Source organism: Benincasa hispida, chromosome 1 (genome assembly GCF_009727055.1).
Source record: "Benincasa hispida cultivar B227 chromosome 1, ASM972705v1, whole genome shotgun sequence".
NCBI lineage: Eukaryota > Viridiplantae > Streptophyta > Magnoliopsida > Cucurbitales > Cucurbitaceae > Benincasa > Benincasa hispida.
In genome coordinates this window covers 90,476,595-90,548,683 of record NC_052349.1, presented here as the reverse complement: position 1 = coordinate 90,548,683, position 72,089 = coordinate 90,476,595, and the positions used below count along the sequence as shown (strand labels likewise).

Below are 72,089 nucleotides of genomic sequence, written 5' to 3'. Positions count from 1 at the left end.
AGCTTTAGGAAAAGTGGGAGATTGTTGGGGTTGATGCCCTAAATCTTGTAGGGTCATGTAGTTTGTGAATACCTGTATGAACAAACTATTTGTGATGTAATAATATGAGATATTTTATTCACTAATGTCTATGAAATATGAGATATTTTAGTTGCATTAACCAAAAACCAATAAACTAAGATCCCTGGTTGTCATTGTAACTTAAGCATGTATGTGGAGACATACAAGTGGATCGTGCTTTAAGTCATAACCTAAATGATCTGTAGTATATGGACAGAGAAGGGATACCTTATCCTGATGACGCTACGAGTGTGGCTCGCTTTGTAGATGTTACAAATGTTGTAAAGTGTTACAAATGGTATGATCCTGACCATTCATGTATTAGACATGCAAGCGAGGATGATCTATACAAAGGAGTTTGTATAAGACCGAATCACAAAATGTTTAGTCTTGTTATATAATGTCATTCATGACAGAGAACTTCATCTCACTAGCGGTCGATCATAGGTAACATGACCTTAATCCTGAGTGAGTTGGGAACTCCTGCCTGCGAGGGCGGTTCTTTGATTTGCATGGGTGCGAGTGGCTAGATCGTCGACTCAAACCTACCACTTTGGGGATTTGTCTGATTGGGGAGCTTGGAACTCAGCTACACAAGACGAAATTTACTCCTTCCCCAAAGCAGGGGTAAGTAGATAAATTGCTCCCTTAAGGATTGATTCTGGGGCTTGAACAATGTAGCACCACACCTTCTCTTAGCCCGAGAAGGGTTTACTCATAATAGGATTATGAAATATTATTTACTAGAGAAATCAGTAGTACTTAAGGAGTTAGATGTAATTACAGGAGCAAAATGGTAAATTGGCTAGGCTGTACTTATGAGCGATTTGTGAAGGGTCATCATACCGTTGATTGGTTATATCCAATGGACACGGAAATAAATTTGTAGTACGAAGAGTACAATTGTCAGTCTTTAGTGAAGTACCCGGTAGTTAACGGATGGTGGATATCTGATTAAATAGTTTAGTCAGTTATTGATGTATCATTGGAGCTTCAAGCTACAGGTCCATAAGGTCCCCTTGATAGCTCAATGGATTCATGTTGAGAATAAGTTTTTGGGTTAATTTGAAGTGTTCAAATTAACAAGAGGGAATTTGATTATATATGATATAATTAAATTGATTCAATTATATGTGATATAATTGATTTGATGTATTAGATACATTAATTGGAGGAATTAATGTTAAATGCCATAAAGGAGAAAAAAAACCATGGTTTATATATTGCATGAGATGTGATATTAAAACTATAGGTTATGAATATATTATTTATTTATATAATTAAATCAATTATGGGTTAATTAGTTTCAGTTTTTTCTCCTAATAACCAACTTAGTGGGAAGTTATGATCAATTATGGTAGCTGATGGATAAAATGAAAATCGGTTTCATTTTTTCATGATCGAATGATAAGTGAACGCACATTAACAAAAGGCTATATGATAGCTTGAGAGAGTAAACGATCGTGTATCGAGCTCTTCTATACGATAGTCGCTCATTACTGAACGATCGAGTGCCCAAGACTACACGATAGTCTCCTGTCTTCTCTCACTTACTCGATTGTCTACACGATCGTTCAATTCCTTCTTCCCTCTACCAAATCCATACAGAACTCACAAATCCTGGATTCTCACACTGAGAATACCGAGGTAGCCTTGTGGTGGTTTCTACTTGCTGTTCGAGAGTCGAGGGTTGAGTGTTACTCAATTGTGTTCGAGGATTCTACAAGTTCGACTGTTTACTAAGGTATAGCGTTCATGCTATTAGATCGAAGGATACGAGAAGAAAAATTTCTTCAAGGGTATGCTCACTCGATCTTTAGTATTTTCCTTTGGAAGCATGCTGTGATTTAAAGTTTATGCATAACTATTGCTGTTTGATTGTAATATGTATGCTTTGTCACAATGGGGTTTGGAAAGATCTTGCTTCCACTCACTGGTTCTCTTTGTTAAGAGTTTCTTTAAAAATATGTTTGCTTAATTGCACAGTTCATTACTCTCGTTTTAGTAGTCTAGTAAGATCGTTCATGTCATCAACAATATACTCCAAAAGCAATCAATCAAATGAGATAATTCTAAGAAAAATTCTTCAAATCAATCCATGCATAAGTAAGGCCCTCAATTCATTTTCCCCTACTCTGGCTTGAAAGATCAAGAATTAAACTTCCTTGATTTCAAAGTGGTAATAACATGAAAAAGGGAAAAACAATCTTATTTCTTGTCATCCATATTTTTTTCTTTTTTTGAAATGGAAAGGAAACCTTTTCTAGAAAAACTAATTTCGTTTTTGCTTGCCCACATTGGTTACGTGAAAGACGTCCAACTACGGACCGAGTTCCTTGAAAGGTGCCTAAGGTACTCATTATTTAAGGACACTTTAGCTCAGAGGGAAACTATGGGTGTCATAGCCACTCTTGGTTAATCATATCCTTAATAAAGTGGAATAAATCTTTCTTTATTAACATTTTTTTTAAAGAGAAAAAGTTGGAGCAATAGTTGGTTTGCACTTAGTACTTGTATTGCTAAATTGAAATTTAGGAAAGTCCAGTTCTATCAGTAAGCCCTTTGGGGTGACAACAAAAATATGGGCTCTATAATGCCATTCTAAGTATGTAAGACCTTGGATAGTCAGGTAAAGAACTCAAATTTGCATGCAAGAATGAATATTTTTTTTAAAAAGAACTAAAAAATCATGATTAATTTCTTCCTACAATGTATCAAACATGTAGGTTCTTAATAAGTGTATCATCAACGGTTATAACAATGAGCACAACAACAAGGGAAACAAACATTCAAAAGCAACACAAGTTTGAGCTCAGATGCTCAAGGACTACTAGATATGCATCAATCATAAGTACCAAAATACCAACACCCCACCCCCAACTTTAAAAAATACACATTATCCCCAGTGTGAGAAATCAAGAGCATAAGGGAACAGAAAACTTCCTTGGAGGGCGGATAGGGGAAAAAGACTCCTCTCCAACAAGCATTCCCAACTAAAAGCCTAACAAAACAAGAAGATGAGAAATATTAAGATCAAAAAGAGAAAAAAATTACAATAAATGAAATTTCACTAAGAAAGAAAAAAGATTTAAAGTTTGGCTACATCTAGGAAGCACAAATTTTTAAGGTAGTTGCTTGACCATGTTTGACTTTATTTAAGTGTAAATCGGTGAGTCCAACCGGTAGGCAGGATCAAAACAATCGAGAGAATCTCCATCGTGAAAAACCTTCAACCAATTACCATTAACTTTGAATGATTTGCCCGTCTCCAAACTTTGAATTCTCACTGCATCAATAGGATAAACATCAGTAAGACCAAAAAGACCTAACCATTTAGAACGAAGTGTACCTGCCATCAGCTTTAATTTAGAATTATAAAGGAGCACTTTTTGGCCAACTGTAGTTACATCTAACTCCTTAAGTATCACTGATCACTCTAATGAACAATAAATCATAGTCCCATTATGACTAAACCCCTCTCAGGTCAGGAGAGAGTGTGACGCTACATTGTTCAAGACTTGGAATCAACCCTTAAGCGAGGAATTTATCTACTTACCTCTGCTTCGGGGAAGGAGTGAATTCAATCTTGTGTAGATGTGTTCTCAGCTCCCAAATCAGACGAATCCCCAAAATGGTAGGCTTGTTGAGTCGGTGATTTGGTCATTCTCACCCATACAAATCAAAGAACTGCCCTCATAGTCAGAAGTTCACAACTCACTCAAGATTCAGGTCATGTTACCTATGGTCGTCCTGGTGAAATGTAAGTCTCTATTATGAATGGTATTATATAATGAGACTAAACATTTTGTGGTCTGATCTTATACAAACTCCTTTGTATAGAATATCCCCGCTCGCATGTTTAACACACGAATGATTAGGATCAGATCATTTGTAGCACTTTACAACAATTGTAACACCTATAAAGCGGATCATACTAATAGTGTCACCAGGATAAGGTACCCAGCCTTATCCATATACTACAGACCATTTGGGTTATCACTTAAACATGATTCACCCATATGTCTCCACTTACATGTTTAAGTTACAATGATAACCTCAGATCTTAGTTTGTTGGTTTGTGGTTAATGCAACTAAAATATCGCATAGTTTATAGACAAAGTGAAAAAAATATCATATATTTTATTAATCACATGATGAGTTTGTTCATTCAATGTTTACAAACTATAGAACCCTACGAGATTTAGGACATCAACCCTAACAATCTCCCACTTGACTTAAAGCTAGTGAGGTGTACAATATAAAAAATACAAGTACACAAATAATAAACTAGAGTATAACACAACTAGTACAATATCTTTCACTTGCTCTAGTCTAGACGTGGTCTGTCCCTTAGACCCATACTCTACAGGTGACCCTCAACACTGTAGCCATGAGGGCCTTTGTAAATGGATCAGCAACGTTGTGCTTAGAAGCTATCTGTGTGACAATAATGTCCCCTCAATGCACAATCTCTCGGATGAAATGATAATTCTTCTTTATATGCTTTCCGCGCTTATGACTCCTAGGCTCTTGGGAATTAGCCACAGTACCACTATTATCATAATAAAGTGTGATGGGCTTTAACATGTTTGGAACAACTTCCAAATCAGTCAAGAATTTCTTGAGTCAAATGACTTCCTTAGTAGCTTTACAAGCAGCTACATACTCAACTTCCATGGTGGAGTCAGTGATGCACCCTTGCTTGGTGCTTCGCCATACTACTTTGGCCCCCCCCCCCCCCCCCCCCCCCCCCCCCCCGTTAAAAGTGAACATTGATCCTTGATGTGACTTTCGTAAAATCCTTATCAGTCTAAAAATCAGAGTTCGTGTATTCCGTAAGGATCAAATCTTTAGAACCATACACAAGCATGTAGTCCCTCGTTCTCCGTAGATACTAGAATATGTTCTTAACAGCTGTCCAGTGATCTAATCCTGGATTAGATTAATATCTACTAACTATTCCCACTACATAGAAAATGTCAAGTCTAGTACATAACATCACATTATCAAGCTGCCTATAATAGATGCATAGGAGATCCGTCTCATCTCGTCAATCTCTTGAGGTGTCTTATGACACTGTTCCTTAGACAATGTCACTTCGTGCTTGAAAGGAAATAAGCCCTTCTTGAAGTTCCACATCGAATACTTGACAAGCGTCTTGTCAATATACGATGTCTGAGACAATGCCAACGTTTTCTTCTTTCGATCTCGAAAGATCTGAATACCCAGAACAAACTGAGCCCCCAAATCTTTCATTTAGAATTGGGTCACTGGCCAGTTCTTAACTGTAGTCAGTAAACCTACATTATTCCCAATGAGTAGGATATCATCACATACAACACTAGAAAAACTACTAAACTGCTGATGATTTTCTTGTATACACAAGGCTCATCAACATTTTGATCAAAGCCATAAGATTTTATCACAATATCAAACCTTATGTTCCAAGATCAAAATGCTTGTTTCAGTCCATAAATGCACCAATTAAGCTTGTAAACCTTTTGCTCTTGACCTTTATGAATCCCTAGGCTGCATCATATAAATGGTCTCCTCAAGATTGCCATTCAGATGCAGTCTTAACATCCATTTGCCAAATCTCATAGTCATAATATGAGGTAATGGATAGAAGGACCCGAATAGACTTAGTCTAGAATAGGATTTCAGTTGAACCCATATAGCGAATAGGTGGGTTTGCAACCCTCCCACTACGTCGAGGTTCCCTCAACACTTGAGGTGGATTTGAGCAATTAGATGAACCTACTTCAACAACTCTTGTTGAAGTACTAGGTTCTTCAATAACTCTTGTTGAAGATTCAATAGTTTCTTTAGAAATCTCATTCAACACAATTTTACTTCATGGTCTATGCTCCCTTATGTGGTCTTCCTCAAGAAAAGTAGTAGTTGTCAATACAAATACTTTGTTTTCTTTAGGATCAAAGAAATAACCACCTCTCGTTCCCTTGGGGTAGCCCACAAATACGCACAACCTTGAACGTGGTTCCAATTTCTTAGGATTAGCCTCAAGCATATGTGTTGGGCAACCCCAGATTCTGAAATGACATAAACTAGCTTTACGACCATTTCATAACTCTAAAGGTGTTCTGGTAACACTCTTGGAGGAAACGCAGTTCAAGATGTAGGTCGTAGTCTCCACTGCATAACCATAAAACGAGTCAGGTAAGGAAGCATAACTCATCATAGACCGAACCATGTCCAATAGGGTTCAATTTCTCCTTTCGATATACCATTTTGCTGAGGTGTACCAGGTGCTGAGAGTTGGGATACAATTCCATGATCTATCATATAGTTCTGGAATGTCAAATCAATAAACTTTCCACCTCGATGAGATCAAAATGTTTTAATCATTTTATTTAATGCATTTTCAACTTCAGCCTTGGATTCTTTGAACTTTTTAAAAGATTCAGATTTATGTTGCATTAAATAAACGTACCCATATCTTGAATAATCTTCAGTAAAAGTGATGAAATATTAATAACTTCCCCTAGCTTTTACATTCAATGGATCACAAAGTTCTGAATGTACTAACTCTATAGATTCTTTGGCCCTATGACCTTTTCCAATAAAAGGTTTTTTAGTCATTTTGCCTTCAAGGCATGACTTACACACAGGTAAAGAATTTTTTTTCTAACTCGCTTAAAAGTCCATTCTTCACCAACCTCTCAATCCTATTGAGATTGATGTGTCCTAGTCTTAGGTGCCAAAGTTGGGCATTTTTCTTAGGAGAAATTCCAAGTCTTTTATTTTGAGTTACAATAGTTTTAAACATCCCTATGTTATGGAGGGCATTTGTTGCTAACGACCTTAGCACATATAGATTATTTTCCAGTTTTGCAGAACATATATCAACACCATTCTTTGTAATAAACACTTTATTAAAAGAAAAGTTTAGATGATAACATTGTTATATTAAGCACTTTACAGAAACGAAGTTCCTTTTTAAATCTGGAACTACAAATATATCATTAAAAATGAGAAATTTGTTCTGTAAAGTCAACCGAAGACCTCCCACTGCCACAGCTGAGACGACGTGCCCAGTTCTAACTCGCATCGTCATCTCACCAGCATCAAGTTGCCGTTAGGAACTAATTTCCTGAAATGAAGAAAAAATATGGTTAGTAGCCCCAGAGTCAATAATCTAGGCAGAATCATCATTCTCCACTAAACAATTTTCCAAGACAAGTAAATCACATTTACCTTGTTTGGCCTTCTTCTTTTCTGCCAAATATCTGGGGCAGTTCCTCTTCCAATGCCCATCTTGGTTGCAATGGAATCTTTTTCCCTTGTCAACCCTGATAGGTTGTATATCCCTTGGTGCAACAACTTCTGGGTTAGAAGTAGCCTTCCCTTTTCCACTCTTCTTCTTCATCCACTTTTTGGTGTCGAAGGAAGAAGGTATAGACTTAGTTCCAGAGGTCAAACCTTTGTGAAACTTTTTGGAAGATGAAGCAACATTTGTTTCACCCTTCTTTTTCTTGTTTTTCAACAAGGATTGAAAGGTCTATAGCTTATTGAGCAGGTAGTCAGGTTGTAGTCAATCCTGTTCAATACAACATTACTACAAAAGTGCAGGAAACTTTCAGGTAAAGATTCCAAAATAATGCTAACCTGGCTGGCCTCATCGATGCTTAACCTATTCATCTCTACCACGTTGAAGTGGATCATCATGTTGAGAACGTGTTCTTGAACAGATGCCCCCTCTTGCATACGGGCACTAAAGATGTACTTAAGCGCGTCGTGCCTGAGCTATGCAGATGGTTGTCTGAGCATTCCCCTCAGGAACTCTATGATCTCATGGGCTATGAGCATGGGCTCATGCTTCTTGGCCAAGACTTCATTAAGGCTTGCCAAGATATACACTCGGGCCTTCTCGTTTGCCCTTGTCTAGTGTTCATATGCTTCTCGAACATTTTTAGGAGTATTGGGAGTGAAGGAACTCTTATACAAGAGTACCTATGAGCAGAAGCGGATCTTTCCAATTCATTGTGATAGAATTTTCACATATACATTCATACATACAGATATGCATTAACAACACTAAATTACTGGCATGCTTAAAGGATAAATGACAAGAGAACGAGTAAACATACCAGTTCAAGACTTTCTTCTCAGCAAGACTCTCTCTCTTCACGAACGAACTCCTCTCGCTCTATCTAGAACAACAAGCTATCATCCAACAACACCCCGATCGTCTACACGAACGACTTCCCACGAACAGCAGGAAATGGGAACGACACCACCACTTGGAGCCCTCAGTATCCTCGGAGTGAGAATCCAAAGTGTGGGCTTTGTTCGGATTTGGTAGAGGTGAGAAGGAAAGGCTATCGTGTACAAAGATCAAGCAAGTGGGAGAAGGGCACAACTATCGTATAGTCGGGGTGCTTGATCGTTTAGGCAAGGTACATGATCGTATAGGAAAAGCTAGGCGGTCGTCTATATGATCGTTTAGTAAGGCTCGGATGCTAAACGACTGTTTAGACGAAGGCAAGCGATCGTTTAGAGAAGCACGGACATAGGTGTGTAGTCGTTTAGCAAATGTGAGCTTATCGTATATGCTCTCAATTACTAAGCGGTGGAATGCTAATCACACTGTTAGCAATTATGCGTATATCTTGCAAAATGAAAACCATTTTCATTTTATTCTTCAGTTATGAAAATTGAATTGAACTTCCCACTAACGCATGAATACGGAGAAAACACTGGGCGATTATCTCATAACTGTCCAATTAATAAAATAATAAATATAATCATATTATATTCATAACCTATAGTTTGATATCATATATCAACTATAGTATTTTCTCCTCTACTTGATATAAATCATATTTATATCCAATTTCCTCCAAATTAATGTATCTCATACATTTAGTCAATCATATCATATATAATTAACTAGTTCGATTATATCATATATAATCGAACTCTCTCTTATCAATTTGAACATTTCAAACTGACCCAAAAACTGATTCTCAACTTGTATTCAAGCTACCAAGAGGACCTTATGGACCTATGGTTCGAAGCTCCAATGGTACGTGAATAGCTGACCAAACTCTTTAGCCATGAGATCCACCATCCGTTAACTGCCAGACATTCTACTAAAGACCGACAGTTGAACTCTTCTTACCATAGATACATTTCTATGTGCATCGGATATAACCAATTATGAGTATGATAACCCTTCATAGATGCTCGTAAGTACAGTTGGGCCAATTTACTATTTTGCCTTTATAGTTACTTCTCATTCCTTAAATACCACTGATCCCTCTAATGAACAATACAACATAGTCCTACTATGTGCGAACACCTCTCAGGACATGAGAAGGTGTGTGGCACCACATCGTTCAAGTCCCGGGATCAGCCCTTAAGGGAGCAATCTATCTACTTACCCTTGCTTTCGGGGAAGGAGTAAATTTCAGCTTGTGTAGCTGAGTTTCCAGCTCTCAAATCAGACGAATCCTCAAAGTGGTAGGTTTGAGTTGGCGACCTGGCCACTCGTACCCATGCAAATTAAGGACCACCGTCAATGGCAGGAGTTCCCAACTCACTCAAGATTGAGGTCATATTACTTATGGTCATCCTAGTGAAGTGAAGTCTCTGTCATGAACGACGTTATATAACGAGACGTTAACACTTTGTGGTCAGGTCTTATACAAACTCTTTGTATAAGATGCCCCCGCTCGCATGTCCCCACATGAATGATCAGGACTAGACCATCTATAGCAAGTCACAACACTTGTAACCAATCCACAAAGAAGGCCGCATCCGTAGCGTTACCAGGATAAGGTTTCCCTCCTATATCCATATACTACAGACCATTTTGGTTATCACTTAAGACATGATTCACTTGTTTGTCACCACATACATGCTTAAGTTACATAATGACAACCAGGGATTTTAGTTTATTGATTTGTGGTAAAGCAAATAAAACATCCAATGTGCAAAGTTAAGATGTGAAGTAAATATCATATATTATACATCACAAGCGTTCGTACAAAATATGTTTACAAACTACAGGACACAAGACTTTAGGGCATCATTCCCAACATATAGTCTATGCGATCGTGTAGCACGCAAACAAGTGTCGAGTATCCAATACCGCATGATCGTTCAGTAAGCGAGCGCCTATGTGATCTTGTAGAAAATGCTACACGATCATGTAGCAAACTCTACACGATTGCGTAGCATTAGCTATGCGATCGTTTAGTAAATGCTACACGATTGTGTAGAAAATTCTACACGATCGCATAATAAAAGCTACCCGATTGTTTAGCTCTAGCTACACGATTTGGAACCTCGGTTTCATCTTCTCCATCGAAACCACGCTTTGCAACCTTTCTTTGAAGCCCCCGGAACACCATGAGCGACTCAAAACTTAACAAATACAGACTCAATTTCAATAATAATGCCCAAAAACACAACCATCCACAAAAATTTATCACATAAACGAAATGCAGATTATAAAACCCACCAATACTATAAAAGATTCAATACAAGAATGGAATTTGGAATCAGAAATCTACAACCTGTCTCTGATACCAATTGAAGGAATTTTTGTGAAGAGAACCTTGAGCTGAAGCGGATCGACCAAATTCCATTAATTATCGATTACAAAGATTACAGTAAACATATAAATAGATATACATTCAAAATTAAATTACAACTTTCTTTATATAGAAAAGAGTTCAAGAAATATCACCTTTGAAGAACCTTTATACACGTTTCCCTCGAACAGTCACGAATAGCTTGAAGACATTCTTCAAGAATTTCTCGAACCAAAACCCGAATACAACCACTATAGAATCTCGGTATTCTCAGAGTGAGAACCCAAGAGTGGTGGGCTCTGATTATTTTGGTCAGGAGGGAAGAGTCTTAAGGTAGAGGAAGAAGATTGAGAGCTTTCTCACAAGACAAACTCACAGAACTTTTCTATAACAACACTCTCAAAATTTTAACAGAAATCTTACAGTTGTAGAGAAAGAAAAACTATTTTCCTTTTTATTCCTCTTGCCATAAAAAACATAACCACCCATTAGGTGGTGAGAAAAAATGGGGAAGGGAGTTGTAACTTCCTTTCTTATTATTCAAATAATAATAATATAATATAAATAAATATGATAACTAATTTTTCATATTATATTTATATTAAATTATATGTTACATCAATTATAACATATAATCTATAGTTTTAATATTGTATCACATACAGTATAAATTATAGATTCTTTTCTCTATTATATGGCATTTAATATAAATCATATTTATATTAAATTTAACAACTATAAATCACATTCATAGAAAATATATTTGAATCTCATTCAAATATTTATTTCCTCCCATTAAGCTATAATGTATCAAATACATTATGACAATTATATCACAAATAATTGAAACTATATAATTAAATCCCTTTATTAATTTGAAAAATTCAAATTAATCTAAAAACTGATTCTCAACTAAATTCTTGAGCTACCAAGGGGACCTCATGGACCTGTAGCTTGAAGCTCCAACGTTACATGAATAATTAATTAAACTCTTTAATTACATTATTCACCATCCGTTAACTGTCGGGCACTCCACTAAAGACCAATAGCTGCACTCTTCACACTACAGATATATTTCAATGTCTATTGGATATAACCAATCAACAGTACGATGACCCTTCACAAATTGCTCGTAAGTACAGCTAGGCCAAATTACCGTTTTGTCCCTGTAGTTACATCTAACTTCTTAAGTACCACCGATTCCTCTAATGAACAATGGATCATAGTCCCACTATGACTATCCCTCTCGGGCCAGGAGAGGGTGTGGTGCCACATTGTTTAAGACCTGGAATCAGCCTTAAGGGAGCAATTTATCTACTTACCCCTGCTTCGGGGAATGAGTGAATTCCATCTTGTGTAGTTGTGTTCCCAACTCCCCAATCAGACGAATCCCCAAAATTGTAGGCTTGTTGAGTCGGCGATCTGGCCACTCTCACACATACAAACCAAAGGACCACCCTCATAGGTAGGAGTTCATAACTCACTCAGCATTCAGGTCATGTTACCTATGGTCATCCTGGTGAAATGTAAGTCTTTATTATGAATGATGTTATATAATGAGACTAAACATTTCGTGGTCCAGTCTTATACAAACTCCTTTATATAGAATATCCCCGCTCGCATGTCTAATACATGGATGATCAGGATTAGATCATTTGTAGTACTATTGTAAACACCTACAAAGTGAGCCATACTCGTAGTGTCACTAGGATAAGGTACTCAGCCTTATCCATATACTAAAACCATTTAGGTTCTCACTTAAACATGATCCACCCGTATGTCTCCACATACATGTTTAAGTTACAATGATAACCTCTGATGTTAGTTTATTGGTTTGTGGTTAATGCAACTAAAATATCACATATTTTATAGACAGAGTGAAAAGAATATCATATATTTTATTAATCATATAATGAGTTTATTCATTCAATGTCAACAGACTATAGAACCCTACGAGATTTAGGGCATCAACCCCAACACTTTCATTACTACCTCCTTTAAGGCGGGGTTTAAGCATCTTTTAATATCTGCTATAAACTATAGGACCCTTCAATACAATCTTGTGCATACAAACCACAAGACTAATTCCCTTAATATTTGCTAGGGTCCAGCCAATCGCCAACTTGTGCTCCTTGAGCACCTCTATCAACTTGCTTTCCTAATCAGTTGTTAAATCCTTTGAAATAATGACAGACAGGGTATTCAACTCTCCTAAATAATCATACTTAAGGTGCTCATGTAGCTCCTTAAGTTCCAACATGAGGGGCCTACAGGACAGAAGGTAACAATTTCTTAGTCAAATCATTCGATAATGACTGACCAGTTCAGACACTGTCACAGAAAACAGATCATCAAAGGAAACGGTGATGCCAGAGTCACCCTCATCTTTGTCATATTATACATCCCAAACTACTTCCTGTTCCAAAGAATTAAACACATCGATCTAACACAATGTAGCAAGACTCTGACTGGGGACTCTCATAACATAAAAAATGTTAAATTTAACTATCTTCTCATCAAATTCAACTGACAATGTGCCCTTATCGACATCTATCTTAATCTTTGCATTCATAAAAGGCCTACCTAGTAAGATGGATGCAAATGAATGTGCAGTATTCTCTTCCATTTTCAGAATGTAAAAATCGATAGGAAAAATCAATTCATTGACCTGAATAATAACATCTTCTACTACTCCCATGGAATGTATAAATGACCTATCAGCTAATTGAATGACTACGAAATTTTCATGTGAATCATTTAATCTAAGATCCTGGTAGACTAAATAAGGCATTATGTTTATGGATGCTCCTAAATTTAATATAGCTTTTTCAATTTTCTTATTACCAATCACACAAGGGAGTGAAAACATACTAGGGTCTTTCTGTTTCTTAAGCATTTTTTTAAGATAGCAGAAATAGATTGGCTTATCACAACTTTTTACTTTTCTTTTGTCTGTCTTTTCATGGTGCATAATTCCTTAACAAAGTTTGCATATTTGGGAATTTTCTTGACCAATGGAAGATTGATTTCCACTCTTCTGAATGTATCAAGAAGCTTTTGGTCAACCTCATTATCCTTCGGCCTCGCCAACCTAGAAGGAAAATGAGCTTTAATAACAGAAGAATTTAAATGGGGGGGGGGGGGGGGGGGGGGGGGGGTTACTCCTTTGTTCTCTTAGGAGATGGTTCACTTGTACAACCAGTTTTTCTCTAGATGGAATTTTAGTAGGATCAGCATGAGGTGGGAATTCTTTTCCGCTCCTCAATGTAATGGCACTAACATTCTCCTTATGATTCACCTTAGATTGCGATGGGAGCTTTTCATATTGTCTTTCCAACTTGCTTACAGAGGTGGTGAGTTAGGTAATTTGATTCCCATTTGGTCCAAGGCAGTCTTTGTGTCCTACTGAAAACACAAACTATCATCAGCTAAATTTTTCACAATTTCCTTAATAGACATACCTAAAATCGTATAGGCTCCTTTATTATTATAAGCCTACTTATTTTTTCCACCCCACTTAAAATTAGGATGATCACCATCCTGGATTGTAAGTCTGGCTATATGGGTCTCTCTGTCTATTCTGCCCATTGCTATGAAAACCTCCCAATGGATTAATCTTCTGTTGGAAATTTAGGCATACATCAATAGTGTGCCTAGTCATCGAACAAATCTGGCATTCCACCATCGATTGATTCCTCTCCAATGCCATCTGTTTCACAGAAGCAACCAAGTTAGAAACTTGACTTTATAACTCATTTACCTCAGATGCAGATTTAATGTGACTAATCCTCTGGTCCCAAATTGCTGAGCATTAGTAGCCATGGTAGTAATGAGCTGTTTTGTTTTACTTCAGTGGGAATTTTGTTCACCAATGCTCCTCTTACAGCAGCATCCATATTACTCTTATCCTGCTGAAGCAATCCCTCATAGAAATATTGTAAGCATTTGATCTAAAATTTGATGGTTGGGGAAGCTTCCACAAAGTCTCTTGAATCTCTCTCAATACTCATAGAGTGACTCATCTTGGTACTGAACGATAGAAATATATCTTCTTCCTAATGCTTGTGGCACAGAAAGCTGGGAAAAACTTCTCAAGAAACTGCTTCTTCATCTCAACAAATGTTGTTATACTTGCAGGTGGCAAGTAATATAACCAGTCCTTTGCTTCATCTTTCAATGAAAAGGGGAACACCCTTAAATTTATCTACTCTTCGGTGACACCATGTGGTCGCATCCCATATCATACGATTTGGAAATCCTTAAGATGTTTGTGTAGGTCTTCACCTGCAAGGCCATGAAAAACAAGAAGTAAGTGAATTAATCATGTTTTCAACTTAAATGTACCTGTTGTTTCGAGATAAATTATGCACAAAGGTTGTTAAGTTGTATCAGGAGTTGCTAGCTCTCTCAGAGTGCTTCACGTGGCTCAGCCATCTCAGGTTCTACTACAACCTCCTCAAAATTCTCTTCCACTCATTGTGTGTCTGCAACACTGATTTGATCAATTCACGTAGCTTGTGCTATTGTCTTTGAATTCAACTCTCCTTTCATTTTATATCTGCGAAATACAAAAAAACTAGAGCTCTCAGAGGAACGGGTCATACAATAAAGAGAAAACAAAAGTGAAAGAAAAAAAAAAAGCTCTCTAAGGGAATATCGAAAATGGCTCTCTAGCAACGATGGCAATTTAACGGTCTGAAAAGCTTTTGAGACTTTCAGTCCAATCAAATAATTATTCTATTTCCTACTTTAATTTCGTAGTATTAAGGGTAGTAACGGGTCAAACCACAGAAAGTCGATTAATTTTCCTACTAAATTACTTGTTGTGAGTAACCAAAAGGGGAGGGGGGTTTAATGAGTCAATTTCGATTGTGAAAGAATTAAAATAAAAATAGTAACGATCGAACACAAATTTTGATGCTTGAGTAAATGGAAACTATCAATGAGACAAAACCTAGCTCGGGGTAGATTGAATTTATTCTTAATTTGCTACTCAATCATCGATTAATCAGAAAAATGTCCTATAATTTAGATCAGTTTTATCTCAGCCAATCTCTTCTAGAAAAGTTAGAAGGAAGTCTGATTAATCAAATTAATCTTTAGGCTTAGGGGAAAAGCCTCCTAAACATGCAAACTAATTAGCATTAAGATCTAGGGCAATTTCTAAGCCGAACAAAATAATTTGAAACAACCTAATTAGGTATTCGATGCGAATTTCTCCTAAGTTTGATAAACGAATGCTATTCGATTGGAAAAGCCAAATTAATACGCAAGTCTAACTTAACTTCTTTTACGTGCTGGTCTAAGAACCTAACAATTATGAATTAGGTGTAAACCTATAACTGTGAATTAAACGTGCTTGATAAATTTGCCAGATTATTTCAAACACATTCAACCAAATTAATAAGATCAAGGAGAAAATTCAGTAAACAATTAAAATTATAGACCACAATTGTTCATAACCTCATAAGAAAACAAATTAAGATATAAATCCTAAATCCTGAGCTAGACTATAGTGTATTAGCCTTGATGCATCATCAAATCAACCAAATAACAATCTAAGTCTCAATTGAGTGGGGAAGAAGAGATATGGAGAAAATATCAGAGAGCGATGAGAATTTTGCTCCTAAATCATGTCCAGTCATCTCTTTGGAATAGTGAGGTTAATTAAAGAAATTTTAGTCATAGCGTTGCAACGCTGTCCATAGCTCAGGCATGCACGGATACTCGTTGGATTCATAATGTCACAATGCTAGATGCAGTGTTGCAATGCTCTCAGAAAGGAGGCTCTAGGGTCTACAACGTAGCGCACCAGCATAACGCCAGAGTCCAACGCTCCAAGCGATGTTACAGCCTTACAGCGTAGCGTTATGCTTGCATAGAGGGCAGCGATGCTCTCTAGGGGAATTTTGGTAAATTTTGCACTCTTATCCACAGTTGATGCTACGGAGCTCCAATTTAGTTCGTTTAATCCTGATTTGGCTCCAGACGACCATTCTACCTCAGAGTTGCTCAAAACCTACAAAATAGCATAAAAGCACATAAAATTTCAGGAACGAGCTCCAATAAAGCTAAGAAAGATAATACTTTTATGGTGCTATCAGTAGTATATAAATTTGTAAACAATTTTTCTATATAAATAAAATGTTATTTTTCTTTAGTAAATAATTGACATTTATTTAATCGCATAACTCAAATCCAATAAACTAAGATCCGGTGTCATTTTCAAGTAACTTGAATAGTATGTGGTTGACATATAAGTGAATCATGTTTAAGTAATAACCTAAAAGGTCTATAGTATATGGATAAGATTTGGTGTCTTATCTTGGTAACATTATGGATATGGCACACTTTGTAATTGTTACAAACGATTTGATTCAAATCGTTCATGTGGAGATATGTGAGTGGGGGTATCCTATGCAATGATATTGTATAAGACCGGACCACAAAATATATAGTCTCTCGTGATAACATCGTTAACTGAAGAGATTGATACTTCAAATGATTTCCATGGAACTCAATATGAATCATGAGCAAGTTATGATCTTTTGCTTGTGAGGGTCATCCTTTGACTTGTATGGGTGAGAGTGACCCTAGCTGCTGACTCGATAAGCCTACCATCTTGCGGCCCATATTAAGGGGGTGCTGGAAACATAACATCACAAGAGATTCACTCATTCCCTCATTTAGGGTAAGTAGATAGGTTTTTCCTTTAAGTTCTGGCTCTAAGACTTGAACAATGAGGCCTTTCACTGGACCGGGAGGAATTTTGTTTATGGTTGGACCATAAATAGATTGTTCATTAGAAGATTAGTGGTATTTAAGGAGCAAGAAGTAATTACAAGGGTAAAATGGTAATTTTACCTAGTTATAGTTATGAATAACCTGTGAAGGATTGACTTATAAGAAATGATTAAAAATCAATGGACACATAAATATTCTATAGTTCATAAGTGTACAACTATAGGTATATAGTGGAATGTCCCATAGTTAATGAATATTGATTAATTAAATTAATTAATTAATCTTGTACCATTAGAGCTTATAACTATAGGTCCATAAGGTCTCTCTACTAGCTCATACCGGGATTAAACAAGGATTTAGGTGTTGTAAATTTAAAGTGTTCAAATTATTGTATAAGGGAATTTATTGTATATGATATAATTTGATATAATGTATATAGAATACATTATAATATATAGTTTATTTAATTAGATTCAAATTTAAAACTCTGTGAGAGAATAATATTTGAGACTCAAATATTAAATAATATGAATTGGTTCATATTTAACTTATATAGTAAATTTTATGTGAATGAGATTCATATAGAACTATATGTTATGAGAGAGAAGTATATTTGAATATGATTCAAATATTAAATTAACTAAATATTTGATATTTAACTAAAAATTAAATAAATGTTAATTTGATTAATTAATTTAAATTATTTAAATTAAATTGTATTTAATTTAAATTTTAAATAAATTAATTAATCAATCAAATCCCCTGCATTGTAGGGGAGGGGTTTATGGGGTGAAGAGATTTAATTTCCCTCAAGTTTTATTCTGAATCTTAGAAGATTAAGAAAACAAGAATACCTCTCTCTCACTCACACGTAACAAAGAACAAAGAAGAGTTCTCCAGCTTGCCTTCCCTTTTATCTAAGAACACTCTCCTACAAGTTTCCTTATTCCAAAGAGAATAGCATAGAAGGTTGGTGGTCATGTCTTGCCCCTGATCTGATCATGTAGTAGATCTAGAAGATCGGAAAAGGTCTTTGAGAATTAATTCTACAAAGGTGTTAATTCATCTTCCTTAATTAATTACTGTATAAAGCATGTTTAGCATAATTCTTTATGTTTTTTCTGTAATTATTTTGTAACAAAATTGGGGCAAAGCGATAAATCGCTTCCGCATTGGGATTCAATTCCTTCAGAAATGTGATAAGAGCATTGCTACATAACCCAAATGGTATTCCCCTGAAAGAAAAGGTGCCATAGAGCCATGTGAATTGTCTTGCATTGATCTTCTGGTACAATAGTAATCTGGTTATAACCTGAGCATCCATTTAGGAAACAGTAATACTTCTTTCCTGCCAACCTGTCCAGTATATAAATGAAAACAGGAAGTGGTCCTTCTTCGTGGCTTTATTGAGCTTTCAATAATCCACTCAAACGTGCCACCCAGTAACTGTTCTTGTCAAGATTAGTTTGTTCTTCTCATTAGTTACTACGATTATGCTCCCTTTCTTAGTAACAAGAAAAACTCTCCCTTCTGTATGTCAATAAGAGTTTTTCCTATTGCTAAAAATGGTCATCCTAATATTATCAGCACTTCTTTATCCACTTCGCAAACCAAAATTATAAAATCTGCAGGGAACACAAACTTCACTGCTTTCACCAACATGTCTTTAATCTTCCCTATTGGCTTTGTAATTGATCTATTGGCTAGCTAAAGAATCATATTAGCTGTTTTTACTTATCCAATTCCTACTGAGCAAAAACTAAGTAAGGCATTAAGTTACTATTCGCTCCTAAATCACACAGTGTTCTACCTAAACTTTTCCCTCCAATAGAACACGAGATGGTAAAGCTTCCCTAGTCTTTCAGCTTTGGCAGGATTTTGCTACTTACCAAGGCACTGTAGCACTTGGTTAGTGCAATTGTTTCGTATTCTGAAAATTTTTGCTTCTTGGCCAAGATGTCTTTTAGAAATTTCACGTAATTAGGCATTGTCTCCAATGCTTCAATTAGTGGAATGTTGATATGTAGCTTTTTTAAAATGTCCAAAAAGTTCTTAAATGTGTATCTTGATTTGCCTTTTGCAATCGTTGGGGGAAGGGTATTGGTGGTTTATATATTGACACTGTGCTCTTTTCCTTTGCAACTACCGACGTCTCGCCTTCATCCATCTCTTTGTCTTTTTCATCTATTTTTCTTCTTTTCTGCAGCTATTGGGGTCATCTCTTCCTTAGACTTACACTTGATCCTTTCTCATGACTTTTTTCTTGCTCCCTGACATCTTTGGTTCTTCATATTCTAGACCGATTTTGAGTGTGGCAGCCTTACAATGCTCTTTCTTATTTGATTTTGGAGCTTTTGTGCTACTAGGCAATGTCCCTAGAGAGATCTTCTTGGCCAACTGCTCAACTTTCATCTCTAAGTTATGACGAGCTACATCATTTCTCATTATATACTCTTTCAGTGAATCCACCATTGTAGGACTCTTTTCAGGGAAAGGTACTAGTGGTTGCACTCACAGTTGTTGTTGCGATACTGGAGGAAATCCTGGTGGAGTTGTCCTTGCATGTTGCTGAGATATACTTACACTACTACTAGGCTTTGCCCATGTGAAGTTCGGGTGTGCTCTCCATCCTGGGTTGTAAGTATTGAAATAAGGGTCCCAGTGCTCTTGTGTCTTCTGATAACCTACATAACATACCGATTGGGGGTTATACATATAATCACTAGATAAATAGCTAGTAGTACAGAATTCACAATTTTGAATTTGAGGTTTCGCTTGGACAGTTTCCACTTTTTGTGGTCCAAACATAAAATTTTGAATCATATTTTTTATGGTTGTCAACTGTTGGCTCATAGACGCAAGTGTATTAACTTCTTGTATTTCAGCTATTGTTTTTGTGGTTAAAGTACGTTATGCATCTCCCCAATTCTGGTTACTATTTGTAATCATATCCATAATTTTTTTAGCTTCGTTTATGGACTTTTTAAGAAAAGATCCTCCTATATATGCATTCACCATTGTTTTTTAAGCTTTGTTTAACCCATTATAAAATTGCTCCATCATGATGCATGTTGGAAATCTTTGATGTGGGAATTTCCTCACCAACTTTTGGAATTTAATCCATGCTTTATCGATAGAGTCAGATAGTGATTGCCTGAAGATTATAATGTTGCCTCTGTATTTGACATTTTTGTCAAACGGGAAGTATTTTCCTATAAATTATCCGTAAGGTCATCCCATGTGGTAATGGAGTTGGGAGGTAACGAGTCAAGCTATGCCTCAACATCTCTTTGCGAAGAATAGGGAAATAGTTTAAGTATTAATGAATCTTCATAAACATTATTAACTTTAAAAGAGAAACAAATTCTCATAAAAAGTTTGAAATGTTTATGGGGGTTTCATTGGGTAGCCAACGAATTGACCAAATGAGTTCAACATTTGAAACATGAGAGGTTTCATTTCAAATGTGGGCATATCAATTGAAAGATTTAAAATGCTAGTGTCCAAGGTTTGAAATGCATAAGTTGCATAGTCTTTAATGGCTTTGTCTCTATCTTATGCTATGAAGATAGGATTTTGGGGGTTAGCTTATTGTTGTGGAGGTGGTTGCCATTTTGCTACTCCTCGTCCACGAGAGGGATAGGAGGATTGTCTCCAAGAGGTTGGTTCATTTGAATTTATCACACGAATGCAACTTCAACAAGACTCTCTTGTGCGCTCAACTCCTACTATTCCTGATGCTTTTTCCTTTGTTATTATCTTCAACAGCGAAAGGTCCTTTCTATTTCAGGGTCGGGTTGAAAAAGGTAGGGCCTCATTCTCATGCATTGTCTCCTCCTTGCAAAAAGATAGCAATAAAAGGAGTTAGATATTTCCTAAAACAGAGTCAATGTAATCGCTTTGATCGCAGTCAACAATAAACTGGAAATTTCACAAGTTCTTGACAATGGCGCTAAAAACTTGATCAATCGAATGTACGAGCAACAAAATTTTATGGATAAGGGAGGTCTCAATGTAAGCATACACTATCGATGAAGTAAGAAACTCAAAGTATTCCAATTGTCGAGTTCCACAGAATTAGATTTCATTTTTAAGTTAATTGTGACTATGGACCAATGAAACCGAGGTAACCAGTGAAAACTTTGTATTGTGTTAGTGAGGAAAAAGCTTAAAAATAGTGAATAATGATAATAAAATAGGGGCAAACAATGTTCATCCTTTTGGGTGCTCTGCCTTAAATGATATAGCCGCATCATACCAAAATAGTGAACTACACATGAACAAAAATCTACTCATATTTGGTCTTGTGTCAAGTTCCTTTAGGAGGTTTAAGTAACTCAAGAGGTCTTGGGACAAGTCCTCAATTCCATAGTCTTTTCCTAGGTTGATTTTTATTTTTCAAGGAATCGTTCCTCACCACATGCTTTCACAGGATGAGATGACCTAGAGCTACTACGCTTTAAAGGAACTGTCGTTCTTTAGGCTATTTATTTGGGAAAATTGAGAAAAATGTCCACAGGGTTGATTAAATGATAGAAACGGTGAAGAATGGTGATGATCTCGGTGGTGAAAAGTTGTATTTTGAGATGGAGAGCTTCTTCTCCTTTTAAAGGCCTCAAATCGGTTAAGGAGGGTAGAGATTCATGTTATAAGGGTTTCCTAGGAAAAATCGGGACTGTCCAGCTGACTAAAACATGAAAATTCGCAACCATTTTTGACTGATGCGACCACAATGCGATCACAATGAATCTGTTGATGTGGCCGCATCAGACAAAAATCTGCAATATGGCCAAAATCACTTGCCAAAACCCACAAAATCACCTCTAAATCAGTAAATAACATCTTCAAGCTCAACCCAACTCTTATAAGCTCATTTTAACTTAGTAAAACTGAATTTAGGGGAAGACACGTGCAAAAGCCAATTTTTCTAAGTAAAAGTGTGTAAATAAAGGCCTCAAAACATGCATTTCATGGCATGTATCAAAACTCAAATTCATATACTCTCTACCTCGATCTGATCGAAGTGTTTTATCTTCTTACCTAATAAGTTGTCAACTTCAATCTTATTGTTGCTTGTGATAATGTCGATTGCCTTATGTCATGCTCATGTAAATTAATGAGTTGGATTATCTAAGTTGAACGCAAGTTTTCCTCTAATTAAACCCAAGTGTAAGTTTAATTAAAGTTTCCTAGTGAGTACCAAGGTCAAATGCAGGGACTTAGACTAATAAATATGCTTGAAATAATGAATGATATTTATACCAGGAATATAAATGAATGGTTGAGTGAATGTTTGTATAAATAACATGATGAAATAATTACAGGTAATGGTGAAAATGGATGAAGGTGAACAATGAGAGTGGTGGTGGAGATATGATGCATTGAGTGTGGGTGTGTGTTGAGGATGTTTGAGTGATAGAAATGATGGTGTTGACGACAGACATGCAATCACAAATGAAGCAGTGTGCGTGGAAATGGGTTGAAATTTGGTTGATGAATTAGGTTTGAGAAGGTTCACTAACATTCTCCTAAATGATGCATAAATATTTGTCCATGCCTTTAACTCATAAAATGAAGAGTTCACCTCTTAGTGTTTCGTGCTATATTTACCTCTAGGGCGCATGTTTAAGTTAATTTTTACAAAAGAGATTTAATTTTATCTCTAAAGCTATTTCTTTCTTTGTTTAATGAGTTCCATAGCCACTCGCTCTCTCGAGTGATTAGCTATTTCTACTTAAATCGATTTATCAGATTGGTTTAAGTAATAAATTAAGCACACATTAAACAAGATGAACTCAACTCATGCAAAACTTGTGAGAATATTAGTTTATTCTTCTCAACCCATTAGAATATGCGTGCATATATTATAACATTTATACTATATGATGCATGAGCATGCTATATTAAATAAATCATGCATATACATATATTATAACACTTATAATATAAATGATGCATGAAATTAAATGTATAACCTATGATGGGATTTTATACTATATGACATACTTTATGGCATATAAATATAAATAAAATTCATACATCACATGTATAATATTAAAAGAAATTAATGGACCGAGATTGGACTCCTAAAAAAATAAATAAAAGGCTAACTATTACAAAAAAAAAAACCATCCAATTCGAAACAGATGAACCGGGCCTTGAACTGCTTGAACCAGACCAAGAACGGTCCAGATGAACCCAACCAACTCAAACTGGAGAAACCACAAACCGAACCAAACCAGTACACCACGAACCACATGCGAACTGAAACTGGACCGTGCTTCCATTCCGTCTTGAAGCGTCTCGACGTCGCCCCTATGGAGATGACCTTTTTCCGCCGCATCGCAACGTTACGATGCTACTATACAGTCGCCACTGTACAATTTCAAATTTCTTTGAAACTTCATTGTTTTTCCACCTCAAATTCTCCAAAAACTAGTCGAGAACAATCACGAATGACTTAACATGTGAATTTACAGACTCTAAACAAAATTATGCCCCAAAACATGGGCCTTTACATAACTAAATTCACAATAGAAAGCCATAGACTATACAGTCCAATCCCGAAATTATCCAATAATGCAAACCATTAACACTAAAATGCATCAAAAAGAAAATCCCACCCGTGCATTGTAAAAAGGATTCTGAAAATTAAGGAATCAAAACCATAGTCTGATACCAATTAAAGGATACCTTTGAAGGATCCTTGAGCAAAAGCAATAGATCTTCCCAATCTTCCTAATTTCACAAAATATAAAAATTTACAGAGACATATAGAATCATGCATTTAACTCAGAAATACAACATGCTTAATAAAGAAATTGCAGGAAAATAAATAGGGTTAGAAAACCCTTACCTTTGAAGAACGTTTCTTTAATTGTAAAACCTCAATCTCCAACTGAACACAACGACGAATGCAATCTCGATATTCTCAGGTGAGAACTCAGAAGTGTGTGGTGCTCTAGTGATTTTAGATTGAGAGAGGGATAGATTATTGAGATAGAGGAAGAGAAGGAAGATGAAAAAAATTCCACAGAAGGATTTAGTGTTTTTGAGAGAATTTTGTGCAACCCTTTTCACAACAACTGCATAGAATGGGGGTGTACCTTCCACTCTCACGTCTGGGAGAGGAAAAGTTGGGGAGGGAGTCCTCCCATAATTAGAATTTTTTTTTTAAAAAAAGAAATTTAAATAAAATTAATTTTAAAAAATACTTTAATATATATATATATATATATATATATATATATATATATATATGATAACCACTTATCTATATATATATTAAACTATATGTTATTGTTAATATGTTAATTTGATAATAACATATAACCTAATTCAATATTGAATCCAAAACAATATAACCTATGGTTAATCTCTTCAAACAATAATATTTAATACAAAATTTATTTATATTATAATTATATGCATCCAATTCACATAATTAATATTTGAATCTATTTCAAATATTTAATTTCTCTCAATTAAATTACTTAATATTATAATGTATCAAATACATTATATTAGATATATCATATATATAATTAAAATTTAATTAATTATATCATATATAATTAATTCTGCAATTAATTTGGACCAATTCAAATTAATCCAAAAACTAATTCTCATTAATTTCCGTGAGCTACTGAGGGGACCTCATAGAACTGTAGCTTGAAGCTCCAACGATACATTGAATAATTAATTAAACTCTTAATTTAAATTATCCACCATCCGTTAACTATCGGACACTCTACTAAAGACCGATAGCTGCACTCTTCGCCATATAAATATATTTCTGTGTCCATTAAATATAACCAACAGTACGATGACCCTTCACAAATTGCTCGTTAATCTAAACTGGACCAAAAATTACCGTTTGGCCCCTGTAGTTACATCTAACTCCTTAAGTACCACCGATCCTCCTAAATGAACAATAAATCATAGCTCCAACTATGATTAAACCCTCTCGGGCCAGGAGAGAGTGTGGTGCCATATTGTTCAAGCCCCGGAATCAATCCTTAAGGGAGCAATTTATCTACTTGTCCCAACTTTGGGGAAGGAGTGAATTCTTCTTGTGTAGTTGTGTTCCCAGCTCCCCAATCAGATGAATCCCCAAAATAGTAGGGTTGTTTGAGTCGACGATTTGCACCACTCTCACCCATTAACAATCAAATGACCGCCCTCATGGGCAAGAGTTTAAACAATTCACTTAGGATTCAGCGTCATGTTATCTATGGTCTCCTATTTTGTGAAATGTAAGTCTCTATTATGACGGTGTTATATAATGAGACTAAACTATTTCGTTATCTGGTCTTCTACTACAATCCTTTTTATAGAATATCCCGCTCGTATGTCTCCATATGAATTGATCCAGTATCCAACCTTATCCATACTACTACAAAACCTTTTTTAGTTTATTACTTAACATGATCTAGTTTATTATGTCTAAGTTACATGAGATAACTTTGGATCTTAGTTTTATTGGTTTTTTGTGGGTTAATGCAACTAAATGTCAAATTAGAATATCCTCTTATTTTATTAGATATAAAGTGTTAGTACAATACAATTACAACAATAAGACCCACGAGATTTAGGACATACCCAACAAATTTTCCCACTAGTCCTAAAGTAGTGGCGGTATTATAGAATAAAAGCTAAAAATAAATACAACGTAAATAAAAAACAAGAACTAGGGCATACAATATGCCCCACCCAGTATAATCTCTCACTTACCCTAGACTAAATGCGGCATGTCTATAGACCCAAGACTCTCCAGATTGACCCTCAAACACCCTTAGCCATGAAGCCTTTGTAACGGAATCAGGCAACGTTGTGTGCCAAAGTGATCTGCATGACGATCACATCCCTTCGATACACAATCTCTCTAAGCAGGTAATACTTGCACTCAATGTGCTTTCCACGCTTGTGGCATCTTGGCTCCTTGGAATTAGTCATAACACCACTATTATCACAATAATGAGTGATGGGCTTGGACATGTCTAGATCTACTTCCATATTAATTAAGAATTTCTTGAGCCAAATAGCCTTCTTGGCAACTTTACAAGCCGCTATATATTCTGCCTCTATGGTAGAGTCAGCAATGCACCCTTACTCGATATCCTGTAAGGATCAAATCCTTAGACCCATACACAATCATGTAGTCTTTTGTTCTCCTAAGACACTTGAGGATTGTTTCAATGGCAGTCCATTGATCTAATCTTGGATTAAACTGATATCTATTGATTATCCCTACTGCATGGCAGATGTGAGGTCTAGTCCATAATATCGCATACATCAAGCTGCCAACAGTCGATGCATAGAAGATCCGTCTCATTTCTTCAACTTCTTGAGGTGGCTTAGGACACTATTCCTTAGAAAAAACAACGTCGTGTTTGAAAGGTAGTAAGCCTCCCTTGGAGTTTTGCATCGAATACTTGACAAGCATCTTGTCAACATAGGATGCCTGAGACAAGGTTAACGTTTTGTTCTTACGATCTCTAAAGATTTGAATGCCCAGAATAAACTGCGCCTCTCCCAAATCTTTCATTTGGAATTGGGCCGCTAGCCACTATTTGATGTCAGTTATGCCTCACCCAAATCTTTCATTTGGAACTGGGCAGCTAGCCATTTTTTAATGTTAGTAAAAAAACCCTACATCATTCCCAATGAGTAGGATATCATCCACATACAGTACCAGGAAAGCTACTGAGCTATTGATGATCTTCTTGTAAACACAAGGCTCATCAACGTTTTGATCAAAGCCAAACGACTTGACCGCAGTGTCAAATCTAATGTTCCATGATCTAGATGCTTGTTTCAGCCCATAAATGGACCTATTAAGCTTGCAAACTTTTTGCTCTTGATCTGGAACTATGAACCCCTCTGGTTGAGCCATATAGATGGTCTCCTCAAGATTACCATTAAGAAAAGCAGTCTTGACGTCCATTTTTCATATCTTATAATCATAAAATGTGGCTATGAACAGGAGTATTCTGATAGACTTGAGCATGACAACAGTTGAGAAAGTTTCCTCATAGTACATTCCCTCGACCTGGGTATAATCCTTTGCCACGAGTCTAGCCTTAAAGGTTTGCACCTTTCCATTTCTTTCGCTTATAAATCCATTTACACCCTATAAGTCTTACCCCATCAGGCAGATTCATAAGCTCTCAGACGTTATTGAAGTACACAGACTCTATCTCCTAGTTCATGGCCTTAATCCATTCATCCTAGTCAACATCCTCCATTGCTTGCTTAAAAAACAATGGATCCTCGACCCCATCATTAGAAATGATGTTTTGGGCTTCAGTCAAACTCATGTAGTGATCCAGTGGGTTTATAACTCTCCTACTACATCGAAGCAGTCTTAACTTTGAGCTGGTTGACTAGATGTACCAACCTCAACAACTCTTGTTGACCTATCAGTTTGTTCGACAACTCTTGTTGAACCCTCAATAGTCTCAGACTCACTAGCTCGCGTAAAACAAGCTTACTTTGTGGCTTATGATCCCTGATGTGGTATTCTTCCAAGAAGATAGCATTTTTAAAAACAAACACTTTGTTCTCACTTGGATCATAGAAGTATCCACTCCTCGTTTCCCTGGGGTAGCCTACAAAGAGGCAAACTTTCGAACGTGGTTCCAACTTCTTCGAGTTAGTCACAAGCACGTGTGCTAGACACCCCCCAAATCCTGAAGTGGCGTAAACTACCTTTACAACTTCTCCACAACTCAAAAGGTGTTTTAGAAACACTTTTCGAGAGAATGTTGTTCAAAATATAGCATGCAGTCTCCATTGCAAAACCCCAAAACGAGTATGGAAGATGAGCATAACTCATTATAGACCGAACCATGTCTAACAAGATTCTGTTTCTCCTTTCTGATACATCATTCTGCTGAGGTGTACCTGGGGCCGAGAGTTGGGACGCTATCCCATGTTCGATCATATAGTTATGGAATTGGAGGTCCATATACTCTCCACCACGATCAGATCGTAGTGTTTTTATCTTCTTACCGAACAAGTTTTCAACTTTAGCCTTATACTCCTTAACTTGTCAAGGGCTTTAGACTTACGTTGCATTAGGTAGAGATACCCATACCTTGAATAATCATCTATGAAAGAGATGAAATATTCATACCCACCTCGAGCCCTAACACTCATCGGACCACAGAGGTCAGAATATACAAGCTCTAAGGCTTCCTTGGTTTTGTAACCTTTTCCAGTAAAAGGTCGTATGGTCATCTTGCCTTTGAGGCATGATTCACACACGGGCAAGGAGTTTTCTTTTAAACTCTTTAGAAGTCCACTTTTTTACCAACTGCTCAATCCTATTGAGGTTGATGTGACCTAACCTTAGATGTTAAAGATGGGCATTTTTCTTAGGAGAAACCTTTGGTCTTTTAGCTGTTTTCGCTGTACTAAACACTTTTAATATTAAACAAGGTTTTTATGACTAACGACCTTAGTATATACAAGTTACTTTCTATTGAACCAAAACCAATCTCCATTCCATTCTTGAAAATATACACTTTATTCTCAGAAAAAGAGACAATAGAGCCTTGTTCAATGAAACAAGAAACCGAGATTAAGTTCCTCTTGATATGAGGAACTACGAAAATATTATCCAGTAACATATAATGTTTCTTGTCCAAAAATAACTTCAACTTACCTATAGCAATAGCTGAAACAACCTCACTAGTACCGACACAAAGAATCATCTCTCCTTGTGGCAACGTTTGCCAGGAACTGAATCCTTGGTAAGAGGAACTGACGTGGTTAGTAACACTCGAATCAAGGATCTAAGTAGAATCATCATTCTCTATCAAACACGTCTCCAAGACCAATAAATCAGATTTACTATCTTCAAACATCCTTCTCTTTTGGAGAGTAGTGGGATTAGTATCAGAACCTAAATAAGCTCAAAGTTCCATTTCAGAGAATACTTTTCATCGATGAACTTCAACAGAGTCAGCAACATTTGCTTCCTCTACCTGAGTTTAACTTGGGAACTGAAACTATTTGTTTTGTCATCCATCCTTTTGTGCTAAAAAAATAAGAACTAATGTTCAAACAAATCGTACAACGAGTCCATGATTTCACGTGCAATGACCATGCTCTTAACTCTTTTGGCCAAAAAATCAGGTATGCTAGCCAATATGTGAACTCAGGCCAATGAATTAGCCTTCATCCACAACTCATATGCATTACAAACACTTCACACTGCATTAAGGGTCAAGACCTGAGGACACTCCTCAACCATGACAAACTCGAGGTCGTTTACCACGAAATACGTTTTACAAGACTCTTTTCACTGTATGTAACCAGTCAAATTAGAGGCATTAAACAGAAATACAAACATGTTGCTGAAAACAAAAACACATTGACCTACGTTAGGTTTTAAGCAAATACAACATCCAATAAGGTTTAGCAAAACTAACATGAACCCCGTGTGACATCTAGTTTCGCAATGACGCTTCAAAGATGTAGGACAAAAGTCACCGAAGGGTGGTTAATTCATCCCTCCTCTAAATTGAGACATTCTCAACCAACCATTAATACCATAACAACTCTTGCTTCTATAACGACTAGACATCATTGATTTGGTATAGAAATCATTAACTTACTCAATAATTTCCCATAAGTGTGGCCCGCCATTTTAGGCCCTAGAGTTCTGTCCCAAGCAGCCAATACGAAGGGAAAAAATCCGATTGAGGCAAAAACGAAAGTGACCCTATCCAGTTTTGGAGTTCACTTTGATCTTGACCAACTACACAAAACCCATCCGAAGAGGGATGCTCCCAGGGCGCCACGAGGGAGTACAGAATGATCTCACGGTGCAGACTAATGACAGAGACCGTAGGACGTGTTGACACGCACCCTTCACTCACTTACTATAAACACTCTCTCCGTCCACCTTGATATTGACTCATGCAAACACCATCCGAAGGGAGATGCTCCCAGGGCACCATCAGGACAAGCATGAATCTCACGGTGTAAACATTCAGGGAGAAACGTGAATGGAATCATTGACATATCAGATACATCTCTTCCTCCCACCGAGTATTTTATAACCTAGGGTTTAGTTTACTTAGAAAAAACACGGCTAAGAATTTTAACTAAGTCACTTTTTAGGTTTGCCCAAGAGTAACTTTCACTTGGATAGTCAAACAACTTTCGATCATCATCCATTAAACTCTTTAACGGAGTCTTTGACCAACTGTCGCATGCTTGTAGAAAATCTATCTAATTCACCTTTCCAGGTAGGTTTCTAGGTAGGGGTGTTCCATTTTGGTCAGCTTAATTACCCCAGCCTAGACAGAGCCCGCCTTAGATAAAAGGTCCCTTATAGATAGATTTAATACAATTTTAATCTTTTATGCCAATCAATTTAATCCTATTAAACCGATTTAAAAAGATTAAACTAGGTTGCTAATCTAATTAGAACCTTAAACTTAGGTCTATCTGAATCCAATTTTAAAACCTTTTAAAACATGAGTTTGCCTAAGTTCGCATGCAACTCTTTCTTATCGATTTTAGTTCTAATTTCTATTATAACACTTATAATAGAAACAACTAAAACCATGCACAACGTAAAGAAAGCACATACAAGGCATTCATAATGCTTACAAACAGCCTAAGTGTCATGCTACATGCATTGTTCATTCATTGCTACTTTTTATACAACTCTTATATAAACAAGCAACGAACCAGACAAAATATGCTTCCATTCACCCTTATACTATAACGCTTATAATATAAAGATGATGCATGAATATGCTTACTGCATGCATAAATATAACTCTTATATTTCATGATGCATGCACATGCTTTCTTGTAATTTCATCATGCTATATTATAACACTTATAATACATGATGCATGAATAATTGCACAACCTAAGGTGGGTTTCAAACCTATATGTCATACACTATGCCATATAAACCACATACATCTCATGTATATTAAACAAATGTTAATGAACCAGGAAAAATTGCCTCAAATCCTAAAACACTAAATCTAACTATTACAAATGCAAAGAGTCTCCGGTTCAAACAGGCAAATCGGGTCTTGAACCATCCGTTCGAACTCCGTGTGTGCTGATTATGCACCAAACACCTCTCAATCGTTTACCTACGCTTCCAGAGCTAAACGATTGTTTAGCAACGATCGTGTACCTTTTACTATGCGATGAAGCATGAGGTACACGATCGTGTAGCGCACTCTGCAACGCAATCCTTATACGATCGTCTAAATGACAACGACGCGGTGAAGCACTATCGTCTAAACGATCGCTGAGCGAGCGCCTAAGTATTGTATACCACGTGATCGTGTAGTCAGTGACTAATGCGATGAGCATGCTACCTACACGACCGTTTAGTGCACACCTTTTATTAAATGATGAGCATCAAATGCTCCCACTCGATCGTTTACCTCTAGCGTCTATGCGATCGGGCATCCAACACTACGAGATAGAGTAAACACTTTACTCCAGTTAAATGATCGTTTAGTAAATACTACATGATCGCATAGAAAAATCTACACGATCGTTTAGCCAAATCCCAACGATCGTTTACTTGAGGCTACACGACACGACTAACTCTTGGTCTTCTTCTTCGCTGAGAACCGCATCTCCATGTTTCGAAACTTCATCACGAACGACTCAACAAACTCAAACACTTTGAATTACAGACTTGATTGCTTGTTAATTACGCCCAAAAACAGAGGAGCCCTTACAAATTAACACTTTGTAATTTAAAGAAAGCTTTAAACAGAGGCAATTTACCTGTAAACATTTATCAATGCCATCCACAAACACATTTAATAATTAAACGCAAATGCAGAAAACCTACCACGACTATAAAAGAAATTCAAAACAGAAGTGAAATTTGGAATATCATAATAAGCTGGATCTGATATCAGTTGAAGAAATTCGGACATGAGGATTTCCATCATTTCAATAGGTTGAGCCAAAAGTTTAAGTATACTTTTCTAATTTCAAAGCATGTTTTAAGCCCAAAAAATGATAAATTTTAAGAAGAATTTTATAAAGCATACTTGAGTTTTATTAATTGAAACCATGCATTGATGAGCATTCCTTAAGATGAATTATTTCTTATGACTTACTATTTCTATGATATGGTTTTAATGGAATGCTTAATGTTTAGAATACCAAGCTTTTAGCCTAAAATCATGTTTTATGATGTTTTCATTGAGAAAACCAAATACTAGAGGAGATGAAGGTATCTGGGTCCCCTGATACCTAAGGAGATGACCTATCCAAAGTAGACATACTATTACTAGCCTTTGAGGCATATTCACGTGCACGTACGATCAGTATCATCAACACTGATTGTATTGAGATTACTCTACATCAACTAAGGTAATCGACGTTGAGTAATCAATCGAAAAGGCCCTCCCTCAACTAAGGTAAGAAGGATGATGGTTTTTTTTTCAAACAAATTAACGATTTATGAGATTTTCGAGGTTTTAGAAATATTCACAAAGATGTTATATTCTTTTATGAAATTAGAACTATTGCTTAACACTGAGATATAGAGATACATGCTTTATTCAGCAAACTATGTTTTCATATCATGTTCATTATGTAAGTATATTTTAAAAAGAAAGTCACTCATTGGGTATTTTTAACTCACAATTTTCAAATGTTTTCACTTTCCCTAGGTAGCGACCAATTCCCTAGAGCCTAACCGATTTGTCAGTCTACCACAAAATTCAAAGATCCCAGCGAAATAGAAGCGGTGATCCATCATATTTTTTTTTAAGTATTGAGACTATCATATACATATTAGGGGCAAAGGATAGAACCTTAGATGACACTGATGTAGTATAAACCTATGTAAAGTTATTTGATTCTATATATAAGGTTGGAAGTGTTTCTGCGTGATAATAGAATTTGCATGTCTGTATGTCTAGATGAAGATATGTGAACAGAAGTTATACATGTGAATATTAACTGTCTATCAAGTATAACAGGTACAAAGGAGACAGGTTTCAGAAGTCGATTGGGCAATGAGTGTTATAAGAGGGTTGACATCTACTGTCTTCACACCTCTTTTTAGATTAAGAAGGTAGTCTGGGAGGGAGTGTGGCAAGTTGGTATCAGAGCATAAGATTTTGGGAAAATAGGATCATGCATTAGACTAGGAGCATGTCAATATTGTAATGTACTTAATGATTGTAAACTATTATAGGAAGGATGCCTTAAAGAAATGGCAGAGTGAGTAAGCAGATGACAGACAAGGATCGTGACCCTACCAAAGATCTTGTAGTACAAGGAGATCAAGATCCTATCAGAGAACGGGAAGTACATGGGGACTGTGACCCTACTAGAGATCCAGTAGCATGGGAAAGCACATCTAAGGGAGAGTCTAGTATCCCTCAGGATAGAGTTGACCTTAACATGGAGAACATGGTCTTTGTTGGGATAGCACAGAGATTAGCAGCTAGTGTGAGATCCGTACAAGTGGATCCAGAGAAGAAATATGGAATAAAAAGGATGAAAGCACTAGGTGCAATGACGTTTGAGGGTACGAAAGACTTGGAAAATGTCAAAGTTTGGTTGGATTTAATTGAGAAATGCTTCCATGTGATGAGGTGTCTCGAAACCAAAAGGTTGAGTTAGTGGTATTTATGCTCTAGAAAAGAGCAGAGAAGTGGTGGAAAGTCTTAGACTCTAGGAGGAGTGATATTGAGGCTATGACATGGGAAGAATTCAAGAGGGCCTTTGAAGACAAGTACTACCTCTGTTCATTTCTTGAGACAAAGAAAAACTGGTCCAAGGATAGATGTCCGTTGCAGAACATAAGCAGAAATATACTGAGCTATCTCAGTATGCTTCCACTATTATTACTGAAGAGAAAGATAGATGTAAGTGATTTGAGAACAATTTGAAGAATGAGATCTGAACTCTGGTAACTGCCATAACCAACTGGACAGACTTTTCCTAGTGAGTAGAGACGACAATGAGAGTTGACAAGTAAGTTGTTCATAGAATCACATTGCTAAATTCTCACTTTGCTTGACAAGTAGTTATTAGTTAAACATATTTGATAAGAGGTTGTAACTCAGGACAATGGACAGTAATAATATTAGCATGCAAATGGGCATAGATAATACCATGATAGATCAATTGTTGTCGAATGTGTACTACTAGTGACGTCACTAGTAAAGTATGACTAGTTTTTACAAAGTTCAATGGTGATACTTGGTATGTTATTTTTATCCCTTGTGTACAATTGAATCTATTTCAAATGTCAACTATATAAGCTCATAACCTAAAGTATGTGGCTTATTCATTTCACCGAATTTGGTTTTTCACTTTGGTTTTAGTTATGTCCTTTCTTTTAATCTCTGTCCTAGTTAAAATACATTTAGCCTCCTCTCAACCAATAAAGTTATGTGTACATCGTGACTTTTGTAATGAATTTTTGCTATCACATTTAATTGAACTATGATCCACCTCCTTAAAGAGAAAAAAAGATCCACTTAGTGATTCTTTGACTCACCTAGGTTAGATTGATCATTCTAGCATGACTATATTAAATTATTTTTTTAGTTTTAAAAAATCTCAACCATGGCAACTTGAGTTAAGTCCATATTTATCAAATATAATTTATATTCAACTAATTTCAAAGTCCAAACATTTGTATTCAATCACACAAGTTATTATAATTGTCATATACTGGTCTCTTCCTTGAAGTTGAAGATTTGATCTCTTATTTCAATGATTTTTGTATTAAGAAGAAAGAAAAAAAAAAGACACTAAGGGGGCGTTTGAGGCAAAAAGTTGGTTATTATAGTCCTAGATTATTATAGTTGGGTTACAATAATTTGTTTTTAGGGTGTAGATTATTTTAGTTTATGTTATGATAGTATGTATTTGAGGTGTAAACTATTTTAGATTGAGAAGTGTCATAGTAAACACCATATCAAATAAAAAAAAATGATGAATGTAAAATAGTAAAAATTATGGAAAATAGTAAATACTACTATAGCAAATAGGGGTTTTGAAATAGTTTTGACGGTATTTAGTTGGAGAATACAAGATAGTATTTATTAGAGCAAGAGATGGTTATTATAGTCTTAGGATAGTACTTGCCCCAAACACACCCTAAGTGAAAACTGAGTCAACTCACTTTGTTGACTCTTCTTTTATTTTTTTTGCAAATGGTTGCCAAGTAGGGTTGGTAACAGGGTGGGGCAGGGCCAGAGATGCACTCCCCATCTCCATCTCCATCCCCGTAGGGATTTCTAATCCCCTTCCCCGCCCCATTTTCCCTTTTGAGGAATCAGAGTCGAGATCGAGGAATCCCCGTTTGGGGGTTTTAGGGGTTTGGGGTTTAGCCCCGCGGGGAAAAATTTTTCATATTTTATTTTTTATTTTAATTATTTTTATTTTAGAATCAATACATTTTTATATTTACATTGAAATAATTATACTTTTTAGGTAACAAGTTGGTAATATTATTGTTTTATTTATTTAAATTAATAATTAAAAATATTTTAACATCTTTTTATTTTTAATTTAATAAAAGTTAAAGTTAATTGTATTATGAAATAAAAAAAAAAGTAAAAAACCAAAAATAGTAGCTTAAGTTATTGTTTATATATATATATATATTAAAACAATTATTCGGGTCGAGTCGAGGTTAGGGACGGAGCAGGAATACCCTTTCCATCCTCGCGCCCGTCCTAACGGGTCCCCAGTTCGACCCCATCCCTGGTCAAACTAGAGACTCCCCACCCCGATCGGGCAGGTACTCGTAGAAACCTGATCCGCGAGAATTTTTGCCAACCTTACCGCCAAGTGACAACTGCATTCATTCCTCCTTTGTGATTTCACTAATAATTTAAGTTCAATAAATTTTGTCAAATAAATTTCAAATATACTAAGTTATGGATCAATTTTAGAAATGTCAATTTTTCAAAAAAGTTGTATTCTTTCACAAATTAATATTACCCTTGAGTTCTTGACTGTTAAATTACCCTTCAATAAAGATCTATTGAAATTTTGGATACAAGTGATACAAATTAGGATATTAACAAGAACAAGTGAATGGTTAATCGCAATAGTGCGATGGTGTATGTGTTAAATTTTCCTTCTAACAACACACTATTCTAAGTCCTATTCGTCCAAGACTCAAATTAATTTCTACTCCAGTATTTTTCCATTTTGAGATCATATATCCAAGAGGCAAATATATGTAATGCTTAGGCGTAATGAAGCGTGGTGTCATGGTGTGTGCTTATTCTATCTTGAATAAAGGAAACAAAAACAATGAAAATGCTAGTTCATTTTCAAGTTAAGCGATTGAGATGTAAAAAATCATAGATCCGAGGCTTTTATTCTCCAGTGGAGTTGTTAATTGTAGCACCCGCATTTTATTTGACATTGCTTTCCACATCATCATGACTTTAGGCACAAAGCTCTATAAAAAAAAAAAAAAGATAATAGGATTTTAAGTAGCTATCTAGACATAAACTTTTACATGTATAAAAAAAAGTAATAGTACTATTACAATTTTGTGTGAGGTATTTGTGGTAAGAAGTGAAGTTGTGAATTTGAAGAGTTATAAAGTATTGGTCCCACGATGCAAGAAGTTAACAATACAACAAATTGATGTTTGGAAAAATTAGCTTCTAAGTCCCTGAGTTTAGGGTTGGCAACGGGGTCGGGGCGGGAGGACTCCTCATTCCCGTCCCCACGAGGGTATTTCCCCTATCCCCGGCCCCATTCCTGCCAATTGAAGGCAGGGACGGGAACAGGGATTCCCTGTCAGAAAATGGGTCCCCATGGAGACCCATCCCCCTCCCTTTTTTTTAATATATATATATATATTAAAAAAATAAAAAATTTAATTGGGGACGGGACGGGGCGGGGATACCCTCCCCTTCCCCGACCAGGGACCTGGTTAGAATCCCTGGTTTGACCCCATCCCTAGTCAAACTGGGGATTTTTGCCAATCTTACCTGAGTTTTGATAAATAGATGTGTTTGATTTCTAGTTTTTCAAAATGTATTCTTCAAGTTTTTAAGAGTAAGTGATTCTAAGTCTTTAAGTTTTTAAAATAGGTTTAAAAGGATCCTCAAACATTTTTTTTATTATGATCTTGAATAATTATGTCATTTTTAAATTAGAAGAATAATTACTAAAGATTATCTCTACTCTAAAATTATTTTAAAAAAATATTTTTAATTGTAAATAATATATAATTCTTTTTTAAATTAAAAAAAATGCCTTCAAGTACTTTTTAAACCTATTTTTTAAAAACTAAGGTGGTAAAACATCAATTTTGAAAACTCATGGACCAAACACACTTATTCTTCAAAACTTAAGAATAAAAAGGTAATTCCTAATCATGTTTTTTTAGTTGTATAGTCGATCAGTTTTTTGGACCAAACAAAGAGTGAAGTACACGATTCCACTTCCTCCATACAAAGTCGTGAAATCGAGAGGATTGTGAACTACTTTAAACCTACAATGTAAAGCATTGATAAGATATTATTTAGTAATAGACCCTACAAACTACTGGAACTATAATGTAAAACGTTGATAAGATATTATTTAGTAATAGACCCTACAAACTACTGGAACTACTTAACTCCAAACAAAAAATGGGAGTTCACAACTCCAAATTTACAAACTCTTGGGCTAAACAAATGAAAGAGCTTTTGGATACTTTTTAATAGTTTAGCCTTGAATTAGTATAATATAATCAAGAAATTTGACGCTGCAAGAAAACGAGTCTCCTTATTTCGGTCGGGGTTGTCTTCTCGAAGATCGGCGGAGAGATTTTGAAGTAAAAACCGAAACCGGAAGGAGAATTTCGAGCAAACAGAGGAAGTGCCCAATGGGGTGGATCGGAGAAACCATGGATTCCATCAAATCCCTTCAGATTCGTCAGGTCCTTTCCCAGGCCGTCAGTCTCGGTTAGCGCGCGCTCTCTCTCTCTCTCTAGTACGAGCTTTCGCGGTTGTTCTACGGATCTCGGTTCTTCTAGGGAGAAATTATATAGTGGGCTGTGATTGAAATTTGAAATGTTGGTTGCTTTTGGCGCTTGGATCTTCAAAGAACAAGAGTTTCACAAATCACACCTAGCTGGGTTTCTCTGCAATTCATGTGCAATTTTTAAAATTGGATCGACGAGGGTTTTAGTTTGTCTGCTAATTCGTGATATCAATTAACAGATTTTTAGTTGTTCTGGTCCAATTTGGTTTTCGAATTTTGTTTTCCTGAAAGAAATAGCGAAAGCGAATTGTTGTCATTTTCACGTATATGAGTTTATTTTTCGATTGTACGATTAAAGATCTTGTTGAAGGAGTTCATTTGTCTTGGGAGATTAATGGTTGCTTTAAATTCATTCGCTTTTGGTTTGTGCTAGTCTCTGTAAGTTGATTTTTCACATGAAGGAATATTATGAGAATACATGGGTTCCTGATACCAAATAAACACATGTTTCAACCAGTCTGAGTTTACATTAACTAACTTTTTATATGAAAGATATTCTTCTTTAAATTTATGGGTTGAAGATGAGTAGTTCTGTAATTGTTTTTTCAGGCATGATTGTAACATCTGCCCTTATAATATGGAAGGCATTGATGTGCATTACTGGTAGCGAGTCTCCTGTTGTTGTTGTTCTTTCTGGGAGCATGGAACCTGGATTTAAGAGGGTAAGATGATGATAGCTGTGACGGATTTTATAAGTTTGCTCATGGAACATCTTTTGGTTTCTCCATTGAAATAACTTCTGAATATGTTTGTCCATTGAGATTTATTTTCCTTGTAAATTTTATTTTTAATTATGGTTTACTAAACATTTAATTCTCTTATTTCTAAGTATTGAATTCTAAGGATTTGCTTCTTGGGGTAGTTTGACAATGATTCAGACAAGTGTGCTGTAATTTTGATTTTAATATGGTTATGTTAGCTCATCGGCCTATCATTTTTGCACAGTGTAATATTGATTCTAAAAGGGTGATGCTTACATGTCTACCTATCTGAGACACTCGGTTATGTATTCACTGTTTCGGCTCAAAATAGCCTAGGAAGTCGAGACCTCCTCCCCTTACAGCTTACAAGCTTAATTCTAAGATAAAAATTTGATATCCATCCCTCCCCCTACCTCATATTTTTATACTAAATCAGTCACCCTCAAATAACATATTAATAACAGATTTCTTCCTCCTCCCCTAGTGGTCCCATCTCTAACTACTTTTATTCTCTCCCTCATTTGCATTTGTACCCCCTTTCCTATTCTCTTTGTTAATTCTCCTTTCATATTTTCTAAATATGGGGAAGACGATTGGCACTGCCCAATATGACAGAGGCCTATATTTCCTTTCTGTAGATGCTTCCTCCAGAAGCTTGTTTAGGGCTAGTCTTTTATCTTCGTTTACTATATCTGAAACAAATTATTTATTGTGGCATTTTCGTCTTGGACATCCTAGTTTTCAATATATGCGATATTTATTTCCTCATTTATTCCATAATGTGAATGTTTCTTCATTATCTTGTGATGTCTGTATACGTGCTAAACAACCCCGCGTGTCGTTTGTTTCTCAGCCCTAAAAACCTACCCAGCCTTTTCATCTAGTCCACATTGATGTTTGGGGTCCCTCAAGCGTCTTTACCCTGTCTGGTAAACGGTGGTTTGTAACTTTCATTGATGACCATACCCGACTTACATGGGTATATCTCCTTGCTGATAAGTCCGAGGTTTTATCTACCTTCAAACAGTTCTATACCACTGTATTAACACAATTCAACACAAAGATTGCCATTCTTCGGAGTGACAATGGTCGTGAGTTTGTTAACCACACCTTCCAGGAATTCCTAGTGTCAAAAGGGATCATCCATCAAAACTCGTGTGCATATACTCCACAACAAAATGGGTTGTTGAACGGAAAAATTGCCATCTCATTGAAGTTGCTCGTTCCTTGATAATTCTAGCGTCTCTTCCTTCGTACCTGTGGGGAGATGTGGTTCTTACCGCAACTCATCTAATTAATAGAATGCCTTCACGAGTTCTAAAGTTTCAAACCCCTCTTGAGTGCTTCAAAGAGTCCTATCAGTCTACCCGTCTTATTCCTGAGGTTCATCTTCGTGTGTTTGGGTGTATAGCCTTTGTTCATACTCATGGTCCACACCGGACTAAGTTTGCTCCATGAGCTACAAAATATGTGTTTGTCGGGTATCCCCTTCATCAGCGATGCTATAAATGCTTTCATCCATCTTCCAGAAAATATTTTGTCACTATGGATGTCACGTTCCTTGAAGATAAACTGTTCTTTCCCGTTAGTCATCTTCAGGGGGAGATCACGAATGAAGAGACTAACAGTTCCACGTACTCCGTACCCATTAGCCTCAATCTTGAGCCTAAGTCTATATTCCTGAACCTGAGCCTAGCCCCAATGTTTCCTGACCTAGTCTACCTAGTCTTGAACCTAACTCTGCTTCTGTTGTTCCCAGTCTACCTAGTCTTGAACCTATCTTGCTCCTGTTGTTCCGTGTCGGTTCTTCCTTACTAGACAAGTGCCTGCATAACATACTATAGGAAGAATCTCAGAAAGGAAATTCAGGAAACCTCTGGTGTTCCATCAGAAAGTGTCCAAGCGTCAGAACAGCTTAAGGTTCAAGATCCGTTATTTTAGAGGAGTCTTGAAGAAAAAGTCTGGGAACATAGAAAATGATGAAAGAGCTCAGAGAAGGTTGAAACTTTAGGAGGTAATGAGGTGCTGAAAGATCCTCAAGAAGTTGCAGAATTGTCTCAAAAGTCTAATATTGAAGAGGGACAGAAGAAACTGACATTATGATACCACTATGGATATGCCAATTGCTTTGAGAAAGGGAACCAGGTCATGTAAAAATACCTTTGCATAGTTTTTTGACCTATAGTAAATTATCTCCTGGTTTTAAAGGCTTTTTCTACTCAGCTGGATGCTCTAGCAATACTACCAGTGTACATGCGACCAATGGAAGTTCCCGAGTGGAAAGTAGCAGTAATGGAGGAAATGAAGCTCTTGAGGCAAATAAGACTTGGGAGTTTAGTAGCTCTCCCTAGAGGTCAAAAAACATTAGTTGCAAATGGGTGTTCACAGTGAAGTATAAGTCGACGGAACACTCGAGAGGTATAAAGCCAGATTAGTTGCTAAAGGGTTCACTCAGACGTATGGGATTGATTATTCGGAAACTTTTTTCCCCAGTGGCTAAGTTTAAACACGATTCGTGTTCTTCTGGCTGTCGCCGTAAATAAAGATTGGCCCCTACATTAACTAGATGTAAAGAACGCCTTCCTAAATGGTGAGTTGAAAGAGGAAGTTTTATATGAGTCCACCTCCAGGTTTCGAAGCTAAGTTTGGGAATCATGTTTGCAAACTCGGAAGTCTTATATGGGTTGAAGCAGTCCCCTAGGGCATGGTTTGAACAGGTTCACCGTGTTTGTTAAGTCCCAAGGGTTTGTTCAGGGGCATTCTGATCATACCTTGTTTACCAAAAAATCACCCTTAGGAAAGATTACTGTGTTGGTAGTGTATGTTGATGACATCATCCTATCAGGGGATGACACGGCAGAAATTGCTAAGCTAAAACAAAGGATGGCAGATGAATTTGAAATCAAGGATCTTGGTAGTTTAAGGTGTTTTCTAGGGATGGAAGTGGCAAGATCAAAAGCAGGAATATCTGTATCTCAGCGGAAGTACACTCTGGACTTGTTAAAGGAAACAGGAATGACTGGATGCAAACCTATTGACACTCCTATTGAGGTCAATAGCAAACTGAAAAGTATTTCGGATGGAGTTCCTGTGAATAAGGAGAGGTATCAACGCTTAGTAGGAAAAATGATTTACTTGTCTCATACTAGGCCCGACATCTCCTATGCTGTGAATGTAGTAAGTCAGTTCATGCAGAGTCCATATGAGGAGCACATGGAAGCTGTGACTCGAATTTTGAGATACCTGAAGTCCACCCTTGAGAAGGGCTTGGTGTTCAGGAAACATCACACTAAGCATCGAGGCATATACTGACTCAGATTGGGCCGGATCTGTGACTGATAGAAGGTCAACCTCAGGGTACTGTACCTTTGTATGGGGAAATTTGGTAACTTGGCAGAGTAAAAAACAGGGTGTAGTGGCTAGAAGTAGTGTTGAGGCAGAGTATAGAGCTATGAATCTAGGAGTGTGTGAAGAAATCTGGTTGCAGAAAGTTTTATCTGATCTTCACGAGAGTAGTCTGGGGCCCATGAAGCTGTATTGTGATAATAAGACTGCCATCAGTATTGCGAATAATCCCGTGCAACATGATAGAACCAAACATGTGGAAATTGACAGGCACTTTATTAAAGAAAAGTTAGACCGCAGAGCTATTTATATTCCCTATGTACCTTCAGTCCAACAGATTGCAGATGTTTTTACGAAAGGGTTATTGAGATAGACGTTTGAAGCTTGTATTAGCAAGTTGGGTCTTGCCGATATCTATGCCTCAACTTGAGGGGGAGTGTTGAAATACGTTGAATTAGCCCTAAGGGCATTTTTGTAATTTATGCTATATTTGCTAAATTAGGGTTTCACCTCATTCTATTTATATCTGAGGTTGGGTCTATTGTACGTATGACATTAAATAATAAGTCCTTTTTTACCGTGGTTTTTCTTTCCTGAATTAGGGTTTTCCACGTAAACTCCTTGTGTCGTCTTCTTTTCTTCTATTTCAATAGATACCTATACAGCCTGACATTCACCGGTCCTGCCCCCGACTTGAGCTCAATATGATGCTTATGGTGTCGCATTGGATGTAGTCCCTCTACTGATTGAAAGATTGATTGGTACTTTCTTAGAATTTCTTGGATTTCTGCTCGGTGTTCTTCCTTCAATCGGCCTCCGTCCTCCCTCTCAGTGCTCAAAAGAGAATTCAACTCGAGTAATATAACTTGGCCCTCTTCTCTGACCAGTTTCATCATCGATTTCAGCGAGATTTGGGCTTTCATCAGACTGTGGTCCCCCTTCAAGTTCACCCGCCAATCTTTGATTTGAAACTCCATCTCCGACGTTCCCCAATCACACTCAACCCGTCCTAAAGTCATTAGCCATTGTACTCCCAACACCACATCAGCGCTGCCCAGAGGTAAAGGGAACAAGTCATTGATAATAGTGAGGTTAGGGAGATTAAGAGTTACCCCTTTACAGATACCCGTTGTCCTCACTGAAGTTCTTGTCCCCAACATGATCCCGTAGCTTGTCGTGGGCGTCTGTGGTAATTTCAGGGTCGACACTAGCTCTTTATCGATGAAATTGTGGGATGCTCTGCTATCGATGAGAACGACCACATCCCTGTCCCCGATAGCTCCTCTAACCTTAATTGTTCGGGGCGAGTCAATTCCCGCCAGCAAGTTGAGGGAGAGTTCTGCCGCCTCGTGATCGGTAGTCTCCATCACCATCGATTCCAGCGTAGTGGTCGCTGGAGCTTCAACTTTGCCTGACTTTTTCTCTGCTTCGTCTGTTCCTTCTTCCTCATCGTGGTACAACAGGATACTCAATTCCTTTCTTTTGCATCGGTGCCCCGGCGTATATTTTTCTTCACATCGATAGCATAGCCCATTGTCCCTCCGATTCTGCATTTCGCTGTCGGACAACCATTTGAATGCACCGGCCGTGAATGATCTCCCATTTACGTCTTTTAGTGTGATTGAGTTAGAAGGTGTACCTCCCACGTGGGTCGGGTTGAGAGAAACTGTTTGGGCAATCGATTGTGTGTTTTGGTTCGGGGTAGGGTTGGGTTGACCCGTGGTTGTATTGAGCCCCGAGTTCGAAGACGCCCCTGTAGACTTCGATGGATTTGGGCTGCCTTTGCCGCATTTCTTCCTTCGGGCTTCCTCCGTGTCTTCGATGATCTAGGCCATCCTCATTTTCTCCTTCAGCCCAATTAACTTAAACATTCTCATCTCGATTTGGATATCATTCTTCAGCCCACTAACAAACTTACTTTCCAACATTTCGTCTGAAAGGTCCTTCAATGGTCCCGAAAGCTGCTCGAATCGCCGCCGGTATGCACGAACGCTGCCGTCCTGCTTCAGAGTAAGGAACTGGGCTCTCCGATCTTCTTTGACCGGTAGGAAGCGCAGCAAGAGCTGCTCCTTAAACTTTGCCCAGGTATTCATTGGTGTTCTCTCTTCCTCTCATTGATGCCATTCTAACGCTTCACCTTCCAAACACAGAATCGCGGCTTCGATTTTATCCTTCTCCGATAAACGATTAACTACGAAATACCTTTCTACTCTGTGAAACCAACCCATTGGATCTTCTCCTATTTCCCCTTTGAATATCGGAATTTCCAGTTTTGGCAACTTCATGTCGAACAACAACGCTTCTCTTCTCTCGCCGACATCCTCCCTCGCCGGCTGTTTCCCTCTGTCTGTCACCGTTTTCTCCGATGACCCTGATTCCCCTTCCTTGAGTATTTCCGATTTCTTCGACCATACTTCCAGTGCACGGATCATTTTCTGCTCCAGAGTTTCTCCCAAGGCTTCGATCTTTGCTGTCATCATGCTCTCAGTGATTTGTTGCATCTCCCCAAACCGCTGATCCATCCTATTTTCCATTCCTACTTGTAGTAAGGTGAGTTGTTCTTCCACAGCTGATAATCTTGCTTCCATCTTCTTCACCATACCCTTCCCAAGAACGAACGACTTTGATACCAAATTGATTGAAACTCGGTTATGTATTCACTGTTTTGGCTCAAAATAGCTAGGAAGCCGAGACCTCCTCCCCTTACAGCTTAGAATGAAAATCCGATATCCATCCCTCCCCCAACCTCATATTTTTATACTAAATCAGTCACCCTCAAATAACAGATTAATAACAGATTTCTTCCTCCTCCCCTAGTGGTCCCATCTCTAACTACTTTTATTCTCTCCCTCATTTACATTTGTACCCCCTTCCTATTCTTTCTGTTAATTCTCCTTTCATATTTTCTAAATATGGGGGGTCTATCACTGTCATCCTTTGGTGGTTTTGTAACATTTTTAAGACTCCTTGGCATCCTTAAGTTTATCAAGTTGTCTTATTATTCTAAACTACCAGTTGTTTAATCTCTGGTGAAATGAAAAGATGAAATGATTATTATAACATGGCTGCATTTTAGCTTTACCAGTTAAAGTTTGATTTCATTATCTAACTTTCATCATTCATATCTGATGCAGGGGGATATCTTATTCTTACACATGAGTAAGGATCCTATCCGTGCAGGAGAGATTGTTGTTTTTAATGTTGATGTAAGTGCAGTGCTTTGAAGGGGTATACTTCTTGTGATTATATTTGAAATCTGCGTATATTTTATTTTCTTATTGTTTCACTTTTGTTGCTAACATTTTTCTGAAAAGATTATACTCTTGTTTATCATTTGTAGGGTCGTGAAATTCCAATTGTTCATCGTGTAATTAAGGTAAGCCTCTTTTAAAGATGATCTTGTCACTTATGTACTATTCGGAACTGGTCATCATTTTTCAGTACCCTGTCTTCACATTTAATCAATCAACGATATGTGTTGCACGTATATTCGAGTATTTTATGTTAGTTATTTGGGATAGCATTATGTTCTATTATATTTATCTACAGTTTTTGGCGATTGGGAATATGAATGACATTTCTATCTAAAAGTGTAGAAGTTAAAATAATAACAAATAGTCATCTGGCACTTTGCAGATTAATAAACTAAACTTTGTAACAAGGAACATATGTTATGTTCTTTGCATCCTTGTCTGTGAAATTTCATATTTCTTTTCTTTTTCTTATCTCAACTGTAAACATATACCTGCTGCCAGACATTATTTCAAGCTTTTGTTTGGATTAACTGTATGCCCTTTTATTTGGTTAAACCTTATTAATTAGTAATCTAGTCTCTGCTTTGTTTACCCATAATCTAATTGTTTTCTCAGGTTCATGAGCGACCGGATACAGGAGAAGTTGATGTTCTTACCAAAGGTGCCTGCTCTTAAAATTAGAATAAATAGTGTAGTTTATAGTATGCTCTATTATGCAAACTTTTGAACATATGCATTGTCCTTTTATAAGGAAAAATAAAAGTATGAAGCTGACCTTATTCTTTTATGATTCACAATTTCAAATATGCATGCTCAAAGTTTCATAAATCTGATAAATTCCTGTTACCTTAAAGTACTCACCCTTTCTTATATTTTCTATTAGGGGATAATAACTATGGGGATGATAGGCTTTTGTATGCTCAAGGTCAGCTTTGGCTTCAGCGGCATCATATCATGGGAAGAGCTGTTGGGTGAGCACTATAAACTTGTTGTCTCATTGGATTCATTTATTGATGCCATTCAAGGGTAGGGATAGGTAGGTACATTTATGCTAATGCATGTGTTGTCTTCTTCAGATTTTTACCTTATGTTGGCTGGGTGACTATTATTATGACCGAGAAGCCGATTATCAAGGTTTGTAGATCATATCTGACTACTTCCTCCCAGTAGTTTTGTGGTTTCACATGATCATATGCATTTCCATGTTTGAAAAGAATTTTGAAACTCGGCATTTTGGCCACCAGGCGCCCGAGCATGAATGTTTGGACTTTGGATTTACCCTCCAATGGTCCTGGGTTCAAGCTTATGGGTTGAAAACTTTACTCTTTCACATATACGGGATGTTCTTCACTGGATACAAATTTTCAACGATCATGCATATGTTTGGTATAATATAAGAGTTGGAAATAATTTTCATTTTGTTTCTTGTTTGCAGTATATTCTCATCGGAGCGTTGGGGCTTCTTGTCATAACTTCAAAGGACTAAGAGCAAACCAAAGTAGCAAAGAAGAGTACGTAATACAGAAAGATTTCCAAAGTACTGTCCTTTGTATATTGGACCTCCAACTTTTCTTTTGTTAGCCCTTTAACCTCTCTTAGTCCTGTTTTTGTTTACGATACCCCTACATTTGATTATCGAGTATTTCTCATGGAAAACTAGGACTAGAATTGTATCGGAAACTCGGTTCGGTTTTTACCATTCTCTATTGATTTGATGAGCACGTCTTGCCAACTATGACCACTTGGATTTTGTTTGACAGAATTGAAACTAGAACTAGAATTAGAATGAGAATTACAAAGGATTTTGGAGGATGTGTTTGGTTACTTGAGATGGGGAAATCAGATTTGTTCAAGCAGGTTGTTGTATTAAGAATTCAGGGACTGAATTCTGGTTCCTGTCATTTTCTTTTCGTGAAAAATAAACAAATTCAAATAATATTAATCGAATGAATTTGCTTATAGAAACCATTTGAATCAATAAAATCAACTATTGTTAAAATATGGAGAGTATAGTTTAATGGTAATTGACATTAATACTCCTATTTGTTGTACTAATGAAAATAATAAAATCAACCATTAATCTAATGGAAAATTAATCAAATACTAATCAAATTCATCTAGCTAAGTAGATATGATATTTTTTGGTTTTGTATCTTAGAAGATTGAATTGGCTATAAAAGATAGAATATTAAAAATAAACCAAATAGAAATAATATATAGGAAAAAATCAATTTTGACCAATAAACTTTGTCAAGTTATATCAATTTTAACCATAAACTTTCAATCAACTCATATTAATATAAACTTTAAAAAGTGTTACAATTTTAACCATTGAAATGGATAAAATTAAAGGAAAAAAGAAAGAAAGAAAGAGCATTAGAACTAAAATTTTAGTTGAAATTCATTAATTTTGGTTGACCAAGTTATTCAGATTTGTGCATTGGTAAGTTTTATTGAGATTAAGAAGCTTTTTTGGTTAAAATTAGTGGATGAATTATAAAAAAATAGATTGAGAATAAAAATTACATTATTATTTTTTAAAGGCAAAATTAAAACATTTAATAAACAATAATACCTCAACTAAAAATTACAACATGCTCTACCATCGGCTTGTGATTGAGAATCGAATTGCTTTTGAAGACAAGACACTGCGTGTCGACTTGCTGGAGCTCGTCGCTTTGATTACATTGAGCATTTCCTTCAGCATCAGAAGACTCTTCCACCGGTGCTGAAGAGCCTTCTCCTCCAATTTCCAAATTTCAAGGAAGAATGCCGACGACAGTTCTCTGCAACCAAGCTCTGTGATGGGCCCAATGGCCATTAGAGCCTTCTCCTCCAAATTCCAAATCTCCATTTCACTCTTCTCCTTTCTCTTAAGAACCAATCCTTTCGCTCACCAACGCCCATTCACTTCTCCCGCTACAGCGACACACGCAGGATCAGACTCACCACTTCCATTCCTCGTCAGTGAGATATCTCGCATCCTCAGCGATCGCAGAAGCCCTCACCATGACTTGGACCTCAGCCTTTCCTCCTTCTCCTCCAATGTATCCACTGACCTCGTCGAGCAAGTTCTCAAAAGGTGCAAGAATATCGGATTCTCCGCCCACAGGTTCTTCCTCTGGGCTAAAAGAATTCCGGGTTTTGAACCCAGCGCTGACAGCTATCGCATTCTCGTTGACATCTTGGGAAGCAGTGGGCAATTCGCTATTTTGTGGGATTTTCTTACAGAAATAAGGGAGACTCGGTGCTCTTTGATCACCCAGGAACTCTTCTGGCTTGTTTTCAGAGCTTATAGCAGGGCTGACTTGCCTCAAGATGCTATTCGGGCCTTCAATCGAATGGTGGAGTTCGGGATGAGGCCTGGTGTTGATGATCTTGATCAGCTCTTGTATATTCTATGTAAGAGGAAACATGTGGCTCACGCCCAACAGTTTTTCGATAAAATTAAGAGTGGGTTTAATCCGAGTGTGAAAACTTACAGTATTTTGACGAGGGGTTGGGGCGATGTGGGTGACTCAAACAATGCTCAGAAGGTGTTTGATGAAATGCAGGAACGAGGTTGTTTGATTGATGTGCTTGCTTACAATAGTCTCTTGGAAGCTCTGTGCAATGCTGGGAAAAGGGATGAAGCGTACAAGATGTTTCAAGAGATGGGTTCGAATGGTGTCGACCCAGATGCTGGTACATATTCGATTTTCATCCGCTCAAGTTGTCAAGAGAATGATTTGCATACGGTTTATAGGGTCCTAGAAAGAATGAAGAGACACAACCTTTTACCTAATGTGTTTACTTATAACTGTGTTATCAAGAAGCTTTGTAAAGATCAAAAGGTGGAAGAAGCCTACCAACTTTTGGATGAAATGATTGAGAAAGGAGTTACTCCAGATACATGGTCCTACAATGCAATCCAAGCATATCATTGTGATCATAGCGAGGTCAATAGTGCTCTTAACTTGATAAAGAGAATGGATAGAGACAATTGTGTTCCTGATAGACATACTTACAATATGGTTTTGAAATTGCTAGTAAGGGTGGGAAGATTTGACAGAGCCAATGAAGTGTGGGAGAGTATGGGAGAGAGAAGATTTTACCCTTCTGTTTCAACTTATGCTGTCATGATTCATGGTTTCTGCAAGAAAAAATGGAAGTTAGAAGAAGCATGTAAGTACTTTGAAATGATGATTGATGAGGGAATACCTCCATATATTTCTACTGTTGAGTTGTTGAGGAACCGACTTCTGGGGATAGGCTTCAAGGATCACGTTGAGATTCTTGGTGATAAGATGAGAAGAAGCACTTCTTGTTCCATACAAGAGCTGGCAAATGTGATGAGTGGTGGCAAATGCCATGAGGTTCACCGCATGTCAAGAAATGAAGATACAGAGTTTGAAAGTGACTGAAGAATAGAGTGTCAGCCAGAGGCATCTTGTATACAAAAGAAGAAGTTGCACCAATCTTCCAAATACAGCCTTCTTGTAATTTATTTATGATCCAGTTTCTCGCAAGGACACAGCAACTTTATGTGTTCTCGACTTGCTACAATTTTATGCTAATATACTGGCCGTTTATATAAACAGTGGTCAGTCAGTAGAAAAATCTTTTCACTCTTTCTGGGGTAACACCAAGAGAGTATGGGCAGATCCAGAACTCTACACCATACTCCTTTTAAAATACAATGAATAATTATGTGTTTTATAATTTCTCCATGCCTTTTACCAAGAACGTTCCAATTTGGAGAGAGGAAGTGACTAACAAGTCTACTTTTGCTTGAAAATCCAGGAACTCAATTGGAAAACAGTTTACACAAAATTCTCCTTTGTTTCCAGCTTACCAAACTCTATTATCTGGATTTTGATCAGATAGCAACCTCCCAGGAAAGCAGTCATGAGAGTCAATCAGATATCTTCCATTCACTCAAAAATCCTCCGGAGATGAAAATTAAGTCATTGCAATATGAGTTCCAGATGTTAGAAACAGTCTTGCAACTGATATGACCCAACAAAATAAGCCCGAATTTAGAAAGTTTACGTACAATGTACAACTCAGAAGTGCTTGAGCTTCTAGCCTCTTAGAAGGTCACACTAGACTCTAGGCTTTTGGGAGAGAATCCTGCGGTGCTTCAACTACTATGGTGTACCTAAATGACCCTCTCAATGATATGCTTCTTATTGGCCCCCTTCAAAGCAGAAAAGGGAGATCTTGTGGACCTTCAGTATCAAAGCTTATTTATGGCTCATTTGAAATGAACGAAACAGTTGGATCTTTGAAGATAGAGATGAATTTTACTCTTTTTTTTTTTATCATCTTTTGTATACAGCTCTCACTTGGTGTAAACTCACCCTATCTTTTTGTGATTATAGTCTTACATCTCTTACTACACAGTGCAATACTATCTCTCATGACAATTTGTCCTTTTGTAATTTCATACTATCAATAAAAAATTTCGGACTGTTTGTCATAATATATATATACATATATAAGCCAAGATGTGAAAATGGCCAACTATCTGAGCTACATCGCTGCTGAAACCCAACCCACAGATAAAGCTAGCACAAAGTAGTTCAAATTTCCCTCAGTTGTCCAGATTGAGCCATCTGGCTAACTATCTTTTTGTGATTACAGTCTTACATCTGTCTTTGTGGCTCCCTCAAATTGTTCAAATCTTGATTAGGAGACTCGTAACCCTTAATCATAGCCTGCAAAATTTCTGAAGCCTCAGAAATACCTCCCTGAGTTATAGACTTATCTAGTTCAAGTGAGTATTTCAAGGCAATTTGGAGTTCTCCTTCATTCAAATCACAAGAAATAATGTTCCTCCATTCTTTTGATTTTCCTTCCAAGCAAATGCCATGTATTAACGCAACAAAAGAAACAGCATCAGGACAAAGTCCCAAAGACAGCATTTTATCGCGCAATTGTAAGGCAGTTTTAACCATTCTATGCTGACAAAGGCAAATGAGAATACAATTGTAAGCTGCAGCCTTTCGCGTCCATCCATCACCAATCATTCTAAAAAAGAAGTCCTCAAACATCGATCTGGAATTATCATGTAGATTATTTGGTCCTCTTGAAACTGCAGCAGCATTTGTATTTATAAACCCATTTACTAGATAATGAAATACAACATCATTAGGAGTGCATTTGTTAATCAACATTAGCTCAAAATATGATGCAGCTTTTCCGAGCTTAGCTTCTTTGCAAAAGCTTCGTATAAGTATACTGTATGTGACGACACTAGGCTCCAACCCATGAGATTGCATCATGCTAAAATGTTTTTCAGCCATCTTAATTTCTCCCTTTCGGCAATATCCATTGATCAAAGATGTGTAAGTGATAACATTAGGCTTGCAGTTCTGCTTCACCATCAATCCAAAGACCTTCAGCACAGCATACATGTCGTGTTGTTTTACGTATCCATCAATTATGGTGGAAAAAGTAAATACGTCAGGAGCATGATGTGCACTCCTCATTCTATCAATGCATAAAATTGCATCGTTCATCATCCCGAATTTAGAGAAACCTTTGATCATGACGTTATATCCCACAACACCAGGGTCTATACCCTTTTCAATAGTGAGTTGAAAGATTTTCATTGCCTCATCAAGGTTGCCATGCCTAATGAACCCATCCACTAAAGTAGCATAAATAAATGCATCGGGTGCTATATGTTGGTCAAGCATCTCTGTAAGCATCATCTTGGCCATGGAAAGCTTCCCTTTCTTGAAAAGTCCATTCATCAAAACATTGTAGATATTGGCATCAGGTAAGACTCCTCGTTCCATCATTCTGTCCCGGATTGTCAATGCAATATCGACTTCGCCTGCAACAACAAGTCCATGGATTATAGCTCCATATGAAACCCTATCAACTTCATGCCCTCTTGTTGACATCTCGATGACCAAATCTGAGGCCCTAATATATTCCCCTTGTTTATAGTAGCCATGAACAAGAGGAGTATAAGCGAACTTATCCGGTGCCAATCCTCTCCTTATTGTTTGTTCCAAGAGCTTCTCAGCTTCCTTAACCTCCCCCCTGCTACATAAATAGTTTATTAGAGTATTATAAGTCACAAGATCTGGTGTACAGCAATTCTCAGTCATTTCTTTAAGTGTATCCTTTGCTTTAGTGTCGTAACCGAGCTTATATCGAGCATCAATAATGGTATTATAAATCTGAACGTTAACACTCAAGCCCCTCTCTTTCATTTCCACCAAAAGAAGATCAATAGCTTCAAAGATTCCCACCTTGCAAAAACCATTTACCAGGGAACCAAAAGTTTCTAGAGTAGGTATAAATCCTTTCATCTTCAATTCCTTAAAAAGTTTATACGCACTTTCAACCTCACCCTTCTTGCAATATCCATCAATGAGAGTATTGTAAAACACAATGTTGGGTACACAGCCTTTCCCCCATCTGGATTCAATCAGCTTCCTACCATCCTCAATTCTACCTTCCAAACATAAGCCCCTCACCATGATACAAGTAGTATAATTATCCATACAAATGTCATCACCATTATCTCTAGAAACCATTTCATCATACAGTTGGTGTGCAGTTTCGAGCCTACGGTGTTTAACGAGCAAATTAAGCAAAGAATTGCAAGCATACATACTTGGAAGACTGTTGTGCAACTTGACGACGCCATGATAGACCTCAAGAGCTTTATCAACCGACCCAACATCCGCATATGCGCAAAGTACATTACTCAGCGCTTCACGGGTTGGGATGGTTTCTTTAGTTTTCATATCTTCGAGTGTGAACTCAATCTCCGGAAACACTCTAAACTTCGATAGAAGTTTTAACAGCGAAGAATAGGCACTCCCATTTAGTGAACCGGAGGGGGAATTCTTTGACGCCCAATCGAAGAACTTCAAACCCAGTACTACATCATCAATTCGGTCTAAAACAAAATGGGTAACGTCTACGACGGGTATATCGGATTCAGTGAAGTGGGTATGAAGGGATTGTTCCCACTTCTCGTGGGACTTGAGAATTTGAATGGTATCATTAACAAGCCTCTTGATGTCGCATCTGAGAGGGAAGGAGCAAGAAGAAGATGATTCCGGTTTGAAGTTGTGGAAGGGCTTGATACGAGAGAGAACGGTTTTAGACATGTAAGAGGAATCGATGATTTGAAGGATTAGATTTATGGGTCTGAAGACTGAAGGTGATCGCTCTGCACAAAATGCAGTTTCTGCGGAAGAGACGATGGATGATTATACTGTCTGATAAGAACTTTTGAAATCCTTTTTAAATTGATATATATACTACTGGGTTTCAAATTTGGAAAATTGGATAAATTATGTAAAAGTATATTAAAATAGATCGTCATAGAATGTTTGATAGATTATATGTGATAGATAGTGATATTTTGCTATATTACAAAATTACAAAGATAAATTTCAGTTAAGCCTAGAAAACATTTTTTTTTTTATAAAATTGTTATTTTTTTAAACATTTTTAATATTTTTAATATCTATTAGATATAAAATTGAAAATTTATAATTTTATTAGACATTTTAAAGAAGTTTGTTAGAGTTAAAATTGAGAGTCTATAGATTTAATTTAGGGGAAAAAATACTTTTTAATCCTTAGATTTTGGATCTAGTTTTTATTTGGTGTTTAGGTTTTAAAATGTTACAATTTTAGTTTATGCTTTGAGTTTGCTTTCAATTTAATCCCTAGGTTTTCAAAATGTTACGATTTCATCTTGAGATTTGAGTTTTGTTTTACTTTTGTTCATAGATTTCAAGATTTATACTTTTAATAGTGCAACAAGAAACCGAAAAACCAAACTATCTACCAATAGGGTTTGATTTTTAGTATAAAATTGGACATCTTGATTTGTATTTAGAGAAAACAAAAACTATTGGTTCGAATAGGTTTTTGATTGAAAAAATCAATCAAAACCAAATCAAATCCTTGGTATGTATATAGCTAGTATCTTTTAGTATTTTAATTATTATGATGCATATATATATATGTTTTTTTAGAAAAAAATATTAATTATTATGAAACATATATGTTTGCTATTTAGAAAAGTGCCAAGAAAGAGACAAAAATGTCTAATTTCAATTTAGAAGAAAAAGAAGAAGAAGAAGAAATAGACCAATTTTAATTTGAAAATAGTAAAAATGACCCATTCAAAACAAATGTGGAAATAAAAATAAAAAATTCGAAGAAAAAAAGAAAATGTCAAAAACTGAGAACCAAATCAATGATAAATCGAACCAAATAAAAACCAAACAATTGGTATTATTCTTTATTGGACATCAGCTTAGATCCCTTTTTTTTTTATAAAACTGATTGGTTTAGTTGGGTTTCTTGGTTGGCCTCAAAATCGAACTTGACTATCACTCCTACTTTTAATCTCGGTTTTTCATCAAATACTCACTTTTTGTCTTCTGTGATAATGTTTATTAATTAAATTAAAATAACTATAATTAATTAAGTTTCACTATTAGCATTCTCCCATTGTGGCATAGTGAGCCTCGCCCTCTACCTAGTCAAGGCCAAGGGAATGAACCCAAGTCTACAACCCAAGTGCCTCTCTTCTTGTGGCTTGGTCAACCTTTGGACTTAATTTTTGGCGTCATTCTCGCTCTTCTCTGGCTCATCTACTATTAAGCCTCGCTAAATTTAAATATGTATTTAAGTCCAAAATCACCTATAACATTAACCTCCATTTCTAAGTTGGAAATCATGGTTCAAGTAGTCATTGTGGCAATTTGGACTAGGATTATTCAACTTGGGAGTATCGTTTTCTCTTTCATTGCATGTTCACACATGCTTAGTATTATGTACCAGTCTATACACTTCTTGTTGCGAGATCCATCTTAGACTTTAGTAGTTAATCCAGTCAAACCCTTTTGAGGTCTAACTGATTTTCAAACATGTCTCTTTGCCCGTAGGTGAAATTATGTGTGAAATCATATAACACCCACTGATAAGTCTCATTTATGAGGCTTATTTTGCTTTAAAACCTAAGTTATTGGTTTGTTTTAGCTTTTTTTTCTTTTTTCTTTTTTTTTCTTTTGCTTAATTTACAAATGAATCTTGTATAATTGGAAAGAATTCTTGTGAGCATGTTAAATAATTTTGATCCTTGATTTTAGTTTTCGTGTTTTTATGAAGTTTAAGTACGAAAATTCCATAATTTTAATTTTGATGCAACTAAAATCTTGGCCAGCTATACAAAACTTCAAATAAGGTAAGAGTATCGAATTTCAATAGTTTTGGAAAGAATCAAGTGATTTCACCCTCAATTCTCAGTGATTTTGTTAAGTAAGCTTTCTCTTCAATTTTCGATTCAAACACTTTATTTTTCTATTTTTCTATTGCACGTCTAAAGGGTTCGTGCTACTTTTCTATTCAATCAAGTGGGATTTTTTTGGAGATTGGATGAACCCTTATTAATAGATTGGGTATTAAGACCAAACTCTCATTGACAAAGGGTAAGTAGATTGATTGAGGACAATTTGTAGTGGGTTCCTCTCGAGTATAGGCTAGTTCTTTACCAATCCTTTCTCTCCTTGACAAGTTTTCAATTATTTTTCATCTTTCTCTTGTCTTTACTTGTATTACGTTTATCATCTTATTAGTATTTTATTTTATTTCATCGTGAGCTAAATTATTTCTTGGGATTCAAATATATAAATATCCCAATAAAGGAGAACAAGTCTTTCTTGTACGAAAAGTAACTTTGCTCATTCTCATATCATGATTCATTTTTATTGAGTTTATGTCCATTATTAGTCTACATTGATCATCTAGATTAGTATACAAAAATTGTGTTTAATATATATATATATATATATATATATATTTGAAAAGGCATTGTAATTAAAATGTGGGGTGGGGGAATCGAACCTCAGATCTCAAGGTTAATAATACAAGCACTATGCTAATTAAGCCATGCTCTTGTTGGAAAATTGTGTTAAATATTGAAAGAGTTTTTTTTAATATATTATAAATAGTTTTTATAAAAGAAATTTAGGAAAATAGCTTAGACATAAGACTTTGTTTTTTCACCTTTGACATAAGACTTTGTTTTTTACCTTAAACATAGGGCAAAACCTTTAGGACGTTGGATTGTGTTCTCATTTATTTAACTTTGCATTAGCCATAGACATATAGGTTTTGTTGGGGGTTGAGTCATAAATCTTGTGGTTTGTAATGTATAAACAAAATCCATTTATTTAATAAAATAGGGAGTCATTTTATTTGACATTTAGACTTGTGTAACTCAATCCAATAAAACTAAGATCCAAGGTTATTTAGTGTAACTTGAACAGTATGTGGTTGATATACAGGTAGATCATGTTCAAGTAATAACCAAAAAGGTCTATAGTATATGGATAAGGTTGGGTGCCTTATCCTGGTAATACTATAGATACAATCTACTTTGTAAGTGTTACAAACGATTTGATCCAATTCATTCATGTATAGACATGCGAGTGAGGGTATCCTATACAAAAAGTTTGTATAAGACTGGACCGTGAAATAACTAATCTCTCTTTGTAACACCTTTGACTGAAGAGATTAATATCTCATAGGATGATCATATGTAACTCGTGTTCGGGTTGATGCCCTAAATCTCGTGGGTCTTGTAATTTTAAATTTTATTGTACAAACACTTTATTTATCTAATAAAATAAGAGGTATTTTATTTGATATTTAATTGTATTAACCCGTAAAAACCAATTGATAGCTGGTAGAAATACAAGTTATTGCAGAATTTTATTTAGAATTATGAGAACTAACAAGCAAAATATGTGGTGATAATACTAAGAATTCATGTGAAAAGTGAGCTTGTGTTGATCAACATTGAAAATCTTGGCTAACCCAATATTATACGTTATTCTGTGTCAAAATGTCTATTTTTGTAGCTATCGCAAGAATCAATGCATGCGCTGAAGCCAGGCTATCGCAAATTCGATCGCATGTGGTGAACCCCAAACCATCGCAAGGGTGATCGCATACGTTCACCTCATGGATGTCGCGGCTACAAAGTAATAACCATGATAGAAGGGTGATCACAAGGTTGGTGGAATGCGATGGTACTTTGGCAAAAACGAGCATAAACGCATACCTTGGGAGTACCGAAAAGATGATGTTGACATTTCACCTACCGCGCTGTTAGTGGCAGTGATTCAGAGCAGGATCATCAATGCTATCGGCGATTGAGCTCTATAAATAGAGCTGTAGAGCCTAAATTCAAAGTATCCGAGCTTCTACTTTAAGGCAGATCCTTGTGATCACAGATGAGACGTGAGAAGACATTCTTTGAGAGTTCTTCATTCCTTCAACCCATTCCGAGTGACGGCCGGAGCTTTGCCAGAGATAAATATCGAGAGAGACTACTCCACCTCCCATCCATGGCACCATCGACAGCCTTGACATACATTTGATGGAAGCAAGAGATTGCCTATATCTAGCCCTCCACCTCTCTTCTTATCTCTGTATTGTATTACATTTTGGCCTAAGAAATTAATACATTTTGTAATCAATGCATCTCTTTATTTCCTTCGGCTCCATCTTCATTTACTTCTTCTTTATCATCCCTTACTTTCATTGCAACAAACTAAGTAAGATTGTAAGAGTATCACATACTCAATCATGCGGCATAGACATATGAAGCATGTAGCAAACCACAGTGAGGTGTGCGTTGCGCGAGTATAGTGGGTTGATCCTCTTTGCTTAGTGTGAGGTTGTAGCAACGCTTGTCTATGAGCAGTCGCAATGCTTGTCTATGAGCTGATCAATGGCGACTAACTGCCCGAGAGGGTAAGTAGTGGAACTCACTAAGCAAAGTAAGCAGTGTTCCTAGAGATAGGAATAATCTTATGTTCAACACAACCAGACTTTATGTGATCATCTTGTCTTATGTATGCATCATTCATCCTTTGGATGTACTTGAGAGAGTAGTCTAAAGATAGAATTTAGGCTTGAGAGAGTCGGATTAGATCGCATAAGCAAGAGTAGAAACTTAGACATAAGTTCTATCTGCTATTTACACGTCGCATGCGCCCTAGAAATAGGAATGGTAGTATGCGGTCATCTTGTCTTATGTGCGCGTAAGCAAGAATAGAAACTTAGAAATAAGTTCTCTCGATAGTTTTCGCATATGCATCACATGCGTATATTTGTGTATAGCATGATCACATAACTATTCTTTAATAGCTGGAGGTTACCCTTGCGATCAAGCTTAATGATGCAGTGAAGTTATCCCCTCCACCATTTTATCTATTTTTCCATGCATCTTATTACGCGTTACAGTTGCCGCGTCTCTACTAACTCCCATAGTCATACTTCCATTGCTTAATCTATTTAGTTAGGAGTAGGAGTAGCACATAGTTTTTTAACTCCCTTATTCTTTTATTCATCGCTGCAAACAGATTACTTCGCAACATTTAGTTTCAAGTCCCTGAGTACGACCTCGGATCACCTCGAGAAACTTGCGATCTCGTTATACTTGGCAAGAGAGCAAGAAAACTTGTGGTAGGAACCAATGGTCATCGCATATATTCTTAAACGCATATTGTATATTTCTTAGTCCAACGCATGACCATCGATGCATGGAAATCAATGCATATTATAAGATTCACGCATATTTACTCTCCATTTTCCACGCATCACCAATAAACTAAGATCCAGGGTTATCTTTTATAACTTAAACATGTTAGCTGGATCATGTTTAAGTGATGACCTAAATGGTTTATAGTAGATGGATAAGGTTTAGTACCTTATCCTAGAGATACTACGAATACAACCTGCTTTGTAGTTGTTACAATTGTTGTAAAGTACTACAAATGATCTGATCCTAATTAGTCATGTGAAGATTGTAATTAAATAGATGAAACTACTCCTTGGGGATTTGTCTAATTAGGGAGATGGAAACATAACTAAACAAGAAGAAATTCACACTTCTCCTCTATAGTTAGAGTAAGTAAAGAAATTACACCTTTAGGGGCTGATATCGGGGCTTGAACAATGTGACACCATACCCTTTCCTAACACGAGAGGGGTTTGGTTATAGTTTGACTATAACTTATTGTTCATTAGAGGGATCAGTGGTACTTAAGGAGTTAGATGTAACTACAGGGAAAAAATGATAATTTTGGCCTAGTTATACTTACGAGCAATTTATGAAGGGTTGATGCATTATTGATTGGTTATATCCAATGGACATGAAAATATATCTATAGTGCAAAGAGTGCAACTGCCAGTCTTTAGTGGAATGATTGAAAATTAATGATGTTGGGATTGGTGTCCTAAATCTCTCTTGTATTCTTGTAGTTTGTAAATATTGTATAAACAAATTGTTATTAATAAAATAGTTGTTATTTTGTGAGCATTTACTCAATCTAATAAACAAATATCCTATGTTATTTTATGTAATTTAAACATGTATGTAAAGACATACAGGTGGATCATGTTTAAATGATAATCTAAACGGTCTGTAAAAGATGGATAAGGCTGGGTACCTTATCCTGGTAACACTACAGATACGACCTGCTTTATAGATGTTACAAGTGTTGTAAAGTGCTATAAATGATTTGATCCTAATCATTCATGTGGAGACATATAAGCGGGGGTATCCTATACAAAGAGTTTGTATAAGACCGGACCACGAAATGATTAGTTTCATTATATAACACCGTTAACAATAGACTTACATTTCACTAGGATGTCCATAGGTGACATGATCTGAATCCTGAATGAGTTGTGAACTTCTGCCTATGAAGGCGTCCTTTGATTTGTATGAGTGAGAATGGACAAATTGTCGACTCAATATGCTTACCATTTTGAGGATTCGTCTGATTGGGGAGCTGGGAACACAACTACACAAGACAAAATTCACTCATTTTCTGATGTCAGGGTAAGTAGATAAATTGCTCCTTTAAGGGCTGATTTTGGGGCTTGAACAATGTGGTCACACCTTCTCTTGGCTCGAGAGGGACTTGGTCATGGTTGGACTATAACTTATTGTTCATTAGAGGGATCAGTGGTACTTAAGAAGTTAGGTGTAACTAATAGGGCATAATTTTGGTCCACTTGTACTTACGAGCAATTTGTGTAGGGTCATCGCGCTATTAACTGGTTATATCCAATGAACACAGAAATATATCTGTAGTGTGAAGAGTGCAGTTGTGGTCTTTAGTGGACTGACCGACAGTTAATGGATGTTGGGTAAATTTAATTAAAGAGTTTAATTAATTATCCAAGTACCATTGAAGCTTTATTCTATAGGTCTATAAGGTCTCCTCTGTAGCTCAACAAGGATTTATTGAAAATTATTTTTGGATTCATTTGAATTGTTCAAATTAATTGAGAGAATTATTAATATATGATACAATTAATTAAATTAATTATATGTGATATAATTAATATAATGTATTTGATACATTATGAAGTTTATTTTGAGAAGAATTAAATATTTGAGTATGATTCAAATATTAATTATACGGATGAGATTCATATAATTGAATTTAGTATAAATGTGATTTATATTAAAAATTCATAACTAATTGAGAGAAATAAAATTATAGATTATATCGTATTTGATACAATATAAAAACTATAGATTATGTGTTATATTTGATATAACATATTGTTGGGGTTGATGCCCTAAAGTCTCGTGTCCTGTAGTTTGTAAACAGTTTGTATGAACGTTTGTGTTGTATAATATATGATATTTACTTCACATCTTGATCTTGCTCAGTTGTATGTTTTATTTGCTTTACCACAAACCAATAAACATAAAATCCCTAGTTATCTGTATGTAACTTAAGCATGTATGTGGTGACATAGCAAGTGGATCATATCTTAAGTGATAACCAAAATGGTCTGTAGTATATGGATATAAGAGGGAAACCTTATCTTAGTAACGATACGGATGCGGCTCGATTTTTGGAATGGTCATAAGTGTTGTAACTTGTCATAGATGGTTTGATCCTGATCATTCGTGTAGAGGACATGCGAGCAGAGGCGTCCTATACAAAGAGTTTGTATAAGACCTGACACGAAGTGTTAACGTCTCATTAATAACACCATCCATGACAGAGACTTTCTTCACTAGGATGACATAGGTAACATGACCTCAATCTTGAGTGAGTTGGGAACTCCTGCATTGAGGGCGGTCCTTTGATTTGTATGGGTGCGAGTGGCCAGGTCGCCGACTCAAACCTACCATTTTGGGATTCGTCTGATTTGAGAGCTAGGAACTCAGCTACACAAGATGGAATTCACTTCTTGAACCAAAGCAGGGGCAAGTAGATAGATAGCTCCTTAAGGGCTAATTCCAGGGCTTGAACGATATGACACCACACACCTTTTCTTGGCCGAGAGGTGTTCACACATAGTTGGACTATGTTGTATTATTCATTAGAGGATCAGTGGTACTTAAGGAGTGAGATGTAACTCAGGGGTGAAACGGTAAATTTGTCCAACCGTACTTATGAGCATTTGTGAAGGTCATCATAACTCATGATTGGTTATATCCGATAGATACAAAATATATCTGTGGTAAGAAGAGTTCAGCTGTTGGTCTTTAGTGGAATGCCTGATAGATAACGGATGGTGGATCTCGTGATTAAAGAGTTTTAGTCAGCTATTCACGTATTGTTGGAGCTTCGAGCCACAGGTTTCATAAGGTCCCTTAGGTAGCTTGGATAAAGTCGAGAATAAGTTTTGGGTCAGTTTGAAATGTTCAAATTGACAAGAGGGAGTTCGATTATATATGATAGAATTGACTAAATGTATGAGATAGATTATTTTGGAGGAATTATATATAAATATGATTTATATCAAGTGGAGGAGAAATTACTATAGTAGATATAGTGATATCAAACTATAGGATAAGAATATAATATGATTATATATTCATTTATTATTAAATTGGTTAATTATGTGATAATTTTCCGAAAAATCTCTCCTCAATTGTGCGTAGTGGGAGAATCCTTATTCGGTTATTGTAACTAAAGAATAAAATGAAAATTTGTTTTCATTTGCAAGAAGTTCAAAAAAATCTCTCACGGTGTGAAAATGTTTCAATCGCTTAGCTAAGAGCCTATACGATAGTGCCCTATGTCTAAACGATCGCATACCTCGCGTCTTAAACGTTCACACGCAGTCTCTAAGCGATCGCTTAGCTTTTCTAAACGATCACCTAGCGTGCCTATTTTCTAAACGATCGTTTACCTATTACTAAACGATCGCTTAGTACAACCTATACGATCATGTAGCTTTCTCTAAACGATAAGCATCCGCTATACGATAGCCTTCTACCACTTGCTTATCATTCTACACAATCAGCCCGTTCCTCATTCCTCTACCAAATTCAACAAAGACCATTCTTTGGATTCTCACTCCGAGAATACCAAGGGCTCTAAGTGATGATGTCGTCCCCGCTTCTGCTTGCTCGTGCTTGTTCGTGTTGCTGCCATTCGTGTAGACGATCATGCTGCCATAGCCAACTATTTTTCTTGGCGATAAAAGACGTAGAGGTTGCTTCCGCTGCGTTGAGTTTGAAGTGAAGAGAGTCTTCAACTGGTATGTGAACTCAATCCCTTGTATTTTATTTATCAAAGCATGTCGTTAATTAGTGTTAAATTGCATTACTATTTATTAGAATGTGTGTGTGGTATTTCGGCCATAATGAAATCGGAAAGATCCGAATGCGCTCATGGATGCTCTTCGTTAAGAGTTCCTTCAATTGGTATCAGAGCCAGGTTCTGATGTTCCAGTTTCATTGTTGCAACGAATTACATATACATTCTTGGTGGGTGCATATCTGCTCTGTTTAATCGTTAAATTGTTGTGGATGTGCAGATTAATGGAGTTTTCTAGGATGTTAGCCTCGGTTTGATTTAATTCTTTTACATTTTTGGTTGATTGTAAAGGCCCCTGCATTTTTGGGCATTATTAATCATTATCGAGTCTGTAATTCAAATTCAATTTGAGTCTTGAGTTGTTCGTGAAGAGGATCGGAGCAAGGGCTGCTGTTCTTTGAGAAAGAAGACGATCAAGGGTTGATCGGGTCGTGTACACGATGGGGTAAGAAATCGTTGAGTATCGGATGCTCGTATATCGTTTAACGCGCACGCGCACTAGACGATTGTTTAGCTCAACAAGCTTCATCACTTAGTAACTGACTAAACGATCGCTTAGCAACACACGGTAAATCATTTATCTTTCGCCGGGTTCAGCGATCGTCTAGACGATCAGGCTTCGCAGTCTCGTTGTTGTCTATGCGATCGTTTAGCTTTTGCACCTATCGTCTAGTGTGCGCTGGGCGATCGTTTACCTTCGGCGTTTACTAAACGATGGAGTTCTCATGGCGGTTCAAGACCCGGTTCGCCTGTGAACCGGTTTGCTCGATGGAAAATGTAATAGATAGAGTTATTTCATTCCGGTATTTTTTGTAAAGGTTCATCCCGGTCAATTAATCCTTGGTTTTTTACATATGTATGTTTTTTATATGTCATATGGTATGCACATATAATAAATCCCACTTTAGGTTATACATTAGTCATGCATCATCTCTTTATTGTAAATTTTATAATTTAGCGAAGCATGATTTAATTATGTAAGAGCATGTTTATGCATCATATAATATAAGAGTTATATTTATGCATGCATAAAAAGCATTTACGTGCATCATATTTATATTATAATTTTTACGTTATAAGGGTGAATGGAAAGCATGTTTGCTTGGTTATTATGCGTATATAAAAGTTATGTATAGTAATGATTGGACATTGCATGAAGCATGACACAGGTTACTTTATAAGTGTTATAAACACCTAGTTGTGCGTGATGTATTTTAGTTGTTTCTTTTTAAAGGTTAAAAAGAAATTAGAACTAATTGAAGGATATCTTAACGAAGAGTTCCATTAGTGCGTTCGGATCGCTCCAATTTCACTGTGACCGAAATACACCAAATAGATTCGAACAAATAGTTATGCAAACAAATAGTCATTAATGGCATGCTTTGAACAACAAAAATAACAAGGGAGAGAGTTCTCATACCAGTTGAAGACACTCTTCTAACTATGGAACTCAATGCAGTGGAAGACCTCTACTCGAACAACCAACACCCAGCAGATGCGTCGACTATAGCAGTGCGAACAACCGCAAACACACGAACGCAGTGGGGACGACACCACCAAAAAAGAGCCTTGGGTATTCTCGGAGTGAGAACCCAAAGCGTGGTCTTTGGTGAGTTTGGTAGAGGCAGGAAGAAGAACTGATCGTGTAGGCGATAAGCAAGTGGGAGAGAATATGAAGCTATTGCATAGCAAAATGCTTATCGCTTAGAAGAAACTACATGATCGTGTAGATTTTAATGAACGATCATTTAGAAAATACTAGGCAATCGTTTAGCAAACACGACACACTATATGATCGTTTAGAAAAGCTAACCGATCATTTAGCACTTAGTGTGTGATAGTTTAAGCGCTAGATAGGCGATCGTTTAGGCGCGAGATATGTGATCGTTTAGGAGCCGAGCAACTATCGTATAGGCTCTTGATTTTAAGCGAACGATTACGTTTTCACAGCAACGCACTCCTTCGATCTTTTTTCGAACTTTCAAACGATTCAAAATGAAACAGATTTCATTTTATTCATCGATTACAATAAGCGACGTTGTTCCCACTAACGCACATTCGAGCGAGATTTTGGGTTAATTATCATAGTATTAACCAATTAAGTTATAAACAAATATAATCATATTATATTTTTTACCCTATAGTTTGATATCATATATCTACTATAGTAATTTCTCCTATACTTGATATAAATCATATTTATATCTAATTTTCTCCAAGATAATGTATCTCATACATTTAGCCAATTATATCATATATAATTAACTAGTCCAATTATATCATATATAATTAACTAGTCCAATTATATCATATATAATTAACTAGTCCAATTATATCATATATAATCAACTAGTCCAATTATATCATATATAATTAACTAGTCCAATTATATCATATACAATCGAACTTCCTCTTGTCAATTTGAACATTTCAATTAACCGAAATACTGATTCTCGACTTTATCCAAGCTACCCATAGTACCTAATGGACCTGTGGCTCGAAGCTCCAACGGTCCGTGAATAGCTGACTAAACTCTTTAGCCACGAGATCCACAATCCGTTAACTGTCAGGCATTCCACTAAAGATCAACAGCTAAACTCTTCTTACCACATATATATTTCTGTGTCCATCGGATATAACCAATCATGAGTATGATGATCCTTCACAGATGCTCGTAAGTACAGCTGAGCCAAATTATCGTTTTGCCCCTGTAGTTACATCTTACTCCTTAAGTACCACTGATTTCTCTAATGAACAATACAACATAGTCCAACTATGTGTGAACACCTCTCGGGCCAAGAGAAGGTNCATAGTCCAACTATGTGTGAACACCTCTCGGGCCAAGAGAAGGTATGTAGCGCCACATCGTTCAAGCCCTGGAATCAGCCCTTAAGGGAGCTATCTATCTACTTACCCCTACCTCGAGGAAGGAGTGAATTCCATCTTGAGTAGCTGAGTTCCCAGCTCCCAAATCAGACGAATCCCCAAAATGGTAGGTTTGAATCGGTGATGTGGCCACTCGCACCCATACAAATTAAAGAACCACTCTCAATGGTAGAAGTTCCTAACTCACTCAAGACTGAGGTCATGTTACCTATGCTAGCATGTCCTTAAGATGAATGATCTGTATCAGACCATCTATAACATGTCACAACACTTGTGACCATTCCACAAAGTGGGCCGCATCCGTAACGTTACCGGGATAAGGTTTCCCTCCTATATTCATATACTACAGACCATTTTGGTTATCACTCAAGACATGATCCACTTGTATGTCACCACATACATACTTGAGTTACATACAGATAACCAGAGTTTTTAAGTTTATTGGTTTGTGGTAAAGTAAATAAAACATGCATCTGAAAAAAATATAAGATGTGAAGTAAAATATCATATATTATACAACACAAGCGTTCGTACAAACTGTTTACAAGCTATAGGATAAGAGACTTTAGGGCATCAACCCCAACAATCTCCCACTTTTCCTAAAGCGAAGTGCAGTATACAATAAACTAGTACAGAACAATAAACTAGGGCATAAAAGCCCAGTACAAGAAAATGTCCCATTTGCCCTAGTCCACCCACGGGCAATCCTGTAGATCCATGATTCGTAGGTGACCCTTAAACACTGTAGCTATGAGAGCCTTCGTAAACGGGTCAACAACATTATGCTCTGAAGCGATCTTGGTGACGATCATGTCCCCTCGATGCACTATCTCGCAGATCAGATGATACTTCCGCTCTATGTCTTTGTCGCGCCTGTNACTCCTCGGCTCCTTGGAGTTCGCCACTGCCCCACTATTATCACAATAGAGGGTAATGGGCCTAGATATATTTGGAACAACTTCCAGTTCTTTTAAGAACTTTTTGAGCCAGACGGCCTCCTTAGTAGCTTCGCAAGTCGCTACGTACTTCGCCTCTATAGCGGAGTTGGTGATGCACCCCTGCTTAGTGCTTCGCCACACTATAGCTCCTCCGATAAGAGTAAAGATTGACCCTGATGTGGATTTGTGAGAGTCCTTATCAGTCTGAAAGTCAAAATCTGCATATCTAGTAAGGATCAAATCCCTAGAACCATACACGAGCATGTAGTCCCTCGTTCTTCGAAGATACTTCGAGAATGTTCTTCACTGCGTTCCAATGACCCTGGCCTGGGTTAGATTGATACCTACTGACTATGCCCACAACGTAGAAAATGTCTGGACGAGTACGGAGCATCACATACATCAAACTGCCAATGGCAGATGCATATGAGACCCGTCTCATCTCTTCAACCTCTTGAAGCATCTTAGGACACATGTCCTTAGACAATGTGACTCCATGCCTGAACGGTAGTAGGCCTTTCTTGGAGTCATGCATTGAGTACTTGAGCAACATCTTGTTAATGTACGATGCCTGAGACAATGCTAGCACTTTGTTCTTACGATCCCAAAAGATCTGTATACCTAGAACATACTGAGCCTCTCCCAAATCTTCATTTGGAATCGGGTCGCTAGCCAGTTCTTAACTGCAGTCAGTAGACCTACATCATTGCAAATGTATAGGATATCGTCTACGTACAACATTAAGAAGACCACTGAAGCGTTGATAATCTTCTTGTAGACACAAGGTTCATCAACGTTTTGGTCAAAGCCATACGACTGGATCGTAGTATAAAATCGTATGTTCCAAGATCGAGACGCCTGTTTCAGTCCATAAATGGACCGATTCATTTTGCAAACCTTTTGCTCTTGACCTTTGGCTATGAATCCCTCGAGTTGCACCATATAAATGGTCTCTTCAAGATTGCCATTCAGAAAGGCCGTCTTGACGTCCATTTTTCAGATCTCATAATTATAATAAGCTACAATGGACAGGAGGATGCAGATCGACTTTAACATGGCAACAGGCAAGAAAGTCTCCTCATAGTCGACTCCCTCTACCTGGATATAATCCTTTGCCACAAGTCGAGCCTTGAAGGTCTGTACCTTCCCATCAGCACCCCGTTTGCACTTGTAAATCCATTTACAACCTATAGATCGTACTCCATCAAGCTGATCTACAAGATCCCATACTGAGTTGAAGTACATTGACTCCATCTCGAGATCCATGGCCTTGACCTATTCATCCTGGTCAACATCCTCCATTGCCTTCCGATAAGACAACGGAACCTCAACGTCACCATCTGCTACCATAGCAAGGATTTTTGCGAAACCCAGATAGCAAATGGGTGGGCTCGCAACCTTCCCACTACGTCGAGGTTCCCTCAACTCTTGAGGTGGAAACGACCTACTAAGTGAACTCCCATCAACAACTATTGCTGATGTAGCAGGCTTTTCAACAACTCTTGTTGAAGTTTCAATAGTTTCATTGGAAAGCTCACACAACACGAATTTGCTTTGTGGATTATGCCCCCTTATATGATCTTCCTCTAGGAAAGTAGCATTTGTTGAAACAAACACCCTATTTTCCTTTGGATCATAAAAAAAAAACCCCTCGTGTACCTTTGGGATAGCCTACAAAGAGGCATAACCTTGACAGTGATTCCAACTATTTAGGATTAGCCTAAAGCACATGTGTAGGGCAACCCCAAATGTGGAAGTGACGTAAACTAGTTTTACGCCCATTCCACAACTCCAGAGGTGTTCTTGAAACACTCTTGGAGGGAACACAGTTGAGTATATATACAACAGTCTCCACTACGAAACCCTAGAACGAGTCCGGAAGGAAGCGTAACCCATCATCAAGCGAACCAGTCTAACAAGGTCCTATTTTTCCTCTCCACTACATAATTTTGCTGAGGTGTACCCGTCGCTGAGAGTTGGAAAACGATTCCATGTTCTATCAACCTGAAATGCCGAGTCAAAAAACTCTCCACCTCAATCCGATCGAAGTATTTTAATCCGTCTATCCAATGCATTTTCAACTTCAGCCTTGAACTCTTTGAATTTTCAAAGGATTTAGACTTTCGTTGCATAAGATAAACATACCCGTTCCTGAAGTAACCATTAGTAAAACTGATAAAATACTCATTGTCACCTCGAGCTCGCACATTCATAGGACCACAAAGGTCAGAATATACTAACTCAAGAGGCTCCTTGGCTCTATAACCTTTTCCAGTAAAAGGTCGTTTAGTCATCTTACCCTCAAGGCAAGACTCGCACACTGGTAAAGAATTTTCTTCTACCTCACTTAGAAGTCCATTCTTCACCAATCTCTCAATCCTATTGAGATTGATGTGCCTTAAACAAAAATGCCAAAGTTGGACATTTTCTTCTGGAGAAATTATTTGACGTTTTGATTTAGTTATAGAAGTTCTAAACAATTCAGCATTTGGAGGGAATTAATGGCTAACGACCTTAGCACATATAAACTCGATTCCAAATTTGTTGTGCAAATAAAATCACTATCTTTATGAATAAACGCTTTATCCACATTAAAAGAGATAGTATATTTACATTACAATAAACATTTTACAGAAATGAGGTTCCTTTTTAGTTTGGGAATAATATATACATCATGAAAAATAAGAAACTTATTCTGTAAAGCTAACTGGAGTCCTCCCACTGCCATAGCTGAGACGACGTGCCCGATGCCTACTCGCATCGTTATCTAACTTGCCTCCAGCTATCGCCAAGATCTAATCCCTTGAAAAGAAGAACAAACATGGTTAGTGGCACCCGAATCAATTATCCAGGCAGAATCATCATTCTCCACTAAACAAGTTTCAAGTACTAGTAAATCATATTTACCTTTATTGGCCTTTGTTGCTTTCTTCTCTTTCATATACCGAGGACAGTTCCTCTTCTAGTGTCTATCTTTATTGTAGTGGAAACATTTTCCCTTAGCAACTGGTGGACGCTTCCTTTGAGCGACAGATGGTGGTTTAGCAGGTGCCTTCCCTTTTTCCTTACCACCCTTCTTCTTCTTCCCCTTTCTAGAGTTATAAGTAGAAGGTGCAGACTTCGTTCCTGAGGTTCAACCTCTATGGAACGTCCTGGAGAATGAAACAACATTTGCTTCACCTTTCTTCCTCTCCTTACTTTTCAGTAAAGATTGATAGGTTTGCAACTCGTTGACGAGACTTAGAAGGTTATATTTCACTTTGTTAAGAATCACATTGCTAACAAAGTGCAGGAAGCTCTCCAGCAATGAATGCAAGATTATACTAACCTGGCTGCTCTCATCGATGGTAGACCTATTCAACTCCGCCACATTAAAGTGGACCATCATGTTAACATGTTCACGAACAGAGGTTCCTTATTCCATCTTGGAGTTGAATATGTATTTAAGAGCCTCATGCATAAGCTTTCAGACGATTGTCCAAACATCTCCTGCAGGGACTCCATGATCTCACGTGTTGAGACCATAGGCTCATGTTTCTTGGTCAAGACTTCAGAAAGGCTTGCCAAAATGTAGGCTCGGGCCTTCTCATTCGCTCTTGTCCATCGCTCGTATGCCTCTCGAACATTTCGAGCGACATTAGGAGCTAGAATAGGAGGACAAGCCTCCTTGAGAGCGAACATGAGATCCTTGATGATCAGGATCGTCGTGATCATGTGTTTCCATGTTGAAAAATTGTCGCCAATCAATTTTTCGACGCTTCAGAAAGGTTTGCCAAGATGTAGGCTCGGGCCTTCTCATTCGCCCTTGTCCATCGCTCGTATGCCTCCCGAACATTTCGAGCGACATTAGGAGCTAGAATAGGAGGACAAGCCTCCTTGAGAGCGAACATGAGATCCTTGATGATCAGGATCGTCGTGATGAAGTGTTTCCATGTTGTGAAATTATCGCCAGTAAGTATTTCAGTGCTTAACAATGCCAACGTGGCTGTTGCCATTTTGAAAAAGTTGCTGAAAATACGAACAAAATTTTATTAGATTTTGCTAAACCACTTTTAAACCAATCAGTTTTGCAAAATAGTTTCAAGTACCCTAAGTCATAGACTTCTATTTTGCAATGATGCCCCAATGAGGCAGAATAAACGTCACCGATGGGGTGATCAGTTGCCCCTTCGCTGAGATGAGATATTCTCAACCATTAGGCAGAACTAACTCTTGGAATTGAACCAACAACCACCATTTTTTTGGTCTAGAACTGTTAACCTTTAACAATTCCGTGTAAGTGTGACCCCTCACTTTTGGTGCTAGAGTCTCGCCCTAATGAGCCCACTGTAGGGAAGAAGCAGATTAGGACAAGAGACTAAGTTACCTTATCCTCTTACAGGAGATCAAATAAAGAAACGCGCAAAACTGCCATACTTTAGGGGACACTCCCAGGGTGCCTCGAGGCGATGCGCAGTAACTTTATTCAACCTAACGAGGGAGACCAAGGGATATGCTGTCGCACTTCCCGCTCCTACTTACTATAAACACTCTCTTCATCCACCTTGATATTGACCTACCCAAACATCATCCGTTAGGGGGACACGTCAAAGGTGCCGTGAGGCCGAGGGTAGATCTCACAGTATGGACTATTTAGGAGAAACGTGAAAGGTTTAAGTGAAATATCTCATGCCCCAAGTACCTCCCACTAAATGTTCTACCTAGGGGTTCATAAACCTAGACAATCTGGCTACTGATTTTAGTCTAAGTCGTCTTTTAAACTCTGCTCATAAACAACGTTTGTCTATGAAAAAAGAACAAGTTTAAGTAGTCACATTTAAACACTTTACTGGATTGTCCTTAACCTGCATGCATGCATCAAATCTATCTAATTCACCTTTCCAGGTAAGTTCCCAAGTAGGGGTGTTATGTTTCCGTCAACTTAAATACCACAGCCTAGACAGAACCCGCCTTAGACAAA

General features: G+C 37.0%; 3 protein-coding genes across 3 annotated transcripts; 2 read left to right on the top strand and 1 right to left on the bottom strand.

Annotated features, from left to right (window-relative positions):
- Window positions 1–38,032: 38,032 nt before the first annotated feature.
- LOC120070180 (signal peptidase complex catalytic subunit SEC11A-like) lies at window positions 38,033–47,425 on the top strand. Its single transcript, XM_039022039.1, has 8 exons — window positions 38,033–38,311; window positions 38,940–39,052; window positions 45,571–45,642; window positions 45,777–45,812; window positions 46,306–46,351; window positions 46,574–46,661; window positions 46,767–46,824; window positions 47,126–47,425. Exons 1-8 carry the CDS (start codon window positions 38,233–38,235, stop codon window positions 47,174–47,176), a joined length of 543 nt encoding a protein of 180 aa, XP_038877967.1. The 5' UTR covers window positions 38,033–38,232; the 3' UTR covers window positions 47,177–47,425.
- Window positions 47,426–48,503: 1,078 nt separating this feature from the next.
- Window positions 48,504–50,399, top strand: LOC120083298 (pentatricopeptide repeat-containing protein At1g52640, mitochondrial). Its single transcript, XM_039038988.1, has one exon. It carries the CDS (start codon window positions 48,504–48,506, stop codon window positions 50,091–50,093), a length of 1,590 nt encoding a protein of 529 aa, XP_038894916.1. The 3' UTR covers window positions 50,094–50,399.
- Window positions 50,400–51,087: 688 nt separating this feature from the next.
- LOC120083293 (pentatricopeptide repeat-containing protein At1g52620) lies at window positions 51,088–53,938 on the bottom strand. Its single transcript, XM_039038975.1, has one exon. The coding sequence runs from the start codon at window positions 53,805–53,807 to the stop codon at window positions 51,318–51,320; it is 2,490 nt and encodes an 829-aa protein (XP_038894903.1). The 5' UTR covers window positions 53,808–53,938; the 3' UTR covers window positions 51,088–51,317.
- Window positions 53,939–72,089: the final 18,151 nt, after the last annotated feature.

Excerpts from the sequence above, each read along its gene's own strand:
- LOC120083298 (XM_039038988.1), top strand. The coding sequence starts at position 48,504 with ATGGCCATTAGAGCCTTCTCCTCCAAATTCCAAATCTCCATTTCACTC.
- LOC120070180 (XM_039022039.1), top strand. The coding sequence starts at position 38,233 with ATGGGGTGGATCGGAGAAACCATGGATTCCATCAAATCCCTTCAGATT. Across the intron at positions 38,312-38,939 it reads TTCCCAGGCCGTCAGTCTCG|GCATGATTGTAACATCTGCC; the intron begins GTTAGCGCGCGC and ends TTGTTTTTTCAG. Across the intron at positions 45,813-46,305 it reads TTGTTCATCGTGTAATTAAG|GTTCATGAGCGACCGGATAC; the intron begins GTAAGCCTCTTT and ends TTGTTTTCTCAG.
- LOC120083293 (XM_039038975.1), bottom strand. The coding sequence starts at position 53,807 with ATGTCTAAAACCGTTCTCTCTCGTATCAAGCCCTTCCACAACTTCAAA.